We start from the raw sequence: 72,089 nt of genomic DNA, 5'->3' as shown, positions 1-72,089 counted from the left end.
AGCATGAATCTGCTGAATTTCTGACTTATGCAGAAAACTTTCTTTCTTTCTTTCTTTCTTTTTTCAAAAAGAATTGCCAAGGATAAGGCAAAGTTTAACACAAAAGAAAAAGTGTAACAACATTTTGAAAGAGCAGACACTACTAAACAACTTGATATTTCATTATTTGAAAGGACAGGAAGTCCTTTTATTCATCCTGCAATTCATTTTGCATTAGGCTCTTGTTTTGGATCTTTGATGAAGTGCATATATTTCCCAAATATTAAGATTTGCTTGAGATTATAGTGATAGGTAATGAAAAAGCTGAGTCTCTACTTTGATTAGATTACACTAAACATGAAATTTTATTGAAACCATTATTACTTTATATCTAATTTTGATCATTTTACTTCCTCTCCATCTGTTTATATACAGATTTTCATTAAAAATAAATATCCAAGGCAAGTGCTTTGACATCATACGTTATTGTTATTATTATATATCATTGTCATTCTTTGTAAATGTTTCTATATTTTGTCTGTACATCAATGATGCTGGATGAATAGGCCTAAGTCTGGTTAAAAACATCTGAAAAATAATTGATTTTTATTTCAGTGTTAATATTTTTACTGTAAAGTTATTTTTAACAGTTTTAAACAAGAATTCTAACCTTGCACGGAAAGCACACTTATTACAGAATACTCATTACAAGCACAATGATAATTTTAATATGATGGTCTTAGAGTCTCATGTTTATTAGTGTCTTGTGCACTGTCTTATGTCAAGCTTTTATTGTATATTGATATCAATCTATGAATATAATTTTTACTTGGTAATGTGATTCTATATGGTTGTAAGTTACATCATCTTGGAAGTCTTACTAAATTCTCCTAATGATATATTTTAGACTTCCCTGGTGGCTCAGAGTAAAACAGGAGACAATGCAGGAGACCCGTGCTCGATCTCTGGGTTGGGAAGATCCTCTGGAGAAGGAAATGGCAATCTACTCCAGGACTATTGCCTGGAAAATCCCATGGACAGAGAAGCCTGATAGGCTACAGTTCATGGGGTCACAAAGAGTTGGACATGACTGAGAGACTTCACTTCACTTCAATGATATATTTTAAAAATAAATTCATTATTTTTTGGTATTTGTTACAATGGTTTTGGTTTTATATGAAAAGGCATTTCTAATTTAAATACTAGTAAAACACAAAGTTAAATTGTACTATCCCCATTAGTTCTCTAAGTTTGGGTTTATTCTTATGTTGTGTTTCCCTTTGTTTTCAGATCTGTCACAACTCCAGTCTTCACTGAATTCATGCAGCCAGTTATTAGCAAAAGTATCATTATTTTCCAGGGTAAATTATTTAGTACTGTGTGAAAATTTATTCTGGAGGTGAACACTTGTCTGAATAAATTTAGAAATTCAGAGTAATTTATCAAAATTCAAATATATATATATATATATATATATATATATACAAAATTGTATATAATACATACATACATGTCTATATACCTATGGCTGATTCATGTTGAGGTTTGACAGAAAACAGCAAAATTCTGTAAAGCAATTATCTTTCAATAAAAAACTAATTAATTAAAAAGTTAAATAAAAAGAAATAGTCTCAAAGAGATGTGGGAAATTAACAACTAGAGTAATGGTTTCACCTTTCTATTCTCATTAGTACAGCAAGAATGTTAATATTTTGAGGAAAGAAAAAAACACCTGCTGACTGGAGCACTTTTTTACTTGGGATCCTTCCTATTAAATTAACAAATGATTTTTTCTTTCTTCTTCTTCTTCTTTTTTTTTTTTTTCTTTTGAAACACTGTACCAAGGAGCAGTGGCTGTGCAGGTGCAGGAGGGCCGAGAGGAGCTACTCCACATTCAAGGTCAGGAGAGGTGAACTCGTCCAAGGTAAGAAGCAGCGGCTTCACTTTGCTGGGGAAGCTGTGAAGAGCTATGCCATATCCAAAGTCAGAGAAACCCAAATAAGATGGTAGGTGTTGTGAGAGGGCATCAGAGGGCAGATACACTGAAACCATAATCACAGAAAACTAGCCAATCTGATCACACAGACCACAGCCTTGTCTAACTCAATGAAACTAAGAAATGCTGTGTGGGGCCACCCAGGACAGGCGGGTCATGGTGGAGAGGTCTAACAGAATGTGGTCCACTGGAGAAGGGAATGGCAAAGCACTTCAGTATTCTTGCCTTGAGAACCCCATGAACAGTATGAAGAGGCAAAATGATAGGATACTGCAAGAGGAACTCCCCGGGTCGGTAGGTGCCCAACATGCTTCAGGAGATCAGTGGAGAAATAACTCCAGAAAGAATGAAAGGATGAAGTCAAAGCAAAAAACAATACCCAGTTGTGGATGTCACTGGTGATAGAAGCAAGGCCTGATGCTGCAAAGAGCAATATTGCATAAGAACCTGGAATGTCAGGTCCATGAATCAAGGAAAATTGGAAGTGGTCAAACAGGAGATGGCAAGACTGAATATCGACATTCTAGGAATCAGCAAACTAAAATGGACTGGAATGGGGGAATTTAACTCAGATGACCATTATACCTACTACTGTGGGAAGGAATCCCTTAAAAGAAATGGAGTAGCCATCATGGTCAACAAAAGAGTCCAAAATGCAGTACTTGGATGCAATTTCAAAACAACAGAATCATCTCTGTTCGTTTCCAAGGCAAACCATTCAATATCACGGTAATCCAAGCCTATGCCCCAACCAGTAACGCTGAAGAAGCTGAAGTTGAACGGTTCTATGAATACCTACAGGACCTTTTAGAACTAACACTCCAAAAACTAACACTTCCCTTTTCATTATAGGCAACTGGAATGCAAAAGCAGGAAGTCAAGAAACACCTGTAGTAACAGGCAAATTTGGCCTTGGAATACGGAATGAAGCAGGGCAAAGGCTAATTGAATTTTGTCAAGAGAATGCACTGGTCATAGCAAACACCCTCTTCCAACACCACAAGAAAAGACTCTACACATGGACATCACAAGATGGTCAACACCTAAATCAGATTGATTATATTCTTTGCAGCCAAAGATGGAGAAGCTCTATACAGTCAACAAAAACAAGACCAGAAGCTGACTGTGGCTCAGATCATGAACTCCTTATTGCCAAATTCAGTTTTAAATTGAAGAAAGTAGGGGAAACCACTACACTATTCAGGTATGACCTAAATCAAATTCCTTATGATTACACAGTAGGAGTAAGAAATAGATTTAAGGGACTATATCTAATAGACAGAGTGCCTGATGAACTATGGACTGAGGTTCGTGACGTTGTACAGGAGACAGGGATCAAGACCATCCCCATGGAAAAGAAATGCAAACGAGCAAAATGGCTGTCTGAGGAAGCCTTACAAATAGCTGTGAAAAGAAGAGAAGTGAAAAGCAAAGGAGCAAAGGAAAGATATAAGCATCTGAATGCAGAGTTCCAAAGAATAGCAAAGAGAGATAAGAAAGCCTTCATCAGTGATCAATGCAAAGAAATAGAGGAAAACAACAGAATGGGAAAGACTAGAGATCTTTTCAAGAAAATTAGAAATACCAAGGGAACATTTCATGCAAAGATGAGCTCGATAAAGGACAGAAATAGTATGGACCTAACAGAAGGAGAAGATGTTAAGACGAGGTGGCAAGAATACACAGAAGAACTGTACAAAAAAGATCTTCACGACCCAGATAATCATGATGGTGTGATCACTCACCTAGAGTAGGACATCCTGGAATGTGAAGTCAAGTGGGCCTTAGAAAGCATCACTATGAACAAAGCTAGTGGAGGTGATGGAATTCCAGTTGAGCTATTTCAAATCCTAAAAGATGATGCTGTTAAAGTGCTGCACTCAATATGCCAGCAAATTTGGAAAACTCAGCAGTGGCCACAGGACTGGAAAAGGTCAGTTTTCATTCCAATTCCAAGAAAGGCAATGCCAAAGAATGCTCAAACTACTGCACAGTTGCACTCATCTCACATGCTAGTAAAGTAATGCTCAAAATTCTCCAAGCCAGGCTTCAGTAATACGTGAACCATGAACTTCCAGATATTCAAGCTGGTTTTAGAAAAGGCAGAGGAACCAGAGATCAAATTGCCAACATCTGCTGGATCATGGATAAGGCAAGAAAGTTCCAGAAAAACATCTATTTCTGCTTTACTGACTATGCCAAAGCCTTTGACTGTGTGGATCACAATAAACTGTGGACAATTCTGAAAGAGATGGAAATATCAAACCACCTGACCTGCCTCTTGAGAAATCTATATGCAGGTCAGGAAGCAACAGTTAGAACTGGACATGGAACAACAGACTGGTTCCAAATAGGAAAGGGAGTACGTCAAGGCTGTATATTGTCACCCTGCTTATTTAACTTATATGCAGAGTACATCATGAGAAATGCTGTGCTGGATGAAGCACAAGCTGGAATCAAGATTGCTGGGAGAAATATCAATAACCTCAGATGGTGTAGATGACACCACCCTTATGGCAGAAAGTGAAGAGGAACTCAAAAGCCTCTTGATGACAGTGAAAGAGGAGAGTGAAAAAGTCAGCCTAAAGCTGAACATTCAGAAAATGAAGATCAGGACATCTGATCCCATCACTTCATGGGAAATATATGGGGAAACGGTGGAAACAGTATCAGACTTTATTTTTCTGGTCTCCAAAATCACTGCAGATGGTGACTGCAGCCATGAAATTAAAAGATGCTTATTCCTTGGAAGAAAAGTTATGACCAACCTAGATAGCATATTCAAAAGCAGAGGCATTCCTTTGCCGACAAAGGTCCGTCTAGTCAAGGCTATGGTTTTTCCAGTGGTCATGTATGGATGCGAAAGCTGGACTGTGAAGAAAGCTGAGCACTGAAGAATTGATGCTTTTGAACTGTGGTGTTGGAGAAGACTCTTGAGAGTGCCTTGGACTGCAAGGAGATCCAACCAGTCCATTCTGAAGGAGATCAGCCCTGGGATTTCTTTGGAAGGAATGATGCTAAAGCTGAAACTCCAGTACTTTGGCCACCTCGTGAGAAGTGTTGACTCATTGGAAAAGACTCTGATGCTGGGAGGGATTGGGAGAAGGAGGAGAAGGGGATGACAGAGGATGAGATGGCTGGATGGCATCACTGACTCGATGGACTTGAATTTGAGTGAACTCTGGGAGATGGTGATGTACTGGGAGGCCTGGTGTGCTGCGATTCATGGGGTTGCAAAGAGTCAGACACGACTGAGCCATTGAACTGAACTGAACTGAACTTACTAACGTGTGAGATGAGTGCAATTGTGTGGTAGTTGGAACATTTTTTGGCATTTCCTTTCATTGCAACTGAAATGAAAACTGACCTCTTCCAGTCCTGTGGCCACTGCTGACATGACAATTAGGAGTATTATAAAGGAAGCAGAGAATAAAGAGAATGGATACTTTTCATCTACAAAATCTGTGCATCTCATTTCTGTTATGTGTATCTTGAGGACCTAGGAAAACTTGTGAATGGGCAGTTGGGTTTCAACTGAAGTTAACTGGTTCTGCCATGAGAGTTATGGGGGATATTATTTCTAGGACGATTACTGAAGCAGGCTTTGGAACAGTGGTAGAGTGAAGTAAGGGGCTTCCTTTTCTTTCTATAATCTGGAATAGGTCCCTGATTATAAGATTTTACATGTCCCAGAACTATTTCAAGGATGCCATTCAGCTGTTCCTCACCACCTGAAAGCAGTTTGGGAATAAGGTCATTCATCAAGTGAGGGTGTGTGGGTGTGTGCTAAACCGCTTCAGTCGTGCCAGACTCTTTGGAACCCATGGACTGTAGCCTGCCAGGCTCCTTTGTCCATGGGATTCTCCAAGCAAAAATACTGGAGTGGGTTGCCATGCCCTCCTCCAGGGGATCTTCTGGACCCAGGGATGGAACCTGGGTCTCCTGCATTCTCCTGCATTGCAGGTAGATTCTTTATTGCTGAGCCACCAGAAAAGCCCAAGTGAGTATACAGTTCATCAATGATGCAAACAGCTGTAAACTAGTGAAAAGAAGCGGTCTCGAAGGCAGCAAGGTTTGGGCACTCATAAGCAAGACTCACAATGAATCTCTGTCATAATCAATTGCAGGAAACAGCAACCATTCTAGCTATTTCAAGGAGAAAGCAATTTCCAACAGGAAGTTGTCACAAGAACTGTGTGCCCAGTGTTCAAGAATGAATCCCCTAAACATCCCTCTAGAAGAGCTACCAGTGTCACGGAAGGATGGGGCTGTGTGGAGTTTCTCCCCACACTGTTGGGCTCAGGCACTCACTGATGAAATGACATCCCACGAAGGTACCTACATCTGATCAACTCCAAAGCTGACAGCCAGAACCCTGCTACTGGGAACCCCAGAACCCTGCTGCAGGAACCGCCGTGTGGCCACACTTTGGCAGTCAGGGCAGCAGTCGTTCACCACATCCACCAGGAATGTGCATGATAATCAGACACACACGTACATCTAGAGCTGCTGCTCCCCTGCCCCCCACACCCCCAGGGCCAGGTAGCCAGGAGCTGCAGCACAAGGGCCACCAGCAAACAGCAAACTTGGGGAGAGGAGGGTGTCCTGGGGGAGAAGCATGGGGGCAAAGGAGTGGAGGGCTGGAGAACAGATCCTTGGTCCTTATCATCAGTTGAGCAAGGTAAGGCACTTGCTCTAACAGCTTGTTTATATGAAGGGAATATTAATACAGTTTTATTATTTTGTTATAGATTGTTAACTTTGGATGTATGGGTACCTTACAGTTCCTATACTTTCCATTAAAAGGAAATGAGTGTGAAAGTCACTCAGTCATGTCGACTCTTTGAGACTCCATAGACTATACAGTCTATGGAATTCTTCAGGCCAGAATACTGGAGTGGGTAGCCTTTCCCTTCTCCAGGGAATCTTCCCAACCCAGGGGTCAAATACACATCTTCTGCATTGCAGGCGGATTCTCTACCAGCTGAGCCACAAGGGAAGCCCAACTAAAAGGAAAGATGAGCTCAAACTTCAATAGGTCTTAATGAAGATGTAATAGAATCTATTCTAGAACTCTAAAGCCTAAACCAAACAGGGCTATAAATTAAAGCTTAGAAACATTTTAAAATCTCTTCCAAATACTAAGGAAATATGTGAAGAGTTGACTCATTGGAAAAGACTCTGATGCTAGGAGGGATTGGGGGCAGGAGGAGAAGGGGATGACAGAGGATGAGATGGCTGGATGGCATCACTGACTCGATGGATGTGAGTCTGAGTGAACTCCGGGAGTTGGTGATGGACAGGGAGGCCTGGCATGCTGCGATTCATGGGGACGCAAAGAGTCGGACATGACTGAGTGACTGATCTGATCTGATCGGAAAACTATAAAGCAGTTGTTATGTCAAGGAAGTATTGAAACCAAATGGCACAATTTTCCTTAGTTATGAGAGTATGCAACAGGTTATTTTAAAATTAGACAACATTGGATCACCTTCTAAGTGTAGCACTTGGCATAAATGATGAACACGGATAATGAAGCTGCTCTGAAGTCCATCTGGGTGTCACTTACAGGTGTTGCTGGGGGTGAAAGTATGAGCCTATGGGATTGTGCTGCTTTGTGGGTGGGATTAAAAACAAATTGATAAATAAAATTCCTTTTGAAATAAACTAATCATATTGCAGCTATATTATTAGCTTTTCTTTTCATGAGAAAACTAATATGCAAAAGCCCTCTAATTGTTCTCAGCTGTGCTGTTGTATTTAACATAAAGCTTTATAAATGAATATTCTTTGACTTTGGTAAAATAGTGTACATAGATGGGATTTATTACCATGAGCTAGGGATGATTTTGCATAAAGTTAATCATGTAAACTCTCTATTGAACTGAAATCTAGACTCAGCCTCATTATCTCTATCAAGCTCTTACTCACTCTGCCTTTCACACAATTCCCCATTCTTTCTATTGCATTTTGGGTTTTCTTCTCCTGTTGTTGGTTGTCTGGAATGCAGACTTCTGGTGTGAATTCCTTTCTATATCTGTAGACTGGTCTATGAGGTCAGTGTTTCTGTTTTATTCTGCTTTGAATCCCAACATCAAAAGCATAGTGTCTTGCATCAAGTAGGTGCTCAACAAAAACAAGCTGAATGACTCTCTATGATCACTTATGTCTTTGGCTTATTTATTCAGTTTCTTATGTTATGCTTTATTCAATATGAAAATATGCTTTAGGTACTATAGGAGATTACCAAAGAGCATGGCTAACATTCCTGCCTGCATTTGTGTTGGAGAAAAAAATGCTAACATACCATAAAGAAATTTATATAAACAACTAAGGCTGTACAATCTATGACTTGGCTTCCCTGGTGGCTCAGACAGTAAAGTATCTGCCCACAATGCAGGAGACCTGGATTCGATCCCTGGGTTGGGAAGATCCCCTGGAGAAGGAAATGGCAAACCACTCCAGTATTATTGCCTGGAAAATTCCATGGATGGAGATGCCTGGTAGGCTACAGTCCACAGGATCGCAAAGAGTCCAACATGACTAAGCAACTTCACTGGTTCACTGGTACAATCTAATCTATGTGATGGATTCAGGACTTCAGTATAGCAACTAAGATAACTCAAAAGGACAGACAGTAACAGATATGTGTGCAGATAAATGATAAAATTATTTCTGTATGGAGTAGTCCACTGAGGTAACTGATCTAACGAGATTTCTCAAATTTTTACACAGGTAAATATCTGGTTGTCACCCATTGGGGAAGATATCATGATGGTTTCATGACTAATACCAAAATATAGTAACACTGGCTCTCAACTTACAGGACGTAACCTTCCAGAAATCTCAGTGATAAAAAGGAGGAAGTAAAATTGGAAATGCCAGAGACCCTGAAACTACTGCAGAATTTGTTTCTGTGAAGCTCTGCTCATGAATTATGCATGTGCCTAAGTGACCCCCAGAAGACATCTGAGTTATTACAAACACAAACAGCTCCTGTCCTGACACCTGAGAAAACAGCAGTCTCTGGTCAAAATCATTCACCTGAAAAACAAGTAATAGACTAAAAAAAAAAAGAAAGAGATAGGACTCCAGGTGGAAAAAGTCTGAACATTAATAATGACAAAATTATCAAACTAGGTTTATAAGGAATTGATTGCACTATCTGAATTAGATACTTTTTTCTTATTTGAATTTTAGGTATTTGACTAAAGTTAAAATTATTGTAAATTTACATTAATTAAATTTTAGTTTTATTTCACTCCATCTTCCTTTCTACCTTCTGAAATAACTTTGAAAACAGTAAATAGTCAATGCAATTAACATATTCAGTATTCCATATTAAATCAAATAAATACTGTACAATTAATTTTTCCATGGATACTCACTTTCAGGTCATTACTTTTCTCCCTTACTTTGGTGACATAGAATATTCTTAAGTAACATCAATATCATCACCAATCAATTGAATGACATACATTATTTATTATGTGTTAGAACAAATTCAATCCCTATTTGATATTAAAGAAGCATAGTTTATGAAATACTAGGAAGATACATGGCGATAAAGTCTTCTACAGAATCTGAAAAAAAAAGTGAAATACTGAATCGAATACTTTGGCAAGAAACTGGATCTGCATTTTCAAAGAAAAATGAAACTATACCTGTATGTATATCAAATATTAATCACTAAAACCTTATTATACATAAGAAAATACTTTTTCTACATTCTTCCCACATCTGTATCTCCATGTACTTGCTAATTTTCAATGCAAGATGGTTTCCCAAAGGAGCCAATATGAAAATAAACTAAGATATGATATTTTTATAGAGTATTTTTGAGTTATTATACACTATTTTGAGTGAATTATTTGAGTTTAGCATTGTGTTACCTAAGAAACAAAATTCACAAGATTATGAAGATGATATAGCATTCAGGAACCTAGATTCTCTGAACTTGCTTAAAGCAAGTGACTATCAGCTCATTTTCAAAATATTCTGAGATTTTAAAATGAAATAATTTGAAGATTATGTGGCCATTTTAACCTAAAAAAAAAAACACCGATTTTGTTGTTTTCTTTTCCTAGAAGTATTAAAAATTTCCTTATTACCAAATAGGCTGTGTTTCCTTCTTAAGAGCATCTTGCTGAGTTTTCTCTTGTTAGAAAAATAATAACTAATCATTGTAGAACATGTATCTTGAGTTGATGGATGTCAGAGGGTCAGTGAATCTTCTGAAACAGTGTGAGAAATACTACCTGTACCTGCTCATGTCCATATTCTTACAGAGTCTTAAACTAGTTTGTGGAGGGAAAAAAAAAAAAAAAGTTCAATGGCTCTCAAGCCACTGGTTAGTAAATAACTCTTGGTGTTGAACTGTTTGTGCCTTTTTGGTCTTCATCTTGTATCCATCTCCATTTCTGTCTGTCTCTCTCCCTCTTCACCTTTATAGTTACTAATGTCAAGTATGGCAAAGAAATCATTGTTTAAAAAAAAGAGAGAGAGAGAGAGAGGGAGAATAGTAGCATCTACCTGCTTGCATGTTATTTATGTATTTGTGATTTTAATGTATGCATCTGTGTATATTAATTAACTGATTTAATTTTCTTTCACTTTCTCCCTTTTACCTATTTTTAATTAATTAATTTATTTTGCTTGCTAAGTCACTTCAGTCATATCTGACTCTGTGCGACCCCATAGATGGCAGCCCACCAGGCTCTCCATCCCTGGGATTCTCCAGGCAAGAACACTGGAGTGGGTTGCCATTTCCTTCTCCAATGCATGAAAGTGAAAAGTGAAAGTGAAGTCACTCAGTCGTGTCCGACTCCTAGTTTACCCATGGACTGCAGCCTACCAGGCTCCTCCGTCCATGGGATTTTCCAGGCAAGAGTACTGGAGTGGGTTGCCATTGCCCTCTCGGGACTTTACTATACTGTAGTGGGTTTTGCCATACACTGACATGAATCAGCCATAGGTGATTCATGTACACATGGGTGTACATGTGTCCCCCATCCTGAATACCCCTCCAACCTCCCTCCCCATTCCATCCCTCAGGGTCATCCCAGTGCACTAGCCCTGAGCACCCTGTCTCATGCATTGAACCTGGACTGGCAATCTATTTCACATATGGTAGTATACATATTTCAATGTTATTCTCTCAAATCATCCCACCCTCGCCTTTTCCCACAAAGTCCAAAAGTCTGTTCTTTACATCTGTGTCTCTTGCTATATCACATATAAGGTGATTGTTACCATCTTTCTAAATTCCATATATATGTGTTAATATACTGAATTGGTGTTTTTCTTTCTGACTTACTTCACTCTGTATAATAGGCTTACCTATTCTTTTATGTAAGTAGTGTTTGTTGTATTTCACATAGGCTTTAGTTTGCTGAATACAAAGGATGGATAGTGAATGAACTAGAAAGGAAATTAAAATCATACAGAATAACTTATGGAAAATTCTGGGTCCTTATATTTCCCCTTAATCTGAGAACAATTTAATTTATACAAAAAATACTTGCTTATTAGGTTAAAATTATGAAGTGCTTCTGTATACTATGTATGAGAGATTAATATGGGTGCAATAGTAAGAATAAATGCTCAGGAACTATAGACATAAATCATCAGGCCCATATTAGATCTCAGATTCATTCCCATCCTTCCATGCTTCCTGATGAACAGGAGGCTGAAAGGCAGCAAACTACATACCCAGATCCCCAGACCCCCAGCCACTGTCTGCTAATGGAAGTCTTGGTCTGAATGCAAAAAATTTGAAGGGAAATGATTTTTTTTTCTTTTTCTGGGATGCTTCCAGTAGCAGCAGAAGCAATGGGCAAATCTGGGTTTCAGGGTCATTCTCCAGCACAGGAGTTCTAGTCACAGGGGCTGCCAGAAGGACCTCTGCAGGGCAGAGTCACTGGGCTCTGGCCATGGCCAAGGCAGTGATGGTTGCAGGCAGATCAGATTGTTTCCATCACTGAGTCCAGGCTTGCTCTGCTTGCTGCATGAGAGGCCAATTAATCTGAGAGAAGAGGTGTTGAGGCAAGGAATACGACTGTATTTGGAGAGCCGGCCAACCAAGAAGAAGGTAGACTAACATCTCAAAATAACCATCTTACAGGGGCCTGGATGCCAGGTTCTTTTATAGATCAAAGATGGGGGAAGGTAAGGAAACAAAGCACTAAGGCTATTAATCTTGCAAATATTTCATAGAATGGCAAGCCTCAGGCAAGAGAATGTGTTGATGCCTTCCTTTTTACCATCTACACATAGACTTCTCTGATAACTCAGTTGGTAAAGAATCTACCTGCAAAGCAGGAGACCCTGGTTCAATTCCTGGGTTGGGAAGATCCACTGGAGAATGGATAGGCTACCCACTCCTGTATTCTTGGGATTCCCTTTTGGCTCAGTTGGCAAAGAATTTGCCTGCTATGTGGGAGACCTGCATTTGTTCCCTGGGTTGGAAAGATCCCCTGGAGAAGGGAAAGTCTACCCACTCCAGTATTCTGGTCTGGAGAATTCCATGGACTATATAGTGCATGGGGTCACAAAGAGTTGGACACAGCTGAGCAACTTTCACTGACTTTCTCACCATCTAAAGGTAGACAGAGTTCTGAACAAAGGCACTTTAGTTTAGCAGTAAGGCAGAGGGGCAGGATTCTCTGAGGCAGGCCATTAGGTATGATTATAATAACAAAAGCAATGGAAAGCAAGTCAAAGAAACAGTTCCAATATAGAGTCAGAATTGACTTTTCCCTGCAACAATCCCCCACTGTCAGTTCCTTCCACAATCTTGTGGAAAAGGGGGCAATGACCCTTCTAACTGCTATGTCAGGTGGGTCTTTTGTTCCAAGTGTTCAGATTTGTCTTTATTTGTTCTTCTTGGAAAAGTATACATTTTATACATATAGATTTGGAAATACTGAGCTTCAAATCTGGGAGGCAGCATTTGAAGTTCAGGAATTTAGCACTTTTATATGTATGTGAAGTTGCAAGAGTTAGAGCTCACTAAAATAATTTTTTTGTTAGTACCTCAGCTATCTGGGGCCTGCAGTTTCCTCAGGATTTACCACAGGGAGTGGCCACAGTATGATGACTTCCAGATGGCAGTCTCCTTCCTTGAGGCTCACTACCTCATGTTTGAGGGCTGCAATTGCTGATTATTTTCCTCAGGTTTTCCCCTCTTGGTCAGGAATTTGACTAATATTTGAGAGATGTTTTATGATCAATTTTTGTCTCCTGGTGCTGGCAGGCTCATCCAAGATCAGGCAAAAAATTCTTGATATGCCACACTAGGTGTTAAGTTTTGGACCAGGCCTTGTCAATAATTTAAATTCTCTGGACTCTGTCTAACTATAATCCAGGAGACATTTTCCCTTGTGGTTCTTCCCATACCTAGAATCACATGAGCACAATTATTTTATGTTATACAGGTGATTTTCTCAAAATGTTTAGCCTATGACTAAAGTTTTGTTAGGTGCCTGGTTACACATTGTAAGAGATAAAAATCTTATAAATTAGACAGGATATAACTAATGCAGTTAGTAACATTGATAATGATACAGTGCAGCAGGTAAACAGCAAAACAAGATTTGAAAGTAAACAACAATTTAAAAAATGATTAGTATAACTAGTTGTAATTCAGTTGCAATAATCAAGTGACCAAATAAGTCATAATTGACTTAATGAGCCTTCTTCAGTTTCATTGTGCCTGCCATTCACACTTGTGCATGGCTTAATCTTTGAGGCAAGCATATGCTACTGACAGGACCAACCAGGTAGAAAGAAAAAGATAAATGCTTCAATTTTGCTCACAAAAGGTATAATTTACCAAGTTATTGTAAGTCATAATTAGTTTAAGGAGAAGGATTTTCTTACACCTGAAAACTCAGATTTAAACCAATAATCTTTTTAGTTAGAAACCATAAAAATTACAACTGTATTTTCCAGTTTGCTCAGTCCTATGTAGCTAATATTTTTGTTAACAGCTTTATGAAGGTATCAGGTTTCCCACTGGAATTCTTGAATTTCTTACTCACGTCAGTATTATGGTCTGAAAATCAGAAACTCATATTTATCTAGAAATCCTTTGTATAAATCTTGAAGAGAAGGAACTTTTGCAAAGGCATCAGAGTGAAACCAAAACTGTCTATAATAATAACAAAAGACTTAAGAAAGCATGTTTAAATCTGATTACAGTCAATGCATTTGACAAAGCAACCCAGTTACTGCTGTTACATACAACATTTTCAGAAAATAAATAGAATTATGACTGATAATATACTACCAGGACATATCCAATTTTAGGAACTCCATACAATTTCTAGAATATGTGTATTAAATTCCATATAATTTAAAATTTATTACCAAATTAACATATCAAGTATGAACCTAATTAGTTTAATATTTCCCTTTGGGGTATTTCAGGGACCTTTTGAAGCACCCCAAAGCTAGCTAGAGCTCAAAGGAACTTTATAATAATTTGACTTTGGAAGTTTTGTCAAAAGAACCCTCCCCCAAAACATTTTAAAACATAACAGGTTCATACGTCACTGCATCCATGCTCAGTCGTGTCTGACTCCTTGTGACCCTCTAAACTGCCTACCAGGCCCTCTCTTCAAGGAATTTCCCAGGTAAGAATTTTGGAGTGGGTTGTCATTTACCACTCCAGGGGCTCTTCCTGACCCAGAAATGGAAGCTGCATCTCCTATATTTTCTGCTTTGCAGAGGGTTTCTTTCCCCCCTCTCTATGCGGTAAGCAGTAGCTGTGCAGCACTGGAGTGACTGAAAGGAGATACCCCACATCCAAGGTCAGGAATGGCAGCTACATTTGGTGGAGCAGCCCGTGAAGAGACATCCCACATTCAAGGTCAGGAGTGACAGCTGCACTTCGCTGGACTGGCTGTGTGCAGATATCCCACATCCAAGGTCAGAGAAACCCCAGTAAGACAGTAGGCACTGAAACAGCTGTGAGGAAATACCCCACGTCCAAGGGCAAAGGAGAAGCCCCAGAAAGATGGTAGGAGGGGCGAATTCACGTTTAGAATCAAACCTCATTCCTGCCAGAGATGGTCAGAGGGCTCAAACAAACCTTCTGCACACCAGGACCCAGGGACCCTACAGAGACTGGGATAAAACTATGTTTGAGTGTCTCCTGTGGGGGAATGGGTTGGTGGTTGTCTGCCACAGGGACAGGGGCTCTGGGTGCAGCAGACTTGGGTATGGCATAAGCCCTCTTGGAGAAGGTCACCATTAGCCACACCATAGAGATGCCAGAACTTACACAGTCCTAGGAAATAGACTTTTGGAGGGCACAACAGAACCCTGTGCACCAGGAACCCAGGAGAAAAGAGCAGTGACCCCACAGGAGACTGTCCCATTGCCTGTGGGTGTCTGGGAGTCTCTGGCAGAGGCATGGGTCGGTGGTGGCCTGCTGCAGGGTTGGGTGCACTGAGTGTAGCAATACATGAATGGAATCTTTGAGGGAGGTCACCATTATCTTCATTATCTCCACCATATTTTGGTCCCAGGTAAATAGCAGGGAGGGAACACAGGTCCATTCATCAACAGAAAATTGGATTAATGATTTACGGAGCATGGCTATGCCCATCAGAACACGGCCCACTTTAACCCTCAGTCAGTCTCTCTCATCAGGAAGTTTCCATAAGCTTCTTGTCCTTCTCCATCAGAGGGCAGACAGACTGAAAACCACAATCACAGAAAACTAAACAATCTAATCACATGGACCATAAGTGAGTGAGTGAGTGAGTGAAGTCGCTCAGTCGTGTCTGAATCTTTGCAACCCCATGGACTATAGCCTACCAGGCTCTTCCATCCATGGAATTCTCCAGGCAAGAGTACTGGAGTGGGTTGCCATTTTCTTCTTCAAGGGATCTTCCTGACCCAGGGATCAAACAAGGGTATCCTGCATTGCAGGCAGATGCTTTACCATCTGAGGCACCAGGGATGAAACTATGAGCCATGCTATGTAGGACCACCCAAGATGGGCAGGTAATGATTGAGAGTTCTGACACAGTGAGGTCCACTGGAGAAGTAAATGGCAAACCACATCAGTATTCTTGTCTTGTGAAACCCATGAACAGTATGAAAAGGCAAAAAGATAGGACACTGAAAGACTAAGTAGGTGCCCAATATGCTACTGGTGATCAATGGAGAAATAACTCCAGAAAGAATGAAGAGATGGAGCCAAAGCAAAAACAATGTCCGGTTGTGGATGTGACTGGTGATAGAAGCAAGATACTATGCTCTAAAGAGCAATATTGAATAGGAACCTGGAATGTTAGGTCGGTGAATCAAGGCAATTTGGAAGTGCTCAAACAGGAGATGGCAAAAGTGAATGTTGTCATTCTAGGAATCAGCGAAATAAATGGACAGGTATGGGTGAATTTAACTCAGATGACCATTATATCTACTCCTGTGGGTAAGAATTCCTTAGAAGAAATGGAGTAGCCATCATGGTCAACAAAAGAGTCCTAAATGCAGTACTTGGATGGAATCTCAAAAACAACAGAATGATCTCTGTTTCCAAAGCAAACCATTCAATGTCAGAATAATCCAAGTCTATGCCCCAAACAGTAATGCAAAGAAGCTGAGGTTGAACGGTTCTATGAAGACCTATAAGACCTTCTAGAACTAACACCCAAAAAAGATGTTCTTTTCATTATAGGGGACTGGGATGAAAAAGCAGGAAGTCAAGAAACACCTGGAGTAGCAGGCAAATTTGGCCTTGGAGTGCGGAATAAAGCAGGGCAAAGGCTAATTGAATTTTGTCAAGAGAAAGCACTGGTCATAGCGAACCCCTCTTCCAACACCACAAGAAAAGACTCCACACATGGACTTCACAGATGGTCAACACTGAAATCAGACTGATTATATTCTTTGCAGCCAAAGATGGAGAAGCTCTATACAGTCAGCAAAAAAAGACCAGGAGCTGACTGTGGCTCAGATCATGAACTCCTTATTGCCAAATTCAGACTTAAATTGAATACAGTAGGGAAAACCACTAAGCCATTGAGGTATGACCTAAATCAAATCCCTTGTGATTATACAATGGAAGTAAGAAATAGATTTAAGGGACTAGATCTGATAGACAGAGTGTCTGATGAACTATGGACAGAGGTCCGTGACACTGTACAGGAGACAGGGATCAAGACCACCCCCAAGAAAAAGAAATGCAAAAGAGCAAAATGGTTGTCTGAGGAGGCCTTATAAATAGCTGTGAAAAGAAGAGAAGCAAAAAGCAAAGGAGAAAAAGAAAGATACACCCATTTGAATGCAGAGTTCCAAAGAATAGCAAGGAGAGATAAGAAAGCCTTCATCTGTGATCAGTTCAATGAAATAGAGGAAAACAACAGAAGGGGCAAGACTAGAGATCTCTTCAAGAAAATCAGAGATACCAAAGGAACATTTCATGCAAAGATAGGCCCAATAAAGGGCAGAAATGGTATGGACCTAGCAGAAGCAGAAGATATTAAGAAGAGGTAGCAAGAATACACAGAAGAACTGTACAAAAATGATCTTCAAGACACAGATAATCACTATAGTGTGATCACTCACATAGAGACAGACATCCTGGAATGCGAAGTCAAGTGGGTATTAGGAAGCATCACTATGAACAAAGCTAGTGGAAGTGATGGAATTCCAGTCAAGCTATTTCAAATTCAAAAAGATGATGCTGTGAAAATGTTGCATTCAATACTCCAGCAAATTTGGAAAACTCAGCAGTGGCCACAGGACTGGAAAAGGTCAGTTTTCATTCCAATTCCAAAGAAAGGCAATGCCAAAAAATGCTCAAACTACCACACAATTGCACTCATCTCACATACTAGTAAAGTAATGCTCAAAATTCTCCAACCTAGGCATCAACAGTATGTGGACCGTGAACTTCCAAATGTTCAAGCTGGTTTTAGAAAAGGCAGAGGAACCAGAGATCAAATTGCCAACATCCACTGGATCACCAAAAATGCAAGAGAGTTCCAGAAAAACATCTATTTCCGCTTTATTGACTATGCCAGAGCCTTTGACTGTGTGGATCACAATAAACTGAGAAAGATTCTGAAAGTGCTGGGAATACAAGACCACCTGACCTGCCTCTTGAGAAACCTATATGCAGGTCAGGAAGCAACAGAACTGAACATGAAACAACAGACTGGTTCCAAATAGGAAAAGGAGTACGTCAAGGCTGTATAGTGTCACCCTGCTTGTTTAACTTATATGCAGAGTACATCATGAGAAATGCTGGACTGGAAGAAACACAAGCTGGAATCAAGATTGCTGGAAAAATATCAATAACCTCAGGTATGCAGATGACACCACCCTTATGGCAGAAAGTGAAGAGGAACTCAAAAGCCTCTTGATGAAAGTGAAAGTGGAGAGTGAAAAAGTTGGCTTAAGGCTCAACATTCAGAAAACGAAGATCACGGCATCCGGTCCCACCACTTCATGGGAAATAGATGGGGAAACAGTGGAAACAGTGTCAGACTTTATTTTTCTGGGCTCCAAAATCACTGCAGATGGTGACTGCTGCCATGAAATTAAAAGACGCTTACTCCTTGGAAGGAAAGTTATGACCAACCTAGATAGCACGTTCAAAAGCAGAGACATTACTTTGCCAACAAAGGTTCATCTAGTCAAGGCTATGGTTTTTCCTGTGGTCATGTGTGGATGTGAGAGTTGGACTGTGAAGAAGGCTGAGCACTGAAGAATTGATGCTCTTGAACTGTGGTGTTGGAGAAGACTCTTGAGAGTCCCTTGGACTGCAAGAAGTTCCAATTAGTCCATTCTGAGGAGATCAGCCCTGGGATTTCTTTGGAAGGAATGATGCTAAAGCTGAAACTCCAGTACTTTGGCCACCTCATGCGAAGAGTTGACTCATTGGAAAAGAGTCTGATGCTGGGAGGGATTGGGGGCAAGAGGAGAAGGGGACAACAGAGGATGAGATGGCTGGATGGCATTGCTGACTCGATGGACGTGAGTCTGAGTGAACTCCGGGAGTTGGTGATGGACAGGGAGGCCTGGCGTGCTGCAATTCATGGGGTCGCAAAGAGTCGGACACAACTGAGTGACTGATCTGATCTGATGTGATCTGTCATTCCCTTCTGGCCTGAAGAGTTTCTATTGAAAGATCAGCTGTTATCCTTATGAAGATTCCCTTCTGCGTTATTTGTTGCTTTTCCCTAGCTGCCTCTACTGTTGGTAGAATCCAACACCATTTCCCCTCTCCAACATGGTGCTCCTAATAAATTGGCTTGTTCTGTAAAGGAAAAGCCCAAATTGAGGAGGAAATATTTTCCCAATGTGCACACCAGAGTGACTTAGCCTATAAATTGAACCTGTTGACTTGTAACAGTGAAGAGCACACAAAACCACAAATAAATGAACTGGCTATTGAATTAGGTAGTCTTCCCTATGAAATTGCAGAGAAGGCAATGACCCCCCACTCCAGTACCCTTGCCTGGAAAATCCTATGGTTGGAGGAGCCTGGTGGGCTGTAGTCCATGGGGTCGCAAAGAGTCAGGCACAACTGAACAACTTCACTTTCACTTTTCACTTTCATGCATTGGAGAAGGAAATGGCAACCCACTCCAGTGTTCTTGCCTGGAGAATCCCAAGGACGGCAGTGCCTGGTGGATGGGGTTGCATGGAGTCAGACACAACTGAAGCAACTTAGCCCTATGAAATTGAGTCCTTTGACTCATAGAAATTTCTCAGTTCCTTGCTTCAATTGGCATGTGCTGGGGCAGCTAGCCCTGCTTCAGGGAATCCTGAAGGCAAGATCTTCAAGACAAATGGTCCCAGCAGCTTACTCAAATTTTCCCTGACCAAGTCCATCTAGCCATGAGCAACAAGCCTCCTGGCTGACTTGTCAAATTTGTTACTGAGTCCAAGCTCACTCTGCTCACCAACCAAGAGGTCAATTAATTTGAGAAATAAGATGTTGAGGCAAGGAATATGACTTTATTCAGAGAGCTGGCTAACTAAGAAGATGACAGACTAATGTCTCAAAATAACCATCAGTACTGAGGTCTGGATGTCAGTTTATTTTATAGACTTGAGATCACGCAGAAGTGAGGAAACAAGAGTGGAAAAAGCCATTAATCTTGAAAATTTCTCATAGAATACAAGTTTCAGGCAGGAGTATGTGTTAATTTCTTCCTTCCTACCATCTACAGGTGAACAGGGTTCTAAAGAAAAGCACTTTAGTTTAAAAGTCAGGCAGAGGGGCAGGATTCTCTGAGACTGGCCACTATGTATGATTATAATAACAAAAGCAATGGAAAGCAAAGCCAAAGAAACAATTCGAATATGGAGTCAGAATTGACTTCTCCAGGCAATAAGATCTTCCTCCATGAGTATGGACACATGAATGACATCTACATAGGCTGCAGGTGGAAATATATCCCTCAGTGAACTGGGAAAATAAGAGGAATAGAGAAACAGACCAAAAGCAATGAGCTTAATCTTTATAAACCCGCTGTGTTTAATCAAATCAATGTGCTAGTTTGTATGTATGATTTAGGAACACAAAATCTAGCAAGAAAATGATTTTAATAAGCATTTCAAAGTTATATATTAAAAAAAAACTTTTATGAATGTTATTTAACAAAGTTAAATTAGCACATTTTATATAATTGTGGGAGTCACATACAAAGTTAATTGTGTCTTACTTAAATTGAGTATTTATTTCAAAATAATGCTTCAAGAAGCAGGTTGCAAGCTGCCAAGAAAGCCACTTTTCAAGAACAAAATTATATAATGAATCATTTTTATAGAATGAAGATTACCTTAGAAATTACCAGGTCAACACTCTTTTCTTCCAAGTGAACAAAAGGATAGCTCTGACACTGATTTGTTAAAATTCGCAAGACCAGCTCATAGTAAACCAAGAAAAACATCCACATTTCTTTTTGTATAATTGCTACATTGTTGCTGGAAGCAGAGTGGTCAGAGCAAAAGGATTCTGAACTTAGGTGGGTTTGCTTAAATTCTAAAGGCACATGGACCCTACAACCCTTCCAGATCAGCAGGGAGAAGAGAGAAAATGTTGATGCTTTGGGAAAATTGTGAATTCACATAATCACAGGCTTTAATGACTGCATTTTATAAATGACATTAGGCAATTTCACATGTCTGTAAAGTTTCCCTTGCTCAACTGATGTTCTTAGATGATTTTGCTTCAGCTTTTAGGAAGCTATTTTGTTGAATGTTTTACAATTGCTATTCTTTAGGTCCCAAATTGTCAAGTATCTGTAATTTCGTATGATTCATTCTAATAAAAAGAGTAGTTATTCCTGTTAGACCTTTTTGATTTAAGAAAAATTCAAGAGGTTCCAAATGTGTCATATCATATAAGCTTTTGTTAATATTACCTTAGAGGCAGAAATTCTCTGAAATCTTCAAAGACCTTTGGGTTTTTATGCTTATCCTCTTACCCTGTATCTGTGGACAATCAATCTGCTAACCAAATATTGAATCAGTTGTTGCAGAGGATTTATTAAGGGTATGGGTGGGGAAACACCCATAGACGGTCACTGGGACACATTGTCTAGAATCCAACAGAGGGCTTATATGATTAGGTCTTGGTATGATTTCAGGCAGGCTTCCTTGATGGCTCAGTTGGTAAAAAAAAAAAAAAAAAAAAAAAAACAATGCAGGAGAACACAAGACACGGTCTCAATCACCAGGCTGGGAAGATCCCCTGGAGGAGGAAATGGCAACCCACTTCACTATTCTTGCCTGAAAAATCCCATGGTCAGAGTAGTATGGCAGGCTACAGTCCACAGGGTCACGGAGTTAGACACAACTGAATGACTAAGCACACACACACATATGAGTTCAGGCATGACACCCCCCCCAAAAAAAAAAAAAAAAAAATATATATATATATATATATATATATATATATGGAGGGGACCCCCTCCCAAGGTGGTTGTCAAGGTCCAAGAGCAAGAGCACAGTGTGTAGATAATTCATAAAATCAACAATTTATGTAACCTTTCCTTTATGTATCAAATAGCTAAGTTTGTAAAATAAAATTGCAAAAAAAATCTCCATTTGCACTGACTTCTATTTCCTTTTGTCAGCTCCCCTCCGTGCTTTCTTATGTGTGCTGAAAGAACTTTTTACCACAGATGATATTAAACTATGCAATTTTTGAACAGATAAAGCCCCAAATTCAGGCTAATCGGAGACTCTAAGAAAGGCTACTTGTCTACTCAAACGTATCATTAGATATCAAGATACAGACAAATGTATTCATTATAGTTCAGTCTTAATGGTGAACATGAATCAATCTGGTAGATAAATCTGTATCTGGACAGTTCATTAAAAAAGGCATTAACAGTTTTAAAGGCATCATTGACCATTTTATTACCCTTACCTATTGGCTTGAAAACTCAATAAGTAAGAAAAAATATCTAAATTAATACACATTTCTATTTTGTAGTGTATGTGTTTTGATTTAGTTTTAAGCTAATTAGAATATTTTTATTAATAAATGCCAGGATCAGCATTATAGGATTAGAATATGTCTCTAAGTATAAATACTGTATATTGCTAACAATTAAATATTTTTTATAGAATTTAATTTTTTGCTTTTTCTTAAATCATCTTTGCTGTGATTTTGAGAGCATGTTAAGTAACTAGCCTCCAGTTAAAATAAATTAATTAAGTAAAAATAAAATAAAATAGATTACTATACATATGTGTGTGTGTGTTGTAGGGGAATTATATCCTTAAAATTGCTAAGTTTAATATATTAATTGAGAGTTCCTTGGACTGCAAAGAGATCCAACCAGTCCATCCTAAAGGAGATCAGTCCTGGGTATTCATTGGTAGGACTGATGTTGAAGCTGAAACTCCAATACTTTGACCACCTGAGGCGAAGAGCTGACTCATTTGAAAAGACCCTGATGCTGGGAAAGATTGAGGGCAGGAAGAGAAGGGGACGACAGATGAGATGGTTGGATGGCATCACTGACCAATGGACATGGGTTTGGGTGAACTCCGGGAGTTGGTGATGGACAGGGAGGTCTGGCGTGCTGCGGTTCACGGGGTTGCAAAGAGTCAGACACGACTGAACGACTGAACTGAACTGAAGTGAATATATTAATTTAGGATTGTGTTATAAGAAAAATATAATGGTCGTATTTTCTGAAAACTAGATACAAAAAAAGATATTATTTTAAGAAAGTGATAGGGGTTTTAGCATTATTTATTCCTAATTCTACCAGTTAGGATCCAGGTAGGCAAACATAAACCACTTTACCTCTTCAAATCATGAGAAATTGAGTAAAAGATATTGATTCTTCAGATAATGGAAAAACTGTGAAACCAGAGAGAGAACCTCCTCCTTGCTAATGGAGAAAAGGCGAGTCTTATGTCCTCAGCTGCTTCCCCTGTGTTTGAATCACATCTCTGCAGGGCTGTACCCAGCCAACTGGCATAGGAGAGGTGCTTACACAGGTCCATTCTGCAAGATGTGGGACTTTCTAAAAGCAGGACTGAAGCTGCAGAACCTATGCACCTACTCAAGTTTCCTTTGCACTGCACTTGTGTTTACCTCCTAATGGACATCATCAACATCTTAAGGTGCCCTACCTTCCCTGGCACGTCTATTTTTTTTTTTTTCTTTCACAAGCACCCTTCAATAAATTTCTTTCAAGTGACTTTGGTGGCTTACAAAGAGGACTTTATTTCCTACAGTGGAATAGCTGATGCACTGAGCAGGAATGAAGCTCTGATAACTAGGCATAAAGCTCTAATGACATTTAAAAGGTCATTCAAGGCAGAGATCTCATGCTTTGGGCAGGCTTCTGGCTAAGAAAACTGTGTAACAGGACTGTAAAACACAGGAAGGGGATACTACCGTGGCCCCAAGCTCTAGAGCTAGCCCCTTTGCTGCTTAAGGCTGACATAGTTAGAATTAGGGTCAAGGTCAGAGTCAGGGTCAGGATCAGGGTTAGGCTTAGGCTTAGGGGCAGGGTTAGTCTCTCCTGTGCTGGGAGACTGAAGAGGCCTCATTCGTCTGGTGCTAACAGGCATCTGCACTTAGGGGTCACCCATCCCCTTCTAGAGGACAGACCTATAACTACTGTAAAATGCCTCCATAGCCTTTCTGAAAAGTCACTGTGCCTAACAAAACAAAAAGAGAATATACACCAATGGAAATATAAGAACTCCTTGTAGGTAAGCTTGTACCTACAAGAACAAGGGGAGGATTGTGAATGCTTGGTCAAGGGTCAGTGACATGAGATTGGGTAACTTATGGGCACATCTCAGGACAGAAAACTTGATACTTGAGAACATACTTCAGAGGATGAGATCAAGTTGGCTGACAGGTGATCTTAGAAGAATGAAGAATGAAGAGCCACTGCTGCAGCAGGAGTGCCTGAGTTGCCTGGTGGATGCAGAGGAAGATGTGAGGGCTGAGGAAGGGGTTCATGAGAATGAATGGATTCTGGAAGGCCACATGGCCCAGCCTACACCCCCTTCTCCAAGGCCACATGCTACTGAGAACACCTGGGTATCACTGTGGGTCTAACAGGGATGATTGCAGAAGAGAGGACCACACAGCTGGGCTTATAATACACAGGGAAATTATGTTCTCTTCCCTTCCCCACCTCCCAGTCACAGAGGGCAGGAAGCGATATTCACCTCACTGCTTGACACTTGGGTCCAAAAGTACTAGGACAACTGGCAAGATCATGGGGGCACCCAGGGGGTGGAGTGGCTTGGAGGCTTGCCTCAGGGCCAAGAACAGGCAGCAGGAAAGGTCACTGCTGAGTGTTTACAGCCAGGAAAAGGAAGAGCAAGAAGCCCAGGAATGTCTCCCCAGAAGAAAGTCATCATACATTTTCCCCTTTCATTTCTGAAGCTGAGTCGATTTCCAAATCCAGGTCACATGTGTGGACCACCAGTTGGCATTTGTCACTGGGATTGCCATATTGGACAGTCAGAATAACCTCCACATCAAGTCCTTCATATTTATCACGGTAGGGAAAACCAAGTGAAATCATTTAAACTACCCTAATCCCTTTGGCCAAAAGAGGACTCATAAATAATATTGGATCCCATCTCCTAACTCTGGACTCTCACAGCTAAAAGTTCTAGTGCCCTAAGGACTGTAAGAACTATGATTTATGGACCTGCCTCCAGAGTAATCTGGATTCTTCTGTCTAGGGAGCAGTAGCTGTAAAGAGGAATCACCATCTTGTTGGGATAGTTGGCCCTAGGACTACTGGTTCACAACAGGATAGGGGGAGGATGTGTGGATCTCAAGTGGTCATCAAGAGCCTCTGGTAAACTTTGAAGCATTGTAACTGTGAATTGATACATGCAAAAACCCCAGCTTGAAAAAATTATTACTGAGTTCTCAGATTTGATAGCGATGGAAGTTTGGGATCACATCAGAGAGGAGTTATCAAGACCTGCCAAGGTGATGGCAAAGATGAGTTTCTTTCTGAGACCACTTAGAAAGAGAAGCAAGAGGAAACACAGGGGAAGATGCTGTTGAAGTAGATGTTGGCATTCTTGGAATGGACTGTGGGCACCACAAATATACTTTGTTCAGGTCTCCTGTTCAGGAGCACAGCTGACTGACAGCCTCAGCTGTTCCTTCTGTACCCACCTGACCCCCACTATATGTGTCTTATGAGGGTCCTCCCCTTGTTTAGTCTTTTCTAGAAAATGGCTGCAAAAGACTTTAGAACATTTTTGAAACCTAACATCTGTATCTGCCTTCATTCATTCATTGTTATGTTTGCAATTCATCCATGTGACTGTAGGCAGCAGAATTTTTCCCATTTTCATATTGTTCTATTATGTGGATGTTTATCAATTTGTCAGTTTCTCTTTTTGATGGAAATGTGTGTTATTGCTACCCAGTTATTTTAAAAATAAGTGCTTAAAGCATAGAAAGAAAGTGAAAGTGAAGTTGCTTAGTCATGTCCGACTCTTTGAGACCCCATGGACTGTAGCCTACAAGGTTCCTCCATAAATGAAATTTTCCAGGCAAGCATACTGGAGTGGGTTGCCATTTCCTACTCCAGGGGATATTCTCTACTCAGGGATCGAACTGGGGACTCCTCCATTGCAAGCAGATATTTTTACCATCTGAGCAGCCAGGGAAGCTCCTGCTTAAAGCATAGAATATTATATAATTTATTATTTTATTTCCTATTTTCAGCAAGAAATACAATTGAGAGATATGTAACCCAAATATATATGAAAGACAAAAATGTAAACTTAAATATTTGATTTGAGCACTGCTAAAGTGCTAATCTCCTAACCTATAGGTTTTTGTTTCCACTCCTATTTCAAACTCTAACATCAATAAGAAATTCCCTAATTTTGTTCTTCTCCAATGTTCTTAAAATATTATGACTCTGTGGCTAAATTGTATGGTTAATAAATTATTTTATTAATGTATTGTGGCTTAAGTTTAAGAAAATCCGTAAATGAAACTTCTGCACTGAAATGATGAACTGAATATTGATTCAGTTCATTTGTTCAGTCGTGTCCGGCTCTTTGTGAACCCATGCACGCCAGACCTAACTGTGCATGACTAACTCATTAAGTTTACTCAAACTCATGTCCATTGAGTCAGTGATGCCATCCAAACATCATATTCTGTCGTATCCATTTCCTCCCGCCTTCAAGCTTTCCCAAGATCAGGGTCTTTTCCAAGCAGTCAGTTCTTTGCATCAGGTGTCCAAAGTATTGGAGTTTCAGCTTCAGTATCAGTCCTTCCAATCAATGTTCAGGAGTTATTTCCTTTAGGATGGACTGGTTGGATCGCCTTGCAGTCCAAGAGACTCTCAAAAGTCTACTTCAACACCACAGTTCAAAAGCATCAGTTCTTCAGTGATCAACTTTCTTTATAGTTCAACTCTCACATCCACACATGACCAATGGAAAAATCATAGCCTTGACAGGATGGACTTTTGTTGACAAGCTAATGTCGCTGCTTTTTAATATGCTGTCTAGGTTGGTCATAACTGTTCTCCCAAGGACTAAGCGTATTTTAATTTCATGGCTACAGTCAGCATCTGCAGTGATTTTGAAGCCCCCCCCCAAAAAAAAAAAAAAAGTCTGACACTGTTTCCCCTCTTTCCGCATCTATTTCCCATGAAGTGATGTGACCAGAGGCGATGATCTTCATTTTCTGAATGTTGAGCTTTAAACCAACTTTTTCACTCTCCTCTTTCACTTTCATCAAGAGGCTCTTTTGTTCTTCTTCACTTTCTTCCATAAGGGTAGTGTCATCCACATATCTGACATTATTGACATTTCTCCCAGCCATCTTGATTCCAGCTTGTGCTTCATCCAGCCCAGCATTTCTCATGAGTTACTCTGCACATAAGTTAAATAAGCAGGGTGACATATACAGCTTTGATGTAATCCTTTCCAATTTGGAATCAGTCTGTTGTTCCATGTCCAGTTCTAACTGTTGCTTCCTGACTTGCATACAGGTTTCTCAAGAGGCAGGTCAGGTGGTTTGGTACTCCCAACTCTTTCAGAATATTCCACAGTACATTGTGGGTCACACAGTCAAAGGTTTTGGCATAGTCAACAAAACAGAAGTAGGTGTTTTTCTGGAACTCTCTTGATTTTTTGATGATTCAATGAATATTGGCAATTTGATTTCTGGTTCCTCTGCCTTTTCTAAAACCAACTTGAACATCTGGAAGTTCACAGTTCATGTACTGTTGAAGCCTGGCTTGAAGAATTTTGAGCATTACTTTACTAGTGTGTGAGATGAGTGCAATTGTGCAGTAGTTTGAGCATTCTTTGACATTGCCTTTCTTTGGGATTGGAATGAAAACTGACCTTTTCCAGTCCTGTGACCACTGCTGAGTTTTCCAAATTTGCTGGCATATTGAGTGCAGCACTTTCACAGCATCATCTTTTCGAATTTGAAATAGCTCAACTGGAATTCCATAACTTCCACTAGCTTTGCTCATAGTGATGCTTCCTAAGGCCCACTTGACTTTTCATTCCAGGATGTTTGGCTCTAGATGAGTGATCACACCACCGTGATTATCTGGGTTGTGAAGATCTTTTTTATATAGTTCTTCTATGTATTTTTGCCACCTTTGGTAATAGCTTCTGCTTCTGTTAGGTCCATACCACTTCTGTCCTTTATTGTGCCTATCTTTGCATGAAATATTCCCTTCATATCTCTAATTTTCTTGATGAGATCTCTAGTCTTTCTTATTCGATTGTTTCCCTCTGTTTCTTTGAACTGATCCCTGAGGAAGGCTTTCTTATCTCTCCTTGCTATTCTTTGGAAATCTGCATTCAGATGGATATCTCTTTCCTTTTCTTCTTTGCCGTTAGCATCTCTTCTTTTCTCAGCTATTTGTAAGACCTCCTTAGACAGCCATTTTGCTTTTTTGCATTTCTTTATTTTGTGGATGGTCTTGAGCTCAGTCTCCTGTACAATATCATGAACCTCCATCCATAGTTCTTCACACACTCTTTCTATCAGATCTAATCCCTTAAATTTATCTCTACTTCCTCTGTATAAAAGTAAGGGGTTTGATTTAGGTCATACCTGAATGGTCTGGTGGTTTTCCCGACTTTCTTCAGTTTAAGTCTGAATTTGGCAATAAAGAGTTCATGATCTGAGTCACAGTCACCTCCCAGTTTTGTTTTTGCTGACTGTATAGAGCTTCTCCATCTTTGGCTGCAAAGAATATAATCAATCTGATTTTAGTGTTGACCATCTGGTGGTGTCCATGTGTAGAGTCTTCTCTTGTGTGGTTGGAAGAGGGTGTTTGCTGTGACCAGTGTATTTTCTTGGCAAAACTCTATTAGTCTTTGCCCTGCTTCATTCTGTACTCCGAGGCCAAAGTTGCCTGTTACTCCAGGTGTTTCTTGACATCCTACTTTTGCATTCCAGTCTCCTATAATGAAAAGGACATCTTTTTTGGTGTTAGTTCTAGAAGGTCCTGTAGGTCTTCATAGAACTGTTTGACTTCAGCTTCTTCAGCATTACTGGCTGGGGCATAGATTTGGATTATTGTGATATTAAATGGTTTGCCTTGGAAACGAACAGAGATCATTTTGTTGTTTTTGAGACTGCATCCAAGTACTGTATTTTGGACTCCTTTATTGACTATGTTGGCTACTCCATTTCTTCTAAGGGATTATTGCCCACAGTAGTAGATATAATGATCATCTGAGTTAAATTCACCCATTCCAGTTCATTTTAGTTCACTGATTCCAACAATGTCAGTGTTCACTCTTGCCATCTCCTGTTTGAGCACTTCCAAATTGCCTAGATTCACCGACCTAACATTCCAGGTTCCTATGCAATAGTGCTCTTTATAGCTTTGAACTTTACTTCTATCACCCATCACATCCACAATTGGGTGTTGTTGTTTTGGCTCCATCTCTTCATTCTTTATGGAGTTATTTCTCCATTAATCTCCAGCAGGATATTGGGCACCTACCAACTTGGAGAGTTAATCTTTCAGTGTCCTATCTTTTTGTCTTTTCATACTGTTCATGGGGTTTTCAAGGCAAGAATACTGAAGTGGTTTTCCATTCCCTTTTCCATTGGACCACATTTTGTCAGAACTCTCCACCATGACCAGTCCATCTTGGGTGGCCCTACATGGCATGGCTCATAGTTTCTTTTATTTAGACAAGGCTGTGGTTCATGCGATCAGATTGATTAGTTTTCTGTGATTGTGATTTTCAGTCAGTCTTCCCTCTGATGTAGAAGGATAAGAGGTTTATGGAAGCTTCCTGATGGGAGAGACTGACTGAGGGGGAAAGTGGTCTTGTTCTCATGTGCAGGGCCATGCTCAGTAAATCTTGATATTGAGGATATTGATTAGAAAGACAGAAATCATAATTTAACCATAATTTTCTCATCTATGAGTGTGGGGAAAGCTTATTAGCCAAGATCGTGTGTTCAGGCTCTGTTATTCCGTGTTTTGTACATAATGACTATGTAACCACTGAAATCACTAAGAGTACCACATCTGTGTGTCTTGAGGTGCTCTCATGCTATTTTGTGCTGTATTGATGTGTAAGCTCCACCTAGAAATCAGGGTTATTTACTGCTGCATCATGGCAATTTCTGTTGGGTCAGCCATGAGAGGGGAGAATATAAAGTGTCTATTGCTATGTCTGCTGGTCAGCCAGGAGAGAATACTGTTATGGCTGCTGTGCCAGCCAGGAGAGAATAAACATGTCTGCAGTTCCTGCAGCTCTTTGAGTCTTCTTCTAGTCTATTGTCCATGCTTTGTCTACCTTGGGTTCAATGATGAGTATGATAGTGTGAATAGTAAGACATTTGGCATCAGGAACAGGATAAGTGATACAATGAGCATTTTAAAAGTGCCTCCACTTCCAAATTCCATGAATTATGAGACACCAGCCTCTTTCAAGAAAAAGTGAGCATTTAGACCATTATTTCTAGGATTGTAATAGTTCCTTGATTCCTGTACTATTTTTGCATAATCAACACCATCTAGTTGATGTTTGAAGTTGAAGTATTGGATCCTAGAAGTTGTTAGAAAAAGAAATTTACATTCACTGACAATCTATCTTATGAAGCAGAGTTAATGGCTCTATGGATGAGCTAGAACTGTTCCCAATGGAAGAAGGTATTTGAGAAATCTCTTTCTAGGAGGTCAGATGTTTTTCTATCAATGTGGAGAACATTCCTCCATTTCTTGTTTGAACCCCCTAATACTTTCTTCCTTGAGTTTCTGTAGCAATATCTGGCCTGCTCAGAGCCCAGACCTGCTCTATTGCCAAATCAATCTAGAATTAAGCAGCCCAGATTTAGATGTTTGAGAACTGGATGCTTATGGTGACCAAGCTCTGAAGTGATAACACGTGGGTTTTTACAGTCAAGACCCTGAAGCCAATAGTTCAAGGCAAACACTTTGGGTGTGGGTGTTGTGTTACTTACAGAGTCATATTTACCCTCCCAATCACTCATCCTCCAAACCTCCTCTGTCAAGTCTTGCCTCCAAACACACACTTTCTCACTGGCTCAGTTTAAAGAACCAAAGAAGAAACACTTTTTTTACTTCTTCTTCTATCCTGTTCCCCACTTCTAACCTGGATGTGTGAAAACACCAGGCTGTAGGTTGAGGAACTTTATCCAAGCTGATTTTTATCTTCTTCTCTCTGAGAACAGAACCAGGCTATGCACCTTAGCCCAAGGTTGAAGATGAGAATAAACTCGAGCTCCACTTCATGAAGCCTTATGTATTAACTATGGTGGGGATTCCCTGATACTATGCTCTGCCCATATTAAATTTTTCATATCTCAGACCATCTTCAAATTAAGACCTCTCTAGTGATAGGGTCTAGCCTTTGCAGCCACTCTGGGTCTCATCTTTGAAGAGAGTCTGTTGCCTGGACCCACACTTCTGCACAGGCCTAATTCCAGCTCCCTCACATGCTTATTGTAAAAGGATGAAAAAAAACAACAACAACAAAAAAAACACTTCCTGACATGAAAAAGATGTCATTAACTATACTCCATTAAGAAAAGTAAGTACTAAATTTTAATAGTGATTTCAATAGATGGGTGAGAGAAAAAAAAAAATTCCAATGTTGAATTCTATTTAATCAGCTTTTTATAAATCACAGCATTAATATGTTCATCACTGACTCCTTGAAAGTAATTATCAGGAAAAATTATTTCCTTTTGATTACTAGAAAAGCATATTTTAAATTATTAAACTCTTCAAATACAAAACTTATAATTATGCATTTAAAAATAAGAAAGTATTTCACAGCCATTAAGACACCTTCTCCAGAGGAAGTCAGTGGTGTTGCTATTATTCAGGCTGTAAAACACAGGACAAAGATGGGGCCTGGAGAGTCGTAAAAATTGAATATGCACAAAAAGATTTTCATTTGGAATGTGGTCTACATGGTTGATCCAAAGTCCCACATGTCTAGTTGAACTAACAGACATACAAGTATTAAAATGGTAAAGACTACCAAATTATCCATGCCAAGGAAATATGCAATCTGAATAATTCACGTTGATCAATTCTTTCTGAAGTTAAGTGAGGAGGCCACAAAGCCTCCAACATGTGGAATAGTCTAAGAATTATATACTATATTTACTATCACTACTTATTCATTCTTTATATCATACACAGAAAATTATTTTACTGGAAGTAAATTATGAGATATCCTGAATATGTCATTACCCAGAGGAGCAGTTTAACAATGCTTGAACAGAGTGAGTGTTGTAGAAAATTATTGTGACTGATTGACTATATATTGACAGATTGTTGTTGTTCAGTTGCTAAATCATGTCCAACTCTGTGACCTCATGGACTGCAGCACAAAAGGCTTCCCTGTCCTTCACTGCTACCAAAGTTTGCTCAAATTCTTGTCCATTGAGTTGATGATGGCATCCAATCATCTCATCCTCTGTTACCCACTTCTCCTCTTGCCCTCAATCTTTCCCAGTATCAGGGTCTTTTCCAATGAGTTGGCTCTTCACATCAGGTGGCCAAAGTTTTGGAGCTTCACTTTCAGGAAGCTTTCAATGAATATTCAGAGTGAATTTCCTTTAGGATCAATTGGCTTGGGCTCCTTGCTGCCCAAGGGACTCTCAAGAGTCTTCTCCAGCACCACAATTTGAAAGCATCATTTGGTACACAGCCTCCTTTATGCTCCAAAGCTCACGTTTGCATGACTACTGGAAAAACCATAGTTTTGACTATACAGACCTTTGTCGGCAAACTGATGTCTCTGCTTTTTAATATGCTGTCTATAGCTTTTCTTCCAAAAGCAAGTGTCTTAATTTCATGGCTGCATTCCTCACCTGCAGTGATTTTGGAGCCCAAGAAAATAAAGTCTGTCACTGTTTCCATTTTATCCCCATCTATTTGCCCATGAAGTGTTGGGACTGGATGGATAATCTTAGTTTTTTGAATGCTGAGTTTTAAGCCAGCTTTTTCACTCTCTTATTTCACCTTCATCAAGAGACTCTTTAGTTCCTCTTTGCTTTCTGCCATTAGAATGGTATCTGCATATCTGTGGTTGTTGGTATTTCTCTCAGCAATCTTGATTCCAGCTTGTATCTCATCCAGCCCAGGATTTCACATGAGGTACTTTGCATATAAGTTAAATAACCAGAGTGACAAAAATACAGCCTTGACATGCTCTGTTCCCAATTTTGAACCAGTCTATTTTTCCATGTCTGGTTCTTACTCTTGCCTCTTGACCTGCATGCAGGTTTCTCAGGAGGAACGTAAGGTGGTCTGGTATTTTCAACTCTTTAAGAATTTTCCACAGTTTCTTGTGATCCACGCAGTCAAAGATTTCACATAGTCAATCATCTATGCATTTGCTTATTAAAAAGCACTTAAAATGTGTAGCATATCTAGAAAATGATTCAAGAGGTAATGAAATCTATATAAAAACTTTACTTTTTTAATGAAAGAATGAAAAATATCAAGGATAAAAATATATTTTCAATGCTATAATTCACAGAACAAGAGAAGTACAAATAAAGGTGAGGTATATATAAAAATTTTAGTTTAGTAAATTTTTATAGTCTTCCTGGTATGGCCATTGCTATGTTAATATTATTTTCTAAGTTGAAAACAACACAAAAATATTTTCTCATGTCATGATTTGGTCATAATCTAATCCAACCATTATAATGAATATAACTAAGCTATAATTTACCACTTCTTGAAATTTTCATAGCTAAGTAAAAAAAAAAGAAAAAGAAAAATATTTTCTCTATTAGTTAGTCTTACTAATAGCTTCAGTAAGAATGAAATAAGTAGCTGGGCCAAGGCCAAAATGAAATTCAGCTGTGCATATGTCTGGTGGTGAAAGTAAAGTCTGAAGCTCTAAAGAACAATATTGTAAATGAACCTGGGATGTTAGGCCCATGAATCTATGTAAATTGGATATGGTCAAGCAGAAGGATGGTAAGACCTAACATTGATATCTTAGGAATCAGTGAAATAAAATGGATGGAAATGGTTGAATTTAATTCAAATGACTGTTATTTCTACTACTGTAGGCAAGAATCCCTTAGAAGAAATGGAGTATGACTAGTAGTTAACAGAAGAACCTGAAATATTCTTGTGTGCCACCTCAAAAATGACAAAGTGATCTTGGTTTGTTTCCAAGGCAAAGCATTCAACCTCACGGTAATTCAAGTCTGTATCCCAACTACTGATGCTGACGAAACTGAAATTGACAGATTCTATAAAGACCTACAAGACCTTCTAGAACTAACACACACACACACAAAAGCATGATAGGGGATTGGAATGCAAAAGTAGGAAGTTAATAGATACTCAGGAAAGAGGGTGCATTTAACTTCTTAAAACTATCAGCCCATGTTTGGTGGACATTGCTTCTGCTTACATTCCATCGCAAGAGTAGCTGTCTGGCCACCCTGGGTGCAGTCTGCTGTGAGAACAAGCCTGTGTGAGTTGGCTAGAAATGAACACCACTTGGCGGAGTGCTGTCATCCCAAACCAAGACCATTCAGGGAAGCCAGCACCTACTTCAGATCAGATCAGATCAGTTGCTCAGTCGTGTCCGACTCTTTGCAACCCCATGAACCGCAGCACACCAGGCCTCTCTGTCCATCACCAACTCCCGGAGTTCACTGAGACTCATGTCCATCTAGTCAGTGATGCCATCCAGCCATCTCATCCTCTGTCATCCCCTTCTCCTCTTGCCCCCAATCCCTCCCAGCATCAGAGTCTTTTCCAATGAGTCAACTCTTTGCATGAGGTGGCCAAAGTACTGGAGTTTCAGCTTTAGCATCATTCCTTCCAAAGAAATCCCAGGGCTGATCTCCTTCAGAATGGACTGGTTGCATCTCCTTGCAGTCCAAGGGACTCTCAAGAGTCTTCTCCAACACCACAGTTCAAAAGCATCAATTCTTTGGTGCTCAGCCTTCTTCACAGTCCAACTCTCACATCCATACATGACCACAGGAAAAACCATAGCCTTGACTAGACGAACCTTTGTTGGCAAAGTAATGTCTCTGCTTCACCTGTCAGCTAACTTCAGATACACGAGTGAGCTGAGCTGAGGTCAGGCCAAGAGAGTCCAGCTCTGCTGAAGCATTTCACTAGTCAACTCGCAGACAGGAGCCAGGAGAGGAGTCTGTCACCACATCCTGACTGCCTTCTGCCACATAGTGCATATCACTCCAGGACCTTCTTTCAGAGATCAAGCCTTGAGCCTTTGGAGTGGGAGCATTGATTCCAAGACTGTAGACTACCAGAGATCTCCTAACCCTAGGGAGTATCAAATAGTGAGAACTCCTACCAAGGAAACCACATGAATGCATGACCTGGCATCACCCAACCACCAGTAGCATCCTGTGCAGGACTCCTCATCCAAACAACAAACAAGACAAAAATACCAATTCAATCATCAGCAGACAGGATTAGCACCTCACTCAGCCCTGTCCATCAGAGGGGAAATAAAAAACTCAGCACAAATATCACCCTATATGAAGCTCACAGAAACTACTGGACCAAAGTTAGGAAGGAAGAAACCAAAAGGAAGAAAGAATTCAACCTTGAACCCTCAGAAAAGGAGACCTCAAGCACAGTATTTAAAAAAAAAGAAAAGAAAAGGCAGAGAAATACTGCATAAATGAAGGAACAAACTAGAAACACAGAAATAAATGAAGAGGAAATAGGCAAACTACTTGAAACAGAATTCATAATAATGATAGTAAAGATGATCAGTTCAATTCAGTTGGTCAGTCGTGTCCGACTCTTTGCGACTCCATGAATTGCAGAACGCCAGACCTCCCTGTCCATCACCAAATCCCAGAGTTCACCCAAACCAATGTCCATTGAGTCGGTGATGCCATCCAACCATCTCATCCTCTGTTGTCCCCTTCTCCTCCTGCCTTCAGTCTTTCCCAGCATCACGGTCTTTTCAAATGAGTCAGCTCTTTGCATCAGTTGGCCAAAGTATTGGAGTTTCAGCTTCAACATCAGTCCCACCAGTGAACACCCAGGACTGATCTCCTTTAGGATGGACTGGTTGGATCTCCTTGTAGTCCAAGGGACTCTCAAGAATCTTTTCCAAAACCACAGTTCAAAAGCATCAATTCTTTGGCACTCAGCTTTCCTCATTGTCCAACTCTCACATTCATACATGACCACTGGAAAAACATAGCCTTGACTAGACAGACCTTTGTTGACAAAGTAATGAATGTGAGTTTAAATATGCTGTCTAGGTTGGTCATAACTTTCCTTCCGAGGAGTAAGCATCTTTTAATTTCATGGCTGCAATCACCATCTGCAGTGATTTTGGAGCCCAGAAAAATAAAGATGATCAAAATCATGAAATGAAAATAGGGAAAATGCAAGAATCAACTAACAAAGACCTAGAAGAATTTAAGAATAAGCGTACAGAGACAAACAAATTACTGTATTTAAAAATACTCTAGAAGGAATCAATAGCAGAATATCTGAAGCAGAAGAATGGATCAGTGAGCTGGAAGATAAAAAGGTAGAAATAAATGCTTAAGAGCACAATAAAGTAAAAAGAATGAAAAGAAATGAGGATAGTCTCAGAGACCTCTGGTACAATATCAAATGCACCAACATTCGAATTATAGGGGTCCCAGAAGGAGAAGAGAAAAAGGTTATGAGAACATTTATCAAGAGATTATAGTTGAAAATTTTCCCAACATGGAAAAGGAAATAATCAATCAAGTCCAAGAGATGCAAAGAATCTATACAAGCTAAGCACAAAGAGAAACACACCAAGACACATAGTAATCAAACTAACAAAGATTAAACAGAAAGAATATTAAGAGCAGGAAGGGAAAAACAACAAATAACATACAAGGGAAACCCCAAACGTTTAATAGCTGCTCTTTCAGTAGAAACGCTGAAGTTCAGAAGGGAATGGCAGAATATATTTAAAGTAGAGAAAGGGAAAAAAAAATCTACAACCAAGATTACTCTACCTGGCAAGGATCTCATTCAAAATTAATGGCAACATCAAAAGCTTTCAGACAAGCAAAAATTATGCAAATTCAGTACCATAAAACCAGCTTTACAATGAATGTTAAGGACTTATACAGTCAGGAAATACAAAAGAAGAAAAAGATCTACAAAAACAAACCCCAAACAATTAAGAAAATAGCAATAGGAACATATATATCCATAGTTACTTTAAATGTAAATGGTTAAATGCTACAACCAAAACACACAGACTTGCTGAATGGATACAAATCAAGACCCATATATATGTTGTCTACAAGAAATCCACTTCAGACCTAAACACACATATAAAATGAAAGTGAAAGGATGGAAAAATATATTCCATGCAAATGGAACCAAAAGAAAGCTGAGGTAGCAAACCTTATCTTAGACAATGTAGACGTTAAAATAAATAATATTATCAGAGGTAAGAAAGGACACTATATAATGATCAAGGGATCAATCCAAGAGGAAAACATAACAATTGCAAATATCTGTGCACACAACATAGTAGCACCTCAATACATAAGACGAACACTAACAGATATGAAGGAGAAATGGACAGTAACACAATAATAGTAAAATATTTTAACACTCCATTTATACCAATGGACACATCATTAATGCAGAAAATTCATAAAGAAACATATCTTAAATGATACGTCAGATGAGATGGATCTCATTGATATCTTCATGACATTTCATCAAAATGCAGAAGAATACACCTTCTTCTCAAGTGCACATGCAATATTCTCCAGGATAGATGACATCCTGAGTCACAAATCAAACTTCAGTAAATTTAAGAAGATTGAAATCCTATTAAGCATCTTTTCTGATCACAATGCTATGAAACTAGACATCAATTACAAGAAAAAAAAAAACTGCAAAAAGTACAAACAAATGTAGATTAAACAAAACATTTCTAAATAACTAACAGGTTACTGAAGAAATCAAAAGAGAAATAAAAAAATTCCTCAAAACAAATGACAATAACACAACAACTCAAAACCTACCTGTGGGATGTAGCAAAAGCAGTTCTAAGAGGGAAGTTTATAGCAATAAAATCCTACCTCAAGAAACAAGAAAAACATCAAGTAGACAACCTAAATTTATGTCTAAAACAACTGAAAAAGAACAAAAAACTCCCAAAATTAGCAGAAGGAAAGAAATCATAAAGATCTGAGCAGAATTAACTAAAAAAGAAATGAAAGAAACAATAGTAAAGATTAATAAAACTAAAAGGTGTTTATTTGAGAAGATAAATAAAATCAACAAACATTTAGCCAAACTCATCAAGAAAAAAGAGAGAAAAATCAAATCAACAAAATTAAGAATGAAAAAGGAGAGGTTACAAGAGACAATGCAGAAATACAAAGGATTATAAGAGACTATCATGAACAATTCTATGGCAATAAAATAGATAACCTGAAAAAAAAAAAGGACAGATTCTAAGAAAAGTTCAATCTTCCAAGACTGAACCAGGAAGAAATAGAAATTATGAACAACCCAAGTACAAGCACTGAAATCTAAGTTGTGATCAAAAATCTCCCCCAAAACTAAAGCCCAGGACCAGATGGCTTCACAGGTGAATTCTGTCAAACAACTAAAGAAGAGCTAATGCCTATCCTTTTAAACTCTTTCAAAAAATTGCAGAGGAAGGCATACTTTCAAACTCATTCTATGAGGCCACCATCACCCTGATACCAAAACCAAAAAAAGACAACACACAAAAAAGAAAACCACAGGCCAATATAACTGATGAACATAGATGCAAACATCCTCAACAACATTTTAGTAAACAGAATTAAACAATACATTAAAGAAGCTCATGCAACATGTTGAAGTTGGGTGTATTCCAGGGATGCAAGGATTCTTCAATATATGCAAATCAATCAACACAGCACATTAGCAAATTGAAAGATAAAAACTATATGATAATATCAATAGATGCAGAAAAAGCCTTTGACAAAATCCAGCACTCATTTATGATTAAAACCCTTCAAAAATGCACATAGAAGGAACCTACATAAACAAAGTAAAGGTCATATATGATAATCTCACAGCAAACATTATTCTCAATGGTGAAAAACTGAAAGCGTTTCCCCTAAGATCAGGAACAAGACAAGGGTGTCCATTTTCACCACTATTAGTCAGCGTAGTTTCAGAAGTCCTGGCTACAGTAATCAGAGAAGAAAAAGAAATAAAAGGAACCCAGATTGGAAAAGAAGAAGTAAAATTACAAGAGCTAATCAGTGAATTCACCAAAGTCTCAGGATACAAAATCAATACACAGAAAGCACTTGCATTCCTGTATAACAACAATGAAAAATCAGAAAGAGAAATTAAGAAATCAATCCCATTCACCATTACAACAGAAAGAATAAAATATCTAGGAATAAACTTACCTTACAAGCCAAAAGAACTGTATACAGAAAAATATAAGACATTGATGAAAGAAATCAAAGATGACATAAACAGATGAAAAGATATTCCATGTTCCTGTGTAGGAAGAATCAATATTGTGAAAATGATTATACTACCAAATGCAATCTACATTTCAATGTTCAGTTCAGTCGCTCAGTCGTGTCTGAATCTTTGCGACCCCATGAACCGCAGCACGCCAGGCCTCCATGTCCATTACCAACTCCTGGAGTCTACCCAAATCCATGTTCATTAATGCCATCCAACCATCTCATCCTCTGTCATCCTTTCTCCTCCTGCCCTCAATCTTTCCCAGCATCAGGGTCTTTTCAAATGAGTCAGCTCTTTGCATCAGGTGGCCAAGTATTAGAGTTTCTGCTTCAGCATCAGTCCTTCCAATGAATATTAACAACTGATTTCCTTTAGGATGGATCCCTATCAAACCACCAATGGCATTTTTCACAGAAGTAAAACAAAAAAAAATTCACAATTCATATGGAAACACAAAAGATCCTGAATAGCCAAAGCAGTCTTGAGATGGAAGAATGGAGCTAGAGGAATCAACCTTCCTGTATTCAGATTATATTACAAATCTACAGTCATCAACATAGTATGATACTGGCACAAAACCAGAAATATAGACAAATAGAACAGGATAGAAAGCCCAAAAATAAAGCCATGCATCTATGGGTACCTTATATTTTACAAAAGAGGCAAGAATATACAATGGGACAAAGACAGCCTCTTCAATAAATGGTGCTGGGAAAACTGGGCAGCTACATGTGAAAGAATGAAAGTAGAACACTTCCTAACACCATACACAAAGATAAACTTAAAATGGATTAAAGACCTAAAACTATAAAATTTTTACAGAATTTTATTGTTCTAAAAGAAATTATAAAATTCTTACAGAATTTTATTGTTCTAAAATAAACTATAAAATTCTTAAAGGAAAACAGGCAGAACACTCTCTGACATAAATCACAGCAAGATCCTCTATTACTTATCTTGTAGAATACTGGAAATTAAAAAAAAAAAAAAGGACCTAATTAAACTTAAAAGCTTTTGCATAATGAAGGAAACTCTAAGGAAGGTGAAAAAACAGCCCTCAAAATGAAGGAAAATAATAGCAAATGAAACAGCTGACAAAGAATATATTTTCAAAGTATAAAAGCAACTCATGCAGCTCAATACCAGAAAAACAAATAATCCAATCAAAAAGTGGGCAGATGACCTAAACAGACATTTCTCCAAAGAAGATGTACAGATGGCTAATAAATGCATGAAAAGTTGCTCAATATTGCTCATCATTCAGTTCAGTTCAATCACTCAGTCGTGTCTGACTCTTTGTGATCCCATGAATCACAGCACGCCAGGCCTCCCTGTCCATCACCAACTCCGGGAGTTCACTCAGACTCACGTCCATCGAGTCAGTGATGCCATCCAACCATCTCATCCTCTGTCGTCCCCTTCTCCTCCTGCCCCCAATCCCTCCCAGCATCAGAGTCTTTTCCAATGAGTCAACTCTTCACATGAGGTGGCCAAAGTACTGGAGTTTCAGATTTAGCATTAGAGAAATGCAAATCAAAACTGAAATGATGTATCATATTACACCAGCCAGAATGATCATCATCAAAAGGTCTACAAACAATAAATTCTGGAGAGGATGAGGAGAAAAGGGAACTCTTCTAAAGCCACTGTGGAGAACAGTGTTGAGATTCCTTAAAAAAAAAAAAAAAAGGAATAAAACTGCCACATGACAAGCAATTCTGCTATTAGGTATATATCATGAGGAAATCATAATTGAAAAAGACACATGTACCCCAAAGTTCATTGTAGCAATATTTACAATAGATAGCTAGGACATGAAAGCAAGCTAGATATCCAACACCAGATGAATGGATAAGGAAGTTGGAAGTTGTGGTATACATACACAATGGAATACTTAGCTATAAAAATGAATGAATTTTTGTCAGCTCTAATGAAGTAGATGAAGCTAGAGCCTATTTAGTTCAGTTCAGCTCATTTCAGTCACTCAGTCGTGTCCAACTCTTTGCCACCATATGAATCACAGCACGCCAGGCCTCCCTGTCCATCACCAACTCCCAGAGTTCACTCAGACTCATGGCCATCGAGTCAATGATGCCATCCAGCCATCTCATCCTCTGTCATCCCCTTCTCCTCCTGCCCCCAATCCCTCCCAGCATCAGAGTCTTTTCCAATGAGTCAACTCTTCGCATGAGGTGGCCAAAGTACTGGAGTTTCAGCTTTAGCATCATTCCTTCCAAAGAAATCCCAGGGATGATCCTCAGAATGGACTGGTTGGATCTCCTTGCAGTCCAAGGGACTCTCAAGAGTCTTCTCCAACACCACAGTTCAAAAGCATCAATTCTTTGGCGCTCAGCTTTCTTCACAGTCTAACTCTCACACCCATACATGACCACTGGAAAAACCATAGCCTTGACTAGATGGACCTTTGTTGACAAAGCAATGTCTCTGCTTTTCAATATGCTATCTAGGATATTGATATAGCATGATATAGCATGATATAGCATCTAGGATGCTATCATAACTTTTCTTCCAAGGAGTAAGCATCTTTTAATTTCATGGCTGCAGTCACCATCTGCAGTGATTTTGGAGCCCAAAAATTAAAGGCTGACATCATTTCCACTGTTTCCCCATCTATTTCCCATAAAGTGATTGACTAGATGCCATGATCTTCATTTTCTGAATGTTGAACTTTAAGCCAACTTTTTCACTCTCCTCTTTCACTTCATCAAGAGGCTTTTGAGTTCCTCTTCACTTTCTGCCATAAGGGTGGTGTCATCTGCATATCTGAGGTTATTGATATTTCTCCTGGCAATCTTGATTCCAGCTTGAGCTTCTTCCAGCCCAGAGTTTCTCATGATGTGCTCTGCATATAAGTTAAATAAGTAGGGTGACAATATACAGCCTTGACGTACTCCTTTCCCTATTTGGAACCAGTCTGTTGTTCCATGTCCAGTTCTAACTGTTGCTTCCTGACCTGCATATACAGAGTGAAGTAAGTCAGATAGTGAAAGATACATTTCAAATATTAATGTATATATACAGAATACAGAAAGATAGTACTGAGGATCCTATTTGTTGGTCAGCAAAGGAGGCAGGCAGTGAAATAAAGAATGGACTTTTGGACACAGTGAGAGAAGGGAAGGATGGGATGCTTTGAGATAATAGCACTGAAACATATACATTACTATATATAAAATAGACAGTGGGAGTTTGATATATGATGCAGGGAATCCAAAGCCAGTGCTCTGTGACAACCTAGAGGAATGGGATGAAGGAGGTGGGAGTGTGGCTCAAGAAGGAGGGGATATATGTATACCTATGGCCGATTCAGTTGATGAATGGCAAAAGTCACAATATTGTTAAGCAATTATCTTCTAAATTAACTTTTTTTTAATTAAAAATGATGAGGGAAACTTTTTCTTACAGTAGAATTCCAATGAATAAATGTGTATGGTATGACAGAAATAGAAAATTACCATTTGACAAACATAGTAATGATCATCACAGGCAAGAATTATCAAGGGATTTGAAAGTATGATGAGAAGCATGATATTTATATAATCGTTAAGCATTTCCTGACAAGATGTTTATTAACTGCAAAGGGGGAAACAATAACTTTTTAGTGAAGAATGCTTACAGAGAGCACCTCACCCAAATGACCAAAGTTAACAGCAGCAGCAATGAAACCTATCAGTATCACATTCCTCCTCATAGGATGGAGGATGAACTGAGACAGACACAACTTCCCTGTGGTATTTTTGTCAAAGATGTATAGCTTAAATTCATTCATGAGGAAACATCAAACACACTCATTTTGAGGAACTACAAAATAACTGGTCAGTGTTCTTCAAAAGTGTTAAGATTGTGAGAGAAATGACCACAAACAGGAATGGCCACAAACCAGAAGATACTAAGGAAGAGTGTGATCCTGGGCTGGATGCCAAATTGGACTCTGGAACTGAAAAAAAGACAATAGTGAGACAACAGAAAAAGTTTGACCAGTGCATCTCAAAAGAGCTGATAGCATTGTAGTTTTGATGTCTGTACAATGGCTTATAAGATAATAGTATCTGGGGAAGGTGGATGAAGTCTATGTATCTATCTACTATTTATGTAATTGATGGGTTGGGGGGAGTCAGTGAGAAAGTGAAAGTTGCTCAGTCGTATCCAACTCTTTGCAACTCCATGGACTGTATAGTCCAGGTCAGAATACTGGAGTGGGTAGCCTTTCCCTTCTCCATGGTATCTTCCCAACCCAGGGATCGAACCCATGTCTCCTGTATTGCAGGTGGATTCTTTACCAGCTGAGCCACAAGGTCAGTGAGAAGGAGGTCTGCAATTATTTCAAATGAAAAGGGAAAATATAAAAACAAAATTTTCCACCATAAAAAAAAAAAGAAAGTGTGAGAGTATTGTACATTCAAGTACAATACTTTTTTGCTAAAATAAATCCACATCTCAATGCCATTTTATGTCACATGAGAAGATAACATTACAATCTCTAGGAATATGTAAAGTGAGCACTGGATACATTTTTTTCCAAAACTGCAATTGGTTAAGCCATTCTTTAATTCATCAGTGGTAAAGCATGGCTTTGCAAAGGGAGTGCCAATTCCTGGATTTCCGGAGTTGAAAGTTCATGGTCTTTTGAGTCAGATACATTTATATTTAAATCTTAACCACACTGCTATCTTGTATATTCTGGAGAAAATACTCTCTCTCCATTCATGCATTGTCCTATCTGTAAAACAGGAGTAATAGTACCAGTTTCAGGAACTTTTATGAGAATTAAGTAAAATGTTTGAAAAGATTCTTTATTCAGATCTCTTTTCTCCCCCTTATGGTACATACTGATACACAAAATTAAATTCTTTGTGGCTTTGAGAGCATATCCCGGGATTTGAAAATAAAAACACTGCATTATCTATGACCAAGATGACAAAGCTGTTTTTTAGAGTGAAAGGTTAATTGTAAAGTAATCAGCTTCCAATTAAAATAAATAAATTTATATTAAAAAATAAAACCTAGATGGTTGAAGTTGGTTGTTGTTAACTCTACTGGCTCAACTGTTTCTGCACAACATTTTCTCTGAAGTCTGAATCCTCCTGGACCATGAAGGACCTACAGCTAGTGTGAAATGTTGAGTGTGATAACTTTTCATGCCACTTGGAGACAGTAAAGCCAAAATGTCAGATAGTGACTGAAGTTTGTGTATCCACATTTCAGAAAAGGGATTTAAGCTGAGAAACTAAACTTGGAAATCATCCACCTATGTTGACAACTGCATCTCTATGATGGATAAATGCCCAGGAGGAGTGCACAGAGAGGACAATGTGGCTTAAGATTCTCTGTGTCAAAGATTCTCTGTGGTGTGATCACTCACCTAGAGCCAGACATCCTGGAATGTGAAGTCAAGTGCGCCTTAGGAAGCATCACTATGAACAAAGCTAGTGGAGGTAATGGAACTCCAGCTGAGCTATTTCAAATCCTGAAAGATGATGCTCTGAAAGTGCTGCATTTAATATGTTAGCAAATTTGGAAAAGTCAGCAGTGCCCACATGACTGGAAAAGGTCAGTTTTCATTCCAATCCCAAAGAAAGGCAATTCTAAAGAATGCTCATAGTACTGCATAATTAGTAAAGTAATGCTCAAAATTATCCAAGCCAGGCTTCAACAATACATGAACCGTGAACTTACAGATGTACAAGATGGATTTAGAAAAGGAAGAGGAACCAGAGATCAAATCACCAACATCCATTGGATCATTGAAAAAGCATGAGATTTCCAGAAAAACATCTACTTGTGCTTTATTGACTACACCAAAGCCTTTGACTGTGTGGATCACAACAAACTGTGAAAAATTCTTCAAGAAATGGAAATACCAGACCACCTTACCCACATTCTGAAAAATCTGTATGCAGGTCAAGATACAACAGTTAGAACTGGACATGGAACAACAGAATGGTTCCAAATTAGGAAAGGAGTATGTCAAGGTTGTGTATTGTCACCCTGCTTATTTAACTTACATGCAGAGTACATCATGCAAAATGCTGGGCTGAATGAAGCACAAGTTGGAATCAAGATTTCTGGGAGAACTATCAATTACCTCAGATACACAGATGACACCACCTTTATGGCAGAAAGTGAAGAAAGACTAAAGAGCTTCTTGATGAAAGTGAAAGAGAGTGAAAAAATTGGCTTAAAGTTCAACATTCAGAAAACTAAGATCATGACATCCAGTCCCATCACCTCACAGCAAATAGATGGTGAAACAATGGAAACAGTGAGAGACTTCATTTTCTTTGGCTCCAAAATCACTGTAGATGGTGACTGCAGCCATGAAATTAAAAGATGCTTGCTCCTTGGAAGAAAAGCTATGACCAACCTAGAGAGCATATTAAAAAGCAGAGACATTACTTAACCAATAAAGGTCTGTCTAGTCAAAGCTATTGTTTTTCCAGTAGTCATGTATGGATGTGAGAGTTGAACTATAAAGAAAACTGAGAACTGAAGAACTGATGCTTTTGAACTGTGGTGTTGAAGAAGACTCTTGAGCATCCCTTGGACTGCAAGGAGATCCAACCAGTTCACCCTAAAGGAGATCAGTCTTGAATATTCATTGGAAGGACTGATGCTGAAGCTGAAACTTCAGTACTTTGGCCACCTGATGCAAAGAACTGACTCATTTGAAAAGATCCTGATGCTGGGAAAGATTGAAGGCAGGAGGAGAAGAATATGACAGAGGATGAGATGATTGGATGGCATCACTGACTCAATGGACATGAGTCTGAGCATGCTCCAGGATTTGGTGATGGACAGGGAAACCTGGCGTGCTGCAGTCCTACAGGTTCCCATAGTTGGACATGGCTGACTGGCTGAACTGAACTGAACTGTGTCAGTTCAGAGTGGAGTAAATCAAGGGGACTCATGGTCAACCAAGACCTCACCACTGCATCAGACACATCTGAAATAAAGTCACTATGGTGGTAAGGCACTACCATTTATATTTGATTGAAATGTGTCTCCTGTAAAATTCTTGATTTTGTTCCCAGGCACTTCAGATCATAGGCCACATTTCTTCTTCAGAGAAACTTCAGTTCTTCTCTCATGGCATAACAACATGCCTTGATGAGGCCCACTAGATTACTAAGATTAATCTCCTTTATTTAAAGTTAACTGATTGTAGATGTTGGTCATGTCTGCAGTACTTGGATTAGTGTTGGGTGTGTAACTGGGTGCTGTAGCCTTACCAAGTTGACACATGAAACAGCTGTCACCCCTGGCTTCTATGCCACCTAAAAGCAAGAGATTTGTTACACTAAACCCACTTCTCCTGCTCACAAAAGAAGAGATAGATTCTTTTGTTATATAACTAGGTGCTAAAAATTTAGTATTCTATTAAGTGTACTTTAGATGCCATATAGATGTACCGCTACTGCTAAGTCACTTCAGTCATGTCCAACTCTGTGCAACCCCACAGACAGCAGCCCACCAGGCTCCCCTGTCCCTGCAATTCTCCAGGCAAGGACACTGGAGTGGGTTGCCATTTCCTTCTCCAATGCATAAAAGTGAAAAGTAAAAGTGAAGTCGCTCAGTCGTGTCTGACCCTCAGCGACCCCATGGCCTGCAGCCTTCCAGGCTCCTCCATCCATGGGATTTTCCAGACAAGAGTACTGGAGTGGGGTGCCATTGCCTTCTCTAATAGATGTACTATATACATGTAAAAGTTCATTGACTTTCACATTTAAGGTTTGTACACTTTATCTGTGTTTCACTTCAATAAAAATTTAAAAAAAAATATATGTAGTTTTTGAATGACTTTTATTATAAAGAATTTTTAGTACACATGTATATGACACTGAAATTTTTAAACAAAGTATTTTTTTTTTCAGATATCCTGGAAAATACTTCTCATAGGTTGCAAGTGTAATTATTTTACATCTACAGATCAATAAACATCCACATTAGTAATTAGTTGCAAAACACTAGAAATATACTACCCCTATCCATCCTGAGCCCCTGAAATCTAAATGTTTTGTGATGAACCCAGCATATCATGATTTTTAATAATATATTACATCATGTAGAAAAACATAATCCTTTGTAGGATATAAAATAATAAATTCCTATTTACAGTATGAGCAAGATCATCTATAATTCCTCTGGAATATCATGGTATGGATGGTAACTGGGTATTAAATCATATAAATTATTTATTGCTACCAGATATTATGAAAAACAAATTTGGAATCCAAAGAGAAACCATTTTCTGCCTTTCAGAATCTCCTAGAAAGAACTGCAATAAAATTTCAAGGTAGAAATATGTTTCCGACAGAGTAGTCCGTAACACCTTTGCATTGTTTCAGGGGATCAGCAGTTATGTGAATTGATAACTACACAGCAAGATTCCATGTTGACTGCATCAGTGGTATTGAGATTCAGAACAATGAAACAGTTGTCAGTGTTTAAGAGCAGCCAGGTCCCAGCCCATAAATTATGAAAAATAGAGTTATAACCTGAGCCTAAGTGCTATGAGATATTCTACCAAACTTCAAAATGTGTCTTAAAACACTCAACTCATTATGAAAAATATGTTTACAAAGGTATTTTCTCCAAGATTTATGGAACAGATAAGTCAAGATAGTAATAAATAGATTTTCAAGGGAAAAAGTACCAATAAACTACATTAAACATATTCTAAGCTTTTGATCATCATTGTCAAATTTCTGACATGCCTGTAATTAATCATAATAAATATATTTTAAGGAAGAAAATTCACAGATATATAGAGACACTCTCTCAACTTTAAATGCATTTAAAAAAAAAAAATCTTGTCAATAATTTATACATCATTTATCATAAGTGAAAATGTATGAATTGCACTTAGAAAAGGTGCGAGCAGCAATATATGCAGATCTGGTCCCTTAAGACTCTGAAATAATGACACAAATAGGTGGAGAAATGCACCATGTTCGTGGATTGGAAGAATCAATATAGTGAAAATGAGTATACTACCAAAAGCAATTTATAAATTCAATGTAATCCCTATCAAGCTACACTACCAAAGGCATTTTTCACAAAACTAGAACAAATGATTTCACAATTTGTATGGAAACACAAAAAACCTTGAATAGCCAAAACTATCTTGAGAAAGAAGAATGAAATTGGAGGACTCAACCTGCCTGACTTCAGACTATACTACAAAGCTACAATGATCAAGACAGTATGATATGGGCACAAAGACAGAAATATAGAACAATGAAACAAAATAGAAAGCCCAGAGATAAATCCACGCACCTATAGACACCTTATCTTTGACAAACGAGGCAAGAATATACAATGAAGAAAAGACAATCTCTTTAACAATTGGTGCTGGGAAAACTGGTCAACCATCTGTAAAAAGAAACTAGAACACTTTCTAACACCTACACAAGAATAAACTCAAAATTGATTAAAGACCTAAATATAAGACCAGAAACTATAAAACTCTTACTGGAAAGCATAGGCAGAACACTCTCTGACATAAATCGTGGCAAGATCTTCTATGACCCACCTGCCAGGGTAATGGAAATAAAAGCAAAAATAAAAAAATTGGACCTAATTAAATTTAAATGATAAATGAAACAACTGACAAAGAATTCACCTCCAAAATATACAACCAGCTCATGCAGCTCAATAGCAGAAATATGAACAACCGAATTTAAAAAATAGGCCAAAGAAATAAAAAAAAAAAAACATTTCTCCAGAAAAGACATACAGATGGCTAACAAATGCATGAAAAGATGATCAACATCACTCATTATCAGAGAAATGCAAATTATTATTTATTTGGTAATGCCATTCTTTAACCTCCACAAAGCAACCAGCACAGTGCTAGACATCATCAGAGGTGAAATGTACATAAAATTTTTAAATCATAGACTATTTGAGATAAAGGAGACATTATCTTGTCAATGATTTGCTTTACAGATACTATAACGTATTCAGATTTTATCTGTACAATGCCAAGGCCATGCTCAAATTTCATGGTGACTGAGTTCATGTGAAAAAGCAGATCTTCTAACTTGTGATGTGGAACCACAATGAGTACCATCTCACACCAGTCAGAATGGCTGCCACCAAAAAGTCTACAAACAATAAATGTTGGAGAGGGTGTGGTGAAAAGGGAACTCTCCTACACTTCTGGTAGAAATGGAAACTAGTACAGCCACTATGGAGAAAGGTGTGGAGATTCCTTACAAACCTGGAGATAGAACTGCCATGAGACCCAGCAATCCCACTACTGACCATACACACCAAGGAAACCAGAATTGAAAGAGACACATATACTCCAATGTTCATTGCAGCACTGTTTACAATAGCTAGGACATGTAAACAACCTAGATGTCCATCAGCCTACCAATGGATAAAGAATTTCTGGTATATATACACAATGGAATATTACTCAGCTGTAAAAAAAAGAACACATCTGAGTCAGTTCTAATGAGGTGAATGAAATTGGAGCCTATTATACAGAGTCAAGTAAGTCAGAAAGAGAAACACCAATACAGTATATTAATGCATATGTATGGACTTTAGAAAGATGGTAACAACAACCCTATATGCAAGACAGCAAAAGAAACACAAATGTAAAGAACAGACTTTTGTACTATGTGGGAGAAGGTGAGGGTGGGACGATATGAGAGAATAGCATTGAAACATGTATATTACCATATGCAAAATAGATGACCAGTGCAAGTTCAATGCATGAAGCAGGGCATTCAAAGCTAGTGCTCTGGGACAACCCAGAGGGATGGAATGGGGAAGGAGGTGAGAAGGGGGTTCAGGATGGTGGGACACATGTACACCCATTGCTGATTCATGTTGATGTATGGCAAAAACCACCACAATGTTGTAAAACCTTATTCATGCCTTCTTTGAAGATGAATAGTATTAAAAACAAAAGAACTGCCTAAGTGGAAAAAAGAAAAAAAAAAATCTGAAATACATAAAGATTTGGTCCATCCCTTATTTGTCCAAATTTTCCAGGTACTTGTAAAATTTGTAAAGACCCTTATGTTGCAAGATGTGCCTCACATTATGAGCTAATCTAGAAATTACTACAATCACCAAGGAGTGAGTTGGGCTTTCTTTCTTTCTTTTTTGCTCAGGGCCCTATTGTAATGAAGATACAATAATACATACAGTAAAATAATAAATGAAGAGCCCCTTAAATATAGTGTTTGTATATTAATTAAAATAATGTAGTTTCTGAGAACTCCAAAGCAATCCCTTATTTTCTTAGTGACTCTCTAAATAAAACTTACAGGTTGTTTAACCAGGAAAAATAATCAAGCTTGAGATTGCCTTCCCAGAACAGGGGAGCAGTTATGAGTACCAAGTTAGGAATACACAATGAATGCCACATGATGGCCAGCATCCCTGAGGATATACATGTTCTCATTTAGGGACTCTCTAATCAGAATGTCCTCAATTTTTTAACTCTCAAAACTGTTAGAGTTAAAAGAAAAAAAAAACTTACTTGTCAATCTATTAAGAGACGTGTCTTGGTATAGTATACAAGGTTCCATATCACAAGTTAGAAGATCTGCTTTTTCACATGAACTCAGTCACCATGAAACTTGAGCATGGCCTTGGCATTGTACAGATAAAATCTGAATACTTTACAGTAGCTGTAAAGCAAATCATTGACAAGATAATGTCTCCTTTATCTCAAATAGTCTATGATTTAAAAATTTTATGTACATTTCACCTCTGATGATGTCTAGCACTGTGCTGGTTGCTGTGTGGAGGTTAAAGAATGGCATTGCCAAATAAATAATAATGATATTGTCTTCAATCAATTCAAGGTAGCAAAGACACACTCAGAAGGACTATTCCATAGTGGAGAAAAAGTTTAGAAGCAGAATGAACAGAAGTTATTCAAGAGATGGTGGCAAAAAAGATTATGAGGAGAAAGAAAGATAGCCAGATACTCCCCTGGGATGAGTAACACTGTTTGTGGATATTTAAATAAATGAAAACATATACTTTGGCTACCTGATGCAAAAAAAAATTGACTCATTTGAAAAAACCCTGGTGCTTGGAAAGATTGAAAGAGGGAGGAGAAGGGGATGACATGGTTGGATGGCCTCACTGACTCGATGGATATGAGTTTAGGTAAACTCCGGGAGTTGGTGATGGACAGGGAGGCCTTGCATGCTGCAGTCCATGGTGTCACAAAGAGTTGGACACAACTGAGCAACTGAACTGAACTGAACTTATCCACAAAAAGACCTGTATAGGCATAGTCATGGTTGCCTTACCCATAATAACTAGAAAGAAACCAAAGGTTCATTAATAAGTGAATAAATTTGTTTATAGAGATAAACTGTGATACAATTGAATAATACTCAGCAGCAAAAATTGATTAATTATGAAAAATGAAACATGATTAATATCATGAGTGTCTTGATAATAAAACCCAGTTTCTATAGTGTTAGTCACTCAGTCGTGCCCAACTCTTTGCTACCCCATGGACTGCAGCCCACCAGGCTCCTCTGTCCATGAGATTTTCCAGGCAATCATACTGGAATGGGTTGCCACTTCCTTCTCCAGGGCATCTTCCCAACCCAGGGATCAAACCCTGGTCTCCTGCACTACAGGCAGATTCTTTACCGAGTGAGCCCAGTTTCTATATGTACATATTAAATCATCACATTTAGATGATTTCCATAAAGAGGCAAAACTAATACCTCAATAAATATTATATATACTCCCTTGGAGAAAGGAATGGCTACCAACTCCAGTATTCTTGCCTGGAGAATTCCATGGACAGAAAGGAACCTGGTGGGTCCATGGGGCCGCAAGAGTCATACATGACTGAGCAACTAGCACTTTCATTAGCTTTCATTCATACTTATCTATAAAGACATATAAATATTGTTGCTTTTAGGGTTGGGAAAATTGCCTGGCAGGGGACACAGGGAAACTTTATAAGGAGTGGATGTATTTTTTGCTTATGGGTGTGGGTTACATGGGGCTTCCCTGGTGGCTCAGAGGTTAAAGCGTCTGACTGGAAAGCGGGAGACCCGGGTTCAATCCCTGGGTCGGGAAGATGCCCTGGGGAAGGAAATAGCAACCCACTCCAGTACTCTTGCCTGGAGAATCCCATGGAGGGAGGAGCCTGGTAGGCTGCAGTCCATGGGGTTGCAAAGAGTCGGACATGACTGAGCAACTTCACTTTCACTTTCATGGGTTACATGGGTGAATAAAAATGTTACAATTCATCAAAAGAGAACATGTAAGATCTCAGGATTTTAAGTGTGTAAATTATACCTCTATATAAAATTAAAAGATGATTTGTAGGCTAGTACAGAAATTTAAAACAGATTATTTAGTTTAAATATATATAGCAGCAAAAGTCCAAGATAGCAGAGTAGAAGGATGTGCACTCATCTTCTGTGAGAACTCCAAAATTGCAAGTCCCTGCTGAAGAACCATCGACAGGAGAAAGTTGGATCCTACAAATAAAAGATACCCCATGTCCAAGGCCAAAGGATAAGCCCCAACAAGATGGTGGTGGTGGTGGGGGGGTGAAATTGCTTTTAGAATCAAAACCCCATATCCACTAGGGCTCAAATAAAGCCTTTCATGCATCAAGACCCAGAGATCCCACAGAGATAAGGCAGAGCTGCCTTTGAGTGTTTGCATGTCTCCTGTGGAAGCATGGGTCAGCAGTGGCCTGCCACAGGGACAGGAGCTCTGGCTGCAGCACACCTAAGAGGCACACCATGTGGCATAAATCCTTTGGAGGAGGTCGTCATTAGCCTCATCCCAGAGTCACCGAGTAGACAACCCACAAACTGGAGAACAATTATACCAAACAAGTTCTCACACTGTTATGAAAGTTCTAAGACTCACAACAGATTTCTCAACCTGGAGATCCAGCAAAGGGCTGAGAAGCCCCAGGGAATGTGACTGGTAGCCGGTGGGATTTGATTAGAGAACTTCCACAGGACTGGGGATACAGATTCTTGGAGGGCACAAACGGAATCTTGTGAGCACCAAGACCCAAGAGAAAGGAGTAGTGACCCACAATAGACTGGCCCAGACTTGCCTGTAAGTGTCCAGGAGTCTCCAGTGGAGGCATGGGTTGAGAGTGGCCTGCAGCAGGGTCAGGAGCACTGAATAAAATAGTGCTGTCATAAGTTTTTTTGAAGGAGGTCTCCATTACCACCATTGCCTCTACTATAGTTTGGTCTCAGGCCAAAAAGCAGGAAGGGCCCACAGCTCCACCCATCAACAGAAAATTGGATTAAAGATGTACTGAGCATGGTCATCAGAACAAGACCCAGATTCTCCCACAGCCAGTCCCTTTCATCAGAGAGTTTCCACAAACTTCATCCTTATCCCTCAGAGGTCACACAAAATGAAAACCACAATCACAGAAAACTAGCCAAACTGATCACATGGATCACAGCCTTGTCTAATTCAATGAAACTCTGAGCCATGCTGTGTAGGGCCACCCAAGATGGATGGGTCACGGTGGAGAGTTCTGAAAAAACGTGGTCCACTGAAGAAGGGAATGACAAACCACTTCAGTATTCTTGCCTTGAGAACCCCATGAATAGTACGAAAAGACAAAAAGATATGACATTGAAAGATGAACTCCCCAGGGCTATCGGTGTCCAATATACTACTGGAGAAGAGTGGAGAAATAGCTCCAGAAAGAATGAAGAGACCGAGCCAAAGCAAAAACATTTCCCAGCTATGGATGTAACTGGTGATGATAGCATAGTCCAATGCTCTAAAGAACAATATAGCTTAGGAACCTGGAATGTTAAGTCCATGAATCAAGGTAAACTGAAAGTGGTCAAACAGGAAATGGCAAGAGTGAACATCAACATTTTAGAAATCAAAGAACTAAAATGGAACAGAATGGGTGAATTTGATTCAGATGATCATTATATCTACTACTCTGGGCAAGAATCCCTTAAAAGAAATGGAGTAGACCTCATAGTCAACAAAAGAGTCTGAAATGCAGTACTTGGATGCAATCTCAAAAACAACAGAATGATCTCTATTTGTTTCCAAGGCAAGTCATTCAATATCACAGTAATCCAAGTATATGCCCCAGCCAGTAATGCTGAAGAAGCTGAAGTTGAATGGTTCTCTGAAGACCTACAAGACCTTCTAGAACTAACACCAGAAAAAGATGTCCTTTTCATCATAGAGGACTGGAATGCAAAAGTGGGAAGTGAGGAGATACCTGGAGTAACAGGCAAGTTTGTCCTTATAGTACAAAATGAAGCAGGGCGAAGGGTAACAGAGTTTTGCCATGAAAATGCACTGATCATAGCAAACACCCTCTTCCAACCACACAAGAGAAGACTCTACACATGGACATCACCAGATGGTGAATAATGAAATCATTATAGTTTTTGCAGCCAAAGATGAAGAAACTATACAGTCAGCAAAAACAAGACAGGGAGAGAACTGTGGCTCAGATCATGAACTCCTTATTGCTAAATTCAGACTTAAATTGAAGAAAGTGGGAAAACCACTAGACCATTCAGGTATGACCTAAATCAAATCCCTTACGATTATACAGTGGAAGTGAGAAATAGGTTTGAGGCATTAGATCTGATAGATTGAGTGCCTAAAGAACTATGGACAGAGGTTTGTAACATTGTACAGGAAGCAGTGATCAAAACCAACCCAGGAAAAAGAAATGCAAAAAGGCAAAATGGTTGTCTGAGGTGGCCTTACAAATAGTTGAGAAAAGAAGATAAGTGAAAGGCAAAGGAGAAAAGGAAAGATATATCTGTCTGAATACAGAGTTCCAAAGAATAGCAGGAAAGATAGGAAAGCCTTCCTCACTAATTAATGCAAAGAAATAGAGGAAAGCAATAGAATGATGAAGATTAGAAATTTCTTGAAGATCTCATCAAATTTAGAGATACCAAGGGAACAGTTAATGCAAAGAGGGGCAAAATAAAGGATAGAAATGGTATAGACCTAACAGAAGTAGAAAATACTAAGAAGAGGTATCAAGAATACACAGAAGAACTGTACAAAAAAGATTTTCATGACCCAGATAACCACGATGGTGTGATCACTCACCTAGTGCCAAATGTCCTGGAATGCAAAGTCAAGTGGGCCTTAGGAAGCATCACTATGAACAAAGCTAGTCTAGGTGATGGAATTCCAGGTGAGTTATTTCAAATCCTAAAAGATTATGCTGTGAAAGTGCTGCACTCAATATGTCAGCAAAGTTGGAAAACTCAGCAGTGGTCACCAGACAGGAAAATGTCAGTTTTCATTCCAATCCCAAAGAAAGGCAATGCCAAAGAATGTTCAAACTACTGCACAATTGCACTCATCTCACATGATAGCAAAGTAATGCTCAAAATTCTCCAAGTTATTCTTAAACAGTATGTAAACAGAGAATTTCCAGATGTTCAAGCTGGATTTAGAAAAGGCAGAGGAATCAGAGCTTAAATTGCCAACAATCCACTGGATCATAGAAAAAGCAAGAGAATTCCAGAAAAAGTTTGTATTTCCAGAAAAACATCAGCAAAGAACTGACTCATTGAAAAAAAACCCTGATGCTGGGAAAGATTGAAGGCAGGAGTAGAAGGGGATGAAAGAGGATGAGATGGTTGGATGGCATCACTGACTCAATGGACATGAGTTCGAGCAAGCTCCAGGATTTGGTGATGGACAGGGAAGCCTGCATACTGCAGTCCATGGGGTTGCAAAGAATTGGACACAACTGAGCACTGAACTGAGCTGCAAAAGGAGAGATTGATTACTTAAAATTTTGAAGAAAAATGTATACATATTACTACTCTTAAAATGTGTCTGAAACTTCCAGTTTCCAACCTAGTGTGTAAGAAGATGGACATTACCATGTTACACTAACAAGTAAAAAGCTAAACAAACTGAAAAAAAAAAAATCAATTTCTATCAAACCCATAGAGAGGCTGAGTTATGGGTAAACCACAGTTCTGCAAGTTAGAGACAAACAGGTCAATTAGAAGAATGGTGACTTAACCAAAGCATTAAATCTCCACAGGACCCATCACCTTGGTAGGGAAATAGCTATAACTGACCCTCTGCTGTAAGCTTAGCATGCAGAAGTCTGAGACATAAAACTTCAGATTACCTGTCATTGGAGGCTTCCACACTTTTGTTGTTTTACCTCTAGGAACTTGAGCAGGTTCTCACAGTGAATACTGGATAAAAATCCCTTTGTGTTTCTGGAAAGAGGGGGAGTGGAACCATTCTGAAATAAACCAGAGTAATCTGTTCCAAATTCCTGCCCTTAAGAGAAACTATTAAACCAGAGCCTAACTTGCTGAAGGTTTAGCAGAGCCTCACAGAACTAAGGGAAAGAAAATAACCCAACTCTAGTCCCTCTAACTCTCTTGTTCCATCAAAGAGGGATGTGAGGGGGAGAGAACCAAGAACAAGAATGAGGAGTATGTGTGAAAAAGTCACAGTTCATGGCTTACTAAAGAGAGCTACTCACAAAATATAGAACAATTCCCCTCCCCCTGCACCTTATCACCACATTACTAATAAAGGCCAATTATATCAGTTTATTTCACCCGGTACATTACATCCAGTTATAAAAAAAAAAAAAAAAAAAAACACTTCAAGCCATACTTAAGAAGCGCACACACACACACACACACACAGTTTCAAAAGACAGAACAAACATCAGGACAAAATTCACATATGGCAGGAATATTGAAATTATCAGGCTAGGAATTTAGAACAATTGTGATTAAGATGTTGAGGGGCTTAATGGATGTCAACTACAAATTGGTACTTGCCAAGGGCATTTGCCATCTACCTCTGCAGCTGTTGACCTGTGATATGCCCTGAAGGGACTTCAGGGTTGAGAATAAGGCACTTTGTGCTCCAGAAAAATTGGTGGAATGGGTCTTTAGATAGTTAGATATTTTCAGGAACTGACTTCATAATCCCAATCTTTGTATCTCCCCTCATATCTAGAAAAGCACTAAATCCCCTCATAGTGACATCAACTCATGACTAGCAGAAAACCTTTTGTAAGATAAGTGCTTGATTGTGTAAATTCTCCCTTTACCAAAATCACATATATTGACCTTCTGCCACTATCTTTTTGGAGCAGTTTCTCAGAACTATCTGAGGTGCTGTTTTGAGGTAAGAGTGAGATCAAAGCCCCCAATTAACATTAACAACCCTTTGCTTTCCCTTCCTTTATCTTGTGTTAACAGCTTCTGCTCATCAATTACTGCTTCTGTGTCTGTGATCTTGGTTACTCTTACAACTGAGGAACTTGGGCTACCTGGGGAGGGGAGGGATCTGAGTTGTTTGAGTGGGAAGTTTATGGTATATAAAAGATATCCAGAGCACTCAGCCTTTGGAGGCAACTCCTCTGAGCCTGTGCTGGTGCTGAATAAACCCTGTTGTTCTAAATCTTTGAGTGCCACTTGTCTCTTTCCCACACCACGGTTTCTGGTGTATTGGCCAGAAAGTCAAGTCAACAACCAAGCTGTGCTACAATTGTTGGAGTACCAGAGAAAGCCATGGCCACTGACATGGTGACAGATAGGTGCCACCTGGCATTTGCTGGATTCCAACTCTCACTCGAGCTGCACTGGCCTCAGCCCATAAGGCTTCCTGAATGGGCTCAGGAGAGCAGAAGCAGGACACAGGACGTCAGACAGGTGAGTGCCCCAGGACATTTGCTCAAGTCAGGACCTGCCATATGATGGAAGGGGAAACTGATCACCTCCCAGTGACTGGAGAGTCACTCAGAATAAGATTTGTTCTCTCAGGTGGTCTGTCAATTCTGGCGTGTGTGTGAAAGAGTGACTGAGCAGGGAGAGCCCATGCTCCACCATCTTCAGACTTTGAAGCTTGAGTAGGTCCTAACCTAAAGTTCCATGACAACCTCATATGGCTCAGGGCAGCACCAGCCTCTAGGGGATTTAATCCCTCCTTGCAAGTCTGGTCCTGGTCTGCAGTTTGTACTGACCAGCCAATGCAAAGAGGTGTCTAAATCTCCATAAGGGGAGTGGCCAGGCAGTGAGTGCCTCTCTTTGTTTCATTGTGTGACACTCCCTCAGGGTGGGGACTTTCACGTAATGGGCAATTGGACTTCTAAATCCACTGTCTTAGAGTGTATGGCTAAGAATTTTAATAAAGGATTTTCTGGGGATTATGGTGTAAAATTGAGTCCTGAAAAACTGCACATTCTTTGTACCCTGGAGTGGCCCTCCTTCAGGGACAGATGGCCCTCAGAAGGAACCTTAGATGTGCCCACTGTCTGAACAGTGCAGAGTTATAATGGGAGACCCCAGCCACCCACACCAAGTCTCATGTATCAATTAATGTTTGGAAATTGCCCAGTTAAGACCCCTTTGGGTTTGATTCTTTGCCACAAGTCAGGGACAGTGTAAGGTCCTAGTAGCTCAAATGAAGGAAAGGACCTCGCACCAAGAGAAGGAACCACCTATCTTCCAGGGTGAGGCTGAAGAAATGCCTCCAAAGCCCCTACCTTATATCCCCATGACTCCTCTACTGATAGCAGCAGATCCACATTTATCATACAATCCACTGCCTTCCATTTCACTTCTTCCTCTTGATGCTCCCAAAGCTATTGTGCCCCCATGGCCAGCCATCCCAGAACTGATGGGTAGATGCCTCCAGTTGGCTTAGGGAGCAGTTGCCTGAGCACTACAAATGTGCTTATGAAAAACTCAAGGGCCACAGTGTTGCTGCCAATGGGCTCCTACAAGATGGGGAACCCATTTTTTACTACCAGCCTTTCTCCATGACTGATCTCCTTAACTGGAAACATCACACCCCCTCATACTCTGAAAAGCCCCAAGCACTAGTTGATCTCTTAGAATCCATCTTCCAGACCCACTGCTCCACCTGAGCAGACTGCCACTGGGTAGGCAGCTTCTCCTCACCCTATTCAATACAGAGGAGTGCAAATGAGTCATGACAGAGGCTTAAAAATGGCTCCAGGCCAATGCCCCAGGGGGTCAATTAGATGCAGAGAACTGGGCTCAGGAGAACTTCCTGAAGAAAGAGCCTCACTGGACCCCAATACCAAGGGGGGAAGAAACCAGTTGGATAGGTATCAACAGGCCCTCTTACAAGGGGTAAAACAGGGCTAAGAAGCTTACTAACATGGCTAAGACCACTGAGGTACTACAAAAACCAGATAAAAGCCCAGCCAATTTCTACAAAAAGCTGTGTGAGGCCTTCCAGGTCTTCACCTCTTTTGATCCTGGAGCTCCTGAAAAATCAATGTATGATAAATGCAGCCTTTGTAGGACAGGCCTAATCAGACATCCAAAGGAATTATAGAAGTTAGAAGGGTTTGCCGGTAAAAATGCCATAGAACTGCTAGAAATAACCAATAAAGTCTGTCAATCAAGATCAAACAGCATGTCAAGAAGCAGAAAAGGAGATGAAGCAAAAAGCCACACTCTTGGCAGCTGCCCTCTCAAAACCTGCACTCCTATTAAGGCAAGGGGCCCAGATCTGAAAAGGAGAATTCCCCTCAGCCATGATGAGTATGCCTTTTGAAAGGAAGGGGGGCACTGCAAAAATTAGTGTCCCAGTCTCCCTGAGAAGAAAACCAAAGAGGCAGGCCCACTGAGCTGATATTGTCCCAAGCCACCCAGTGCTAATCTGATCAGGCTAACTGTAACAGAATCCAACTAGAGAGGACAAGGCTCTCTCAAACTGGGCCCCTGAGAGCCCATGGTCAGAATTCAAGTACAGGCCATCCAATGGACTTTATGGTGGACACAGGCCCTGAGCATTCAGTGGTCACCCAACAAATAGCCCCCCTCTTGGGAAAAGAAACTACCATCATCAGGGCCACAGGCACAGACCTGTGGGAGAGCCGCAGACCATTTTGTGGTCCTTGACAATGCTGACTTGGTGTGGGGGGGCATGAGGTAGTGCATGGATTCCTCTACCTGCCCAACTGCCCTGTCCCTTTGATAGGAAGTGACCTGCTTGCTAAGATGGGGACACAAATTTCTTTTCTGCTGATGGATCAGCTAAAGCTGGCAGGACTGCCATTCTCCTTGATTATAACTCTCATTGTAAGGAGAGAAGAAGAATAATGTCTGTATTCCTCCCCTCCAGGATAAGAGACCATTCCTCCTAAATTAGAGACTGAGAACCCACTAGTTTGGGCCAAGGGAAATCCTCTGGGTCTGGCAAAACACCATGCTCCCATCCTGATTGATCTGGGAGCTCAGCTTGTAAAATTACGACAGTATCTGATTCCCCGGGAGGCCCAAATAGGAATCAAGGCTCATTTAGACAGACTACTCCAAAATGAACCTCTGAGGAAATGCCAGTCACCCTGGAACACCTCATCACTACCCGTAAAGAAGCCAGGGACACATGACTGCCGTCCGGTTCAGGACTTAGGAGCTGTAAACGAGGCAACGATTACTCTGCACCTAGCAGTGCCTAATCCGTACAGCTTACTAGGACTGATGCCTTCCACAGCCAAATGGTTTACTTGCTTGGACTTGAAAGATGTCTTCTTCTGACTCTTGGTTGCACCAGTCAGTCAACCACTATTTGCCTTTGAATGGGAAAATCCACACATGGGAAACAAGGAACAGCTCACTTGGACAAGGCTTCCTCAGGGGTTCAAGAACTCCTCTACTCTCTTCAGTGGAGCGTTGGCCACCAACTTGGCTAAATTTCCTGGACAGGAGTTAGACTGTGTCCTGTTGTAATACATCAATGAACTTCTGCTGGCCAGCACAACACAGGCTCGATGCCTAGAAGGAACAAAGTCCCTCCTCTCCTTTTTAATGGAAGCTGGGTACCAGGTATCTAAGAAAAGGGCACTCCTGAAAGTCATTGTTCCCAGATACGGAATGCCTCTGACCACAAGGTCGGACAATGGCCTGGCATTTGTAGCCAAGACAGTACAATGGTGGCAAGGGCTTTGAAGATCTGGTAGAAATTGCATACTGCCTACTGTCCCCAGAGCTCAGGGAAAGTGGAACTCTTGAATTGAACCCTCAAACAAACCCTAGCAAAACTATACCAGAAGACCAGCTTATCTTGTCTATCTTGGGTAGACATGTTACCTGTGGCCCACTTAAAGGTAAGGTGTTCAGCGTGGGCAGGGATAGGGTTTTCACCCTTTGAAATCCTGTATGGACGACCACCCCTGCTAGTCAACTTGAAGGGAGACACCAGAGAACTGGGAAACTTGCACTTATATAGGCAGCTACAAGGGTTAGGATACACAATCTCTCAGATACTTAAAAGGGCAATTGATAGAATACCCATATCTGTAGGCATAACAGTACATCCCCACTAACCAGGGGACCAGGTTTGGGTAAAAGGTTGGAAAAAAGAGCCTTTAAAACCCACGTGAAAAGGGCCCTATTCTGCAATATTAACTACCCCCACTGCTCTCAAGGTGGCGGGAATAGACGCTTGGATCCATTACTCCAGAGTCAAACCTGCAAGTCCAACCAATAGCTGAGAAAAATGGGAAATGGCCCTCAGTCCAGAGGAACCCCTGTGCCTAACTTTGTGAAGAAGGAAGCAACCACCCCAAAGCTCTGCTCTGGCCACCCTGGAAGCTGGTCAGTCAATGCACGGCTGAAACTTGAGGAACCAACAAGACAGACAAAAGGCAAATATACTGGTTAGTAAGTGGACTGGGACCCCCCCTACTCATCTTATTAGGAATAGGGCTTTACTCTCTGTCTCCCCTGGAGTTGACTTGTATCCAAAACTCTCCCTCTGCTTTGTCTACTTTTCAATAGTTCTTGTTTTTTGGAGTATCTTCCTACTGTGATCAGCTTAAATGTAAAAACAGTCTATTTTTGCCTTATAATTCTGTTAAGCTATAAAATCCTCTCCTCATCCGAGAGTTAGGATGATTGTTCTGAATGTATGAAATATCTCTACCATGAGAGAAAATGGATCTGAGGATTCACTTACAATACATATCAATTGGCTGCATGTTATAGTTCAGCTTCCTCATGCAGTAGGGAAGGGAAACATTACTGGAAGGGAAAAATTAGAGCCCACAGTATGAATGGTCTAACGTGCTATGGCACCCCAAGATAGATGACCTGCTGGACTTGACAGACTCATTTTGAGATGTCAGATGCAAAGAGGGGTGGGGGTGGGGGGGTGGTCAGGACCAGGCTAGGAAAGAAATGGTCCAAGAGGTGGTCAAATGGCAAAGGCCCAAGTAACCAAGCCAGACTCATTGGCATCAGTTCCAAAGCTGTGATCCACTGGACTATACAATCAGCTTTGAGCCTCCCTCAAAGATAAGTTAGTGGTACACAGGCTTGGTTGCTCTGTAGCATGTGGGATCTTCCCAGACCAGGGATCAAACCCAAGTCCCTGGCATTGCAGGGCAGATTCTTGACCACTCAACCACCAAGGAAGCCCTGCCCCTTATTTTCTTCCCTACCCAGAAACAACCAGCTCCAGGACAAAAATTACTTTATTTTCCCTTTGTTATTGGGTCACCAGGTCTTGTCCTTCTCTGCAACACCATGAACTGCAGCACACCAGACCTTCTTGTCTTTCACTGTCTCCAAGAGTTTGCTCGGGCTCGTGTCCATTGGGTTGGTGGTGCCATCCAGCCATCTCATCCTCTGTCACCTGCTTCTCCTGCCCTCGGTCTTTCCCAGCATCAGGGTCTTTTCCAGTAAACTGGCTCTTCACGTTGGGTGGGTGGGGTGTTGGGGCTTCAGCATTGGACCTTCTAGTGAATATTCAGGTTTCTTTTCCCTTAACAAAATGCAACTCCGTTCCCCATACCTTCTTTTACTGAAAACACACTTCTTATTTTGCTACTATATATACTGAAATGTTTCATTTATTATTTCTAGTAGCTTTAATTACATGTTTAAGTTAGAATCCACAACTGTTAAAACCTTACTTTCTAGTGAAGACTAAGAACTAGGCAATTATGAACTGTCATTTACATTTTCATTCTGTAAATTGACAAACATAAATACCAGCAATAATTTCTAAAGAACTGTGCTCTTTTTATAGAAAATATCTTTATGTGGTACCAAATATTTGGTTTTGTTCCTCTGTTAAAGAAAGCCAATAATCATTAACTAATGTTTAAGTATCTTATTTTATTAGGGAATGACTTAGGTATTCAATGACCTAGGTATACTTTCATCATTTAACTTATTTAGCACAACTTTAAAATTTAAAGTTGCAAGGGTTCTTCCTTGGTGGTCAAGTGGTTAGGAATCCAACATGCAGTCCAGGGGATGCAAGTTCAATCCCTGGAAAGGAAACTAAGATCCCACATGCCGCAGAGCAACTAAGCCTACACAGCACAACCAAAGAGCCCTTGTGCCACAACTACTGAAGCCTTTTGCTCTGGAACCCATATGTTGCAGCTGCTGACCTCACATTCCACAACTAGAGTCTTGGTATGCTGCAATGAAAGATCCTGTAGAATGTTACAAAGATCCTGCATGCTGCAATTAAGACTCAAAGCATCTGAAGAAATAAAGATTTCAAGCTAAATAAATCTAGTCACAGACATAGAGAACAGACTTATGGACATGAGCAGGGGCAGATGGAGGAAGGAGAAGATGAGATGAATGGAGAGAGGAGCATGGAAGCATATACCCTACCATGTGTAAAATAGATATCCAATGGAAATTTTCTATATGCCTCAGGGAATACAAACTGGGGTTTTGTAACAATGTAGCAGGGTGGCAAAGGATGGGAGGTGGGAAGGAGGTTCAAGAGAGAGGGTACATATGTGTATATATATGGCTAATATCATAAAGCAAATTCATTCAATTAAAAATAAATTAATTTTTTAAAAAAGTTATAAATGTCCACTATTGGAAATAAACTTCTTATCCATCTAGCTGAGGAGATGGCCTAGTAATTAAATGTCACTAGCTGCTGGGTTTGTGGAGAGGCCCTGATGAGTGAATCATGGCCCCAGAATGGTACTGGATGGGATACCTTTCTGCTATTCCAGTGGAATCTAAAAATTAGCAGGCAAGCAGAGGGTCCTATTCAGAGTTGGACCCTGTCCATGGAGACAGTGGGCAAAGAATGTCTAAGCTGAGAATGGATAAATTATACCCGGGCCGGAGAGATAAAATGCAGAAGAGCCCTGATCTATAATGATACCAGTAAGAGCCTTTTGTGGTGGACAGGGGCCCCAATCTGGCATTGGGCTCCCCCAAAAGGAGGGAATGGAAATCACACTTGCATTCCCTTCAACTCCACCTCCAGGATTCTAGTGCAGAACTGTACAGGAAATCAACCTGATATTAACCCCTTTCTTGCAATCCCAGGCATTAGCCCATATTGGAACCATCTTAACTCCACAAATCCAGACTTACGGCAGGCCCCAGAGGGGCTTTTTTGGATTTGTGGGAGAAAGACCTACCCTTGGCTCCCATCCAGATGGGAAAGGACCTGTACCATAGCAGTAATTCAGCCAGGTTTTTTTCTCTTATCTGACTCACAAGGAGACACACTGGGCATCCCAATCTACAACAACCTCAGACATAGAGAAAAATGATCTCTCAAACTAAGGGGAAAACAAAACTGGGGCAAAGATGAGTGCCCCCTCCAACAGATAATCCAATATTATGGTCTGGCTACATGGGCACAAGATGGGAGTTGAGTACACAGGATCGCCATTAACATGCTCAACTGAATAATCCAACTGCAGGCAGTACTTGAGAATATAACTAATGAAACTGGAACTGTTGTCATGGCAAAAATCCCAGATGAGGACTGCCATCTATCAAAATCGGTTAGCACTAGACTACCTCCTAGCAGAAGAAGGAGGAGTTTGTGGGAAATTCAACCAAACTGGCTGTTGTATCCAAATAGATGATAATTGAAAAGCTGTGAAGACATAGCTAACAATATCAGGAAGATTGTCCATGTTCTGTTTCAGACCTGGAAGGGATGGGATAGAGATGACCTCTTTGGAGGATGGTTTTCTTGGCTAGAGGGTTTAAAACAATGATTGGGATGGTCATAGTCATACTCTCTGGATGTCTGCTTGTTTCCTGCCTCATACCCCTCCTAATCAGAGCTGTAACAGGGTTCATAGAGACAGATGTCAAATGGAGAATGGCTACCCAGGTGTTGCTTTTAAAGGGATACCAGAAATTACCAGAAGATAATGTTCTCTGAAGGCTGCAGATGCACCCTAAACATCAAGAGTGGGGAATAAGATAGGAGTGAGAGAAAAACTCCCAGTTAAAGTAACAACCTTTTGCTTACTCTTCCTTTATTTTGTGTTAACAGCTACTGCCCATCAATCGCTGCTCCCACGTCTGTGATCTACATCCGAGGAAACTTGGGCTACCTGGGGGAAGGGAGGGATCTGAGCTGTTTGAGCAGGAAGTTCATGGTGTATAAAAGATACCCAGACCACAGCCTGGGTGCTCAGCTTTTGGAGAAGACTCCACTGAGCCCTCACCAGTGCTGAATAAACCCTGCTGTTCTGCCTCTTCAAGTGCTGCTTGTCTCTTTCCAATGCTGTGCTTTCTATTACAGTTTCCCAGGCTACAATTCTCATTTTGCCCCAAAGTAAACAGCTCACGATTTCTCACTTTATGTATTTTTGCTAATGACTTACTGAAAGTGTGTTAGTCACTCAGTCCTGTACAATGCTTCACGACCCCATGCCCTGTAGCTAGCCAGAATTCCATGGAATTCTTAAAGAAATAATAATAGAGTTGGTAGCCATTTCACTCTCCAGGATGTCTTCCCAACCCAGAGATCAAACTGGGGTCTCCTACATTCCAGGCAGATATTTTACCACCTGAGTCATCAATGACTTATTACTTGCTGTTTATCTTATATCTATTTTAGATGATAGAAATAATTTTAGACAAAAGGCAAATTTGAGCTATTTGCTTATTTGAGTTCAGAATGAGTTGTAAAGCAGCTGAGACAACTCAGAACATAAACAATTCATTTGGTCCAGGAATTGCTAATGAATGTACAGAGCAGTGGTGATTTAAGAAGTTTTGCAAAGGAGACAAGAGCCTTGACGATGACGAATGCAATGACTGGCCTTTGGAAGTTGACAATGGCCAACTAAGGATCATTAAAGCTGACCCTCAGAGAACAAGATGGCGGAGGGATAGGTGTAAATGGAGTACATCTCTCTCCACAGATACATCAGGAATACACCTTCAGACACAGAAGTGCATGCAGAACACCAGCTGAGAGCAGACAAGGTACCTGCCCAGTGGAAAAGAATATATAGAACCATGCAAAACTCGGTAGGATGAAGGAACTAGGGGGAACATAGGAGTGTTAGTAGGACTGGACCTGCCCTTGGAGCTTGGGGAACTGAAGTAAGGATCCGATCCCCACATCAGGGTAATGGTTTTAGGCCGAGAGTGAAACAGCTGATCTGTGGCAGCCTAAATGGAATGAGAATCAGATAGTCCTTGCCACAGCCATACGTATCCCAGACAGGGACACAGGTCCCCTAGAAGGTGCAGTGGCTGGGAGCTGGAGTTTAGGGATTGTGGGGCAATCCCCAGGTGAGGGCTGCTGTTGACTGTGGAGAGACCAATGGAGAAGATGTGAGGGAGGAGATTGTGGTGGAAAATGCCTTTGGTGGAAAGCCGGGCAGCCAAGGAAGCAAGGTGATACTGCTGAGTCACACGTAGGAGGTGGGGCCACCACCAGAGCCTCTCTTTCCCCACATGCCAGCATCGGTAGCTGAATAATAGAGAGGCTGGCCAACCAAATGCCTGATGCACCAAAATACAGAGTAGGCCCACACACAGGGTGCTTCTTTAAGTGACTGATGTGTACCTAACTACAGAGTCGGACCCCAGCCAAAGGGGCCCCTCCATGTGCCTGACGCACCAAACAACAGAGAAGAACCCCAGGAAAGGGAGCCCTCTAAGTACCTGAATGGATGGAGCTACAGAGAAAGACTGGCCTAAGAGGCCTTCTGATCACCAACAAGAGGCCCAGAAAAAGATTTGGATAGGGCCATAACTCCTGTGGCTGAGGCAGTCCGTGTCCCTGCACACTTGGCGCCTCCAGGGTCTCCACGAGCCAAGCAGCTGTGCCACCTTCACTCTCAACTCTCACTGGGGCAGAGTGGCCACAAGCAAAAAAAAGTCTTGCATCTATACATACAGGGTCGCTTCGATCGTGTCCAACTCTCTGTGACCATGTAGACTGTGGTGTGCCAGGCTTCTCTTTCAAGGCGGTTCTTCAGGCAAGAATAATGGAGCATATTAGCTAATACAGGTTACCATACCCTTCTAGAGCACTATATTTCCTGCTGCCCTCGCCGCCAACCCCCCTGAGTACCTGGCACTGCCAGAAACCCTGAGACCCAAGCGGCTGCACCACCTCCACACCTGGCCCTCACAGAGGCAAGCCCAAGTCCTCCAGGGCAGCCTCAGGAGCAAAGCCTAGTGGAAAACCCATTTGAAGAGGTGGAAATAAACCACAATTGAAAGCCAGGGGCAGTGTGGCTAAGGAAGAAGACCCAAAACCTTCCTAACAGCTATACAAGCTGCAGATTAAATCCACATGATCAACTAGACAGACTCTGTGGCTATGGAATATATAAAAGGACACTGAGAGCTCCCACAAAAGAAAGCACACTAGTTCTGAGAGGTGTGGACATTGGAGGCAAGAACACAGAGGTGTAGGGCCAGATTAGAATCTAAGCAACCTCCACAGCAGGTCTAGAGATCAACACATTGTTAGAGGGCATCCTAGGAAGATGAGGTGCAGGATGCCTCATCTAAGCAACAAACAAAACAAAAATATAAACCCAGTCATCAGCAAACATGATTACCACCTCACTCAGCCTTGCTGATCAGAGGAAAAACAAACAAAAAACTAGTCACAAATCTCACCCTATATGAAACTTACACAAACCATTGGACCAACCTTAGGAGGGCAAAAACCAAAAGAAAGAAAGAATTCAACCAAGAACCCTGAGAAAAGGAGACCTCAAACACAATAAGTTAAAAAAAATAATAATAATAATAATGAAAAGGCAGAGAAATACTACACAAATTAAGGAACAAATTAGAAACACAGAAGTCCAAATAAATGAAGAGGAAATAGGCAAACTACCTGAAAAAGAATTCAGAATAATGATAATGAAGATGATCAAAACCCTTGAAAACAAAATGGAGAAAAAGCAAGAATCAATTAACAAAGATCTAGAAGAATTAAAGAATAGACACACAGAGACAAACAACCCAATTACTGAAATTAAAAATACTCTGGAAAGAATCAATACCAAAATATCTGAAGCAGAAGAACGAATCAGTGAGCTGGAGGATAAAATGATGGCAATAACTTCTGAAGAGTGGAATAAAGTAAAAAGAATGAAAAGAAGGGAGGATAGTCTCAGAGACCTTTGGGACAATATCAAACACAATAACATTCGAGTTATAAGGGTCCAAGAAGAAGAAGAGAAAAAGAAAGGGTATGAGAAAATTTTTGAAGAGATTATAGTTTAAAATTTCCCCAACATGGAAAAGGAAATAGCCTAATCATGTCCAATTGGAGCAAAGAGTCCCATACAGGATAAACCCAAGGAGAAACATGCCAAGACACATACTAATCAAACTAACAAAGGCTAAACACAAAGAAAGAATGTTAAAAGCAACAAGGGAAGAGGAACAAGTAACATACCAGAGAAACCCCATTCATTTAACAGTTAATCTTTCAGCAGAAACTCTGCAGGCCAGAAGGGAATGCCAGGACATATTTAAAGTATTGAAAGGAGAAAATATACAACCAAGATTAGTCTACCTAGCAAGGATCTTACTTAAAATTTATGTGGAAATAAAAAAAGTTTTCAGATAAGCAAAATTTAAAAGAATTCACTACCATCAAACCAGCTTTACAACAAATGTTAGGGACTTATATGGTCAAGAAATAAAGAGAAGAAAAAAGATCTACAAAATCAACCCCAAACAATTAAGAAAATGGCAATAGGAATATATATTTCAATAATTACTTTAAATGTAAATGGATTAAATGCTCCAACCAAAAGACACAGACTGGCTGAATGCCTACAAAACAAGACCCATATACATGCTGTCTACAAGAAACCCACCTCAGACCTAAAGATACATATAGAGTGAAAGTGAGAGGATGGAAAAATATATTCCATACAAATGGGAAGGAAAAGAAAGCAGGAGTAGCAATCCACATATCAGACAAAATAGACCTTAAAATAAAGATTACAAGAGGACACTGCATAATGATCAAGGGAACAATGCAAGAGAAAGACATAACAATTGTAAATATCTAGGCACCAAACATAGGAGCACCTCATAACAAAAGGTAAACACTAACAGGCATAAAAGGAGAAATTGACAGTGACACAATAATAGTAAGAGATTTTAACACCCCACTCACACCGATGGACAGATCATCAAAACAGAAAATTAATAAGGAAACACAAGTCTCTTAAATGACACATTAGATGAAATGGATCTCATTGACATCTTCAGGACATTCCACCAAAATGCATAAGAATACACTTTCTCAAGGGCACATTGAACATTCTCCATGATAGACCACATCTTGGGTCTCAAATCAAACCACAGTAAATTTAAGAAAATTTAAATCATATCAAGCATCTTCTCAATTCTAAGGGGTGGGGGTGGGGGATGTAGAAACATAAACACATGGAGATTAAACAATACATTTCTAAATAATCAACAGGTTACTGAAGAAATCAAGAGACATTTTAAAAATTCAAGAAAGAAATGACAATGAGAACACAACAACACAAAACCTGTGGAATGCAGCTAAAGCATTTCTAAGAGGAAATCTTATAGCAATACAATCCTACCTCAAGAAACAAGAAAAACATAGAATAGACAACCTAACCTGACACCTAAAACAACTGGAAAAAAGATGAAAAACAACAAAAAATTAATAGAAGAAAATAAATAATAAAAATCAGAGCATAAATAACTTAAAAAGAAATGAAAGAAACAATAGTAAAGATGAATAAAACTAAAAGGTGGTTCTTTGAGAAAATAAACAAAATTGACAAACCTTTAGCCAGACTCATCATGAAAAAAAGAGAGAAGAATCAAATTAACAAAATTATAAATGAAAAAGGAGAGGTTACAAGAGACAATGCAGAAATATGAAGGATTGTGAGAGGCTATTATGAACAATAATATGGCAATGAAAAGGATAACCTAAAAGAAATGGATTCATTCTTAGATAAGTTCAGTCTTCCAAGACTGAACCAGGAAGAAATAGAAATTAAGAACAACAAAATTACAAGCTGTGATACAAAATCTCCCAAAAAACAAAAGCCCAGGACCAGATGGCTTCACAGGAGAATTCCATCAAACATTTAGAGAAGATCTAATGCCTATCCCTCTAAAACTCTTTCAAAAAATTTCAGATAAAGGGACACTTCCAAACTCATTCCACGAGGCCACCATCACCCTGATACCAAAACCAGGCAAAGACAACACACACACACACACACACACACACACAAAACTACAGGCCAATATCATTGATAAAAATAGATGTGAAAATCCTGGACAAAATTTTAGCAAACAGAATTCAGCAACACATTAAAATGTGAAGTTGGGTTTACCCCAGGAATGCAAGGAGTCTTCAATATACACAAGTAATTCAATGTGATACACCACGTTAACAAACTGAAAGATAAAATCCATATGATAATTGCAACAGGTGTAGAAAAAGCCTTTGACAAAATTCAGTGCCCATTTATGATTAAAACTCTTCAAAAATGGGCATAGAAGAAACCTAACTCAACATAGTAAAGGCCTTATATGGTAAGCCTATAGGAAACATTATTCTCAATGGTGAAAAACTGAAAGCATCCCCCCTAAAATCAGGAACAAGACAAGGGTGTCCACTTTCACCAGTATTATTCAAAATAGTTCCAGAAATCCTAGCTATAGCTATCAGAGAAGAAAAAGAAATAAAATGAATCCAAATTGTAAAAGAAGTAAACCTCTCACTGTTTGCAGATAACAAGATACTGTACATAGAAAACCCTAAAAACATTATCAGAAAACTACTAGAGCTAATTAGTGAATTTAGCAAAGTTGCAGGATACAAAATCCATACACAGAAATCACTTGTATTTCTCTATTCTAACAATGAAAATTCAGAAAGAGAAATTAAGGAATCAATCCCATTTAGCATTGAAACAAAAAGAATTAAATATGTAGGAATAAACTTACCTTATGAGACAAAAGATTTGTACACACAAAATTATAAGACAGTAATGACAGAAATCAAAGATGACATAAAAAGATGGAGAGATATTCCATGTTCCTGGGTAGGAAGAATTGATATTGTGAAAATGAATATACTACCAAACAGAATCTTCAGATTAAATGTGATCCCTATCAAATTATCAATGGCTTTTTGTTTTGTTTTGTTTTGTTTTTACAGAACTAGAACAAAAAATTTCACAATTCATATGGAAACACAAACGATCCTGAATAGCCAAAGCAGTCTTGAGAAAGAAGAATGGAGCTGAAGGAATCAACCTTCCTGGCTTCAGATTATACTACAAAACTACAGTTATCAAGACAGTATGGTACTGGTACAAACGCAGAAAT

At 39.8% G+C, this 72,089-nt stretch overlaps 1 long non-coding RNA gene across 1 annotated transcript; it reads left to right on the top strand.

Annotated features, from left to right (window-relative positions):
- Positions 1 to 57,557: 57,557 nt before the first annotated feature.
- Positions 57,558 to 65,954, top strand: LOC129647657 (uncharacterized). The gene is made up of 3 exons (XR_008712417.1): positions 57,558 to 57,624; positions 57,956 to 58,151; positions 65,761 to 65,954. It is a non-coding gene; the product is annotated as an uncharacterized LOC129647657 (long non-coding RNA).
- Positions 65,955 to 72,089: the final 6,135 nt, after the last annotated feature.

This window comes from Bubalus kerabau, chromosome 3 (assembly GCF_029407905.1).
Source record: "Bubalus kerabau isolate K-KA32 ecotype Philippines breed swamp buffalo chromosome 3, PCC_UOA_SB_1v2, whole genome shotgun sequence".
NCBI classification, from domain to species: domain Eukaryota; kingdom Metazoa; phylum Chordata; class Mammalia; order Artiodactyla; family Bovidae; genus Bubalus; species Bubalus kerabau.
The sequence above is the reverse complement of the archived record's forward strand: the minus strand, read 5'-3'. Positions and strand labels throughout refer to the sequence as shown.